Genomic DNA, 55,906 nt, shown 5'->3' on the forward strand with positions numbered 1-55,906 from the left:
TGTAGGCCACCTGACCGAACTCGTCACATACATTCGAGTGCCAAGGTTCCGGGCAGTCTCTTTAGCAATCTCATCTGCAAACGCGTTACCACGACCAACATCATCCATCACTTTACGATGTGCACTACATTTAACAATCGCAACTTGCTTAGGCAAAGTCAATGCATCCAAAAGATCGTTCACAAGCTGGCCATGCTGTATCTTCGTACCGTGCGATGTCAAGAAACCACGCTCTCGCCACAATCGTCCAAAACTATGCGCTACACCGAACGCATATTGACTATCAGTGTACACATTCACACGTTTCCCTTTCGCTAACACGCATGCTCTAGTAAGCGCAATCAGCTCCGCAGCTTGGGCAGAATTCTGATTCAATCTTGCAGTCTCAACGACAGTATTCAATGTTACAACAGCATAAGCAGTAGTCACATCACCATTCGGTAACTTGAAACATGACCCATCCACATACAGAGTGCCATCCGGATCTTCCAATGGGGTGTTTTTAAGGTCCACTCGACCTTTCGTTTCCTCTTCTGTCCGCAAGTAACAGTCATGTTCTGCTACTTCATCTGCATCTGGGCTAATTGGTAACAAAGTTGCCGGATTTAGGACATTACAACGTTTTATCTGAATATGGCTTGCCAAGAGCGTCAATTCGTACCCAGACAACCTCGCACTCGTCAAGTGCTGAGTTTTCGTACGATTCAACAAAGTATCGACTGCATGCGGAACCATCACCGTAAGCATATTATCCATGACCAATCCTGCTGATTGTCGGATGGAGACCGCAGCTGCCGCGGTTGCTCTTAAACAACTCGGCAATGCTCTAGCTACTGGGTCCAAGGTCGAAGAAAAATATGCACATGGACGTTGCTTACCACCAAAAGGCTGCGTTAAGACACTCAAAGCACAACCTTCCCTCTCGTGAACATATAGTGTAAATGGCTTACTGTAGTCAGGGGTACCTAACACAGGAGCCGAACACAATGAATCACGTAATTCAGAAAAACTTTTCTGACATTCTTCCGTCCATGGTAAAGGAGTTGGAACATCCTTGCACGTAAGAGCCACCAATGGTTTCGCTAGCAATGAAAAATTAGGAATCCACTGCCTGCAGTACGACGTGATACCTAGAAAGGCACGCACATCTCTTTGGGTTTGTGGCACAGCCATTCGCGCAATCGCTGCAATTCTCTCTGGGGTCAATCTCCTTCCCTCCTTTGACAATAAGTGACCTAGATAGGTTACTTCTTGACAACAATATTGGAGTTTAGAAGGTGACACCTTGTGATTTAGCTCACAGAGATGTTGCAGCAATGATACCGTAGCTATTTTACAAATGTCCTGAGTATCAGCAGCCACCAATAAGTCATCGACGTATTGGATCAAGGCCGCACCAACCGGCAACTTGAACGCATCCAGTTGACCCTTCAAGGCTTGGCTGTAAATAGATGGACTTTCACAGTAGCCCTGAGGAGCGCGTTTGAACCGGAAGCTACGCCCACCGAGAGAGAAACCGAAAAGGTCCCTACTCTCTTCGGCAATCGGGATGCTGAAAAACGCATTTTTCAAATCAATCACCGAAAACCATGATGCAGTGGCTGGAATCAGAGTTAGTAGCGCCGTAATGTCAGGCACAACAGGGAATTGAGGAACCACAATTTTATTCACCTCCCGTAAATCGATAACAAAACGATAAACAGGCGGTTTTGTAGGATCCGTGCGTTTAAGAATAGGCAGTACAGGACTGTTGCACACGTTTCCCCGAGTCTCTTCAATAACATCTTTTCCGATCAAATCATAGATGATCGCCAACAGTGCTCGTTCACCATCAAGGGAGATACGATATTGGGGAATACGTGGCAATCGCACATTCGATTTCAACTGAACAACATAGGGAGAGATATCAAGTAGGCCCACATCATTTGGACCCGTCGCCCACAAAGATGCAGGAAGAGAACTCAATTCCGGTGGGAGCTTATCAAGAGACAAGTACATAGGAGAGACAACCCTCTCTCCTAACGTAAGCTTTACACCCGCAGGAGAACAATACAATGTTGCATACAAACGTTTAAGCAAATCCAGGCCCAAAAGATTCTCGCCACAACCCGTGGTTAAAATCAACGGAGCTTGGAGCTCACGTGGCCCAATTTGAAGGGGCAAAGGGCGAGAAACTGGATTGCTAACGGGGGCGCCAGAGAATCCAACGGAAACATTTGTTAAGCCAGACAAAGGTGCGCCAGGGAGTTTCGAATGCATGATAGAACTTTTCGCTGCACCAGTGTCCAACAGAAAAGGCTCAACGACGCCCGATGTAGCAACTGCGACGTAAGGCCCTCTCTGATCAACCGGAACTGATACCACTCCCTCTCCTCGTCTTTGGCTATCCTAGTAATTACTGTCGTCAGTTCCCTGATCGACATAATAATCGTCTACATTGTACTGCGCAGATCGTCCTTGCGACGATCCACGTTGATCGAAACAATTATTAGAATTAGATGAATTGTCTGAGCGATCATTTTGAGCACCACGACCTCTACCACGTGATGCCTGCTGTGAACCACCACGGCCTCCTTTAGACGAATTACCACTATTACGGTCATTTAGAGCAGGACAATTGAATTTGATGTGTCCCTCTTGTCTACAATAAGCACATTGATTATACCCTAACGAGGATCTTTGGAAGGAGGAATCGTTACGCGACTGTGATCTATTCGATTGCGACTGCGACCTATTCTGCTGAGGCGCATACTGATTGGAACGCGGCGGATACGCTTGTTGCAGCAACACTTTAGTTTTCAGCTCTTTTGTCTTTTTGTCAGCACGGTCATTTTCTTCCTTCTCCCTATTTTCGTAATATTGTGCCGTAGCCAATATCTGAGCTGAGGTAGAAACGGCCCATGCACTCTCTGAATTCTTCAATTTATTGCTCAAATCGGGCAACAAATTTGAAACAAATTTATCCACAAACAACCTCTGTCCACCCTCAGTACCCATATCCTGTCCACTATGGTCAATGAATGCTTCCTCAAACCTCGTAAAGAAGTCGGAAACACTCTCATCTTTCTTTTGTTTACAAGCGGACAGTTTGTCCCAATTTACTCTCATAGCTGGCATAAGCGTTTTCATTAACGTAATAATTCTTTGAGGGAGAGCAGTAATCAATTGATCGGGTTTAGTAGCAGCCACTTGTCCAGCATCTGCCGCTGTAATGGCAGCCCAATCACCACCTAATTCATTTGCGTGATCCTGGTGACGAATCTTAGCCCATACCGGCTGCGGTACGACGTTGCCAAACAACATGTCGATATCGGCAAGATTCATCACCGTGGCATCTACGAGCTGCGATAATTCTTTATAATACCCTGTAGGATTTTTACGAGGATCGGGCAAAGATTGTTTCACCTGAAGCACTTCCGATCGTTTCCATGGGAGGTGTATCCACACTCGCTCAAAGTGCGCCAATACCGGAGGATTAGCATTAGCATCAGCTGGTATCCAAACCGGCGGAACTTCACGCATAGGATATTGGCCAGAATCGTCTTGTTTTTCGATATCCTCAACAAACAGTGCATGAGGAATAGGAGCGGGACGAAGAGATAGCAACCGCTCAATAGCACGTCGGACATTAGTATCCACTATCAGCCCAGTTGCGAACTGAAGCCGAAGGTCAGACAGGGCGGTCAGCACCTCGTCAGGCGCATCGGCCGCTATCTGGTCATGTAGGAACTTGCACATCTCATCAAACACATACCTTTGGGTCGGTATGTTGAATTGACTAAACGTTTCGAGAACAACACGGGGTGGATTTCTAAGGGGGTTTACCATCCAACCCATCGCCATATTATAAAGTGCAACACGTTCTCTGTTTCCAGGAAGCTGGCTACGTCTCTGAGGACCATCGGAACCAGCGGACCCATGAACAGGTCCGAGCGACTGAAAGAAACTAGCTGCAATAGGAGAATTACGGCTACGAGTAGAGGGAGAAAGATAAGACACAGGACTAACAAGAGAAGGAGTAGAAACAGTAGCAACAGCAGGGGTTAACAAAACAGGAGCAGTAGCGGGAGCAGGAGTATGAGGAAGCGGAGGAGCAGTAGGAATAGAAACAGACAAAGGGGCAGGAACAGTCGGAAGAACGGGTGCAGGTTGAGGAACAGGCGGAGGAACAATAGGTGGGAGAACAGGTACGGCAGGGACCACAGGAGCTGCGGTACCCTGAACGTACGGAGGTGGCGACTTCATTAGATAGGACATTAAAGGATCCTCAACTGCCTCTTCCTTCTTATCCAACTCCGTAGGTAAAGCAGGATAACATTTATCTATGGTCATACGCTGTAATCTCTCAAACACTTCCTTATCCTTATCCTCCTTATCACGCTGGAACTGCTCAGCTTTCTTCACTATGGTAGCAACATTATCTCGCTGACTACGTTTATTCTGTCTGATTTCTTTCTGTCGGGCTTCTTTGCGCCACAACCGAAAGGCATCAAACATGGCCGGTCTTGATTTACGTTCGAACAACTTTATTTCTAGATTATCTAAGATCGACGCTTCGAAGCTACCGTGAGGTGGCCAACGAAGGTCGCCGTCTTTCTTTGTATATTTAATCCAATAATCGTTAAAGGTAATCGGGCCTAGCCCATGTTTGCTATATAGATCATAAGTAGGAGTTCCAACCGGAGGTATCGGACACGAGTCCTCCAGCAGGGAATCCGCACCACAAGGTCTGAAACAACTGAACAAAGTACTACGACCAGGCATCTTGCACACTAGCCGAGTTTCACAAACTTCAAGGGTTACGGGATTTACCAAGTCCCAGCAAAGAACAAAACCCTCGGTTTTTGGCGGCTGCAGTCGTCAAATAATAAAACAACAAAGTACGCTAGCAAAGTGTCACCGACAAAAACACTCACACAGCGTGAACAACAAAGACACTTGCTAAAGTGTCAACAACCAAAGACTATGGGAGCGACCCACAAATACTTAACTCAAAGATCGATGGCGTCACCAGGAAGGCCCGTCTACCGTCTCGCTCTACCAAGGTCTACGCCAGGCGCCAAAACAGGTCTACAGTCAGGGCAGCAGTCCGTCGCAGCCGTCCGGAGGCGGGAATCTTCGCGGGAAAAGTCTTCGGGCCACTTATTTCGACAACAGGATCGATGAAGCGGAGTGCACCTTCCCTCGGAGATTTCACACGAAGTTCCTCACGATCGTCGGGCTGATCGCTTCCAGGCTGGCTCCGCTTCCGCCCGGCCTCCGTCGCTCTGGCTCACCCACTTCCAACGTCGCTGCTGGCTCCTTGCTTCAGTGCGTCATCTCTGCACGGCCTCGTCCTCCGTCACCCCGCCTTCCGCGACGTCACTTCAGACCTCCCTCTTCAGCTCCAGGAATCTCCGCTGGGCCGCGCCTCCGATATGACAGCTGTCGGACTCCGATCCAATGCGGCTGGGAACCACACTCTTGCTGGAATGCCGCAATGCCTTGAATTCTCCTGGCGGTGAGTGCTGCCCAGACGCACCTGTCCTGTTTATAATAAGTTCTGTGCCGCTTCCACACTTAGCGCGGTGTGGGCAATTCGGAAGTTCTGGGTTACTGGCAGACCTTTGGTCACTTTCTCAGTCACCAGTCCTGAGGTAGTAGGTGCGGAGTTGGGCTCCAATATTAGAAGCGGAGCTACCTGGTCAGGGTTCGGTCAGTCCAAGAGGGGCAGCGTCAGTACAAGGGTTTAGCCGGCCCACAGAACGATCTATCCCTGCAGAGCGCTGTCCTACTCCTATGAATTGCCTCCCTCCTGGTCAGTTACTACCACACTACTCTGGTCAGTGCGTACTACCCAATGGCCGCCCTGGACTTGGCTATTTATAGGCTGGACCTGGACCGTAGGAAGGTGCTGGCAGGTTCCAGAACGTTCTCCATAGAACCCAATGGATCTGTTCTCCTAAGGTGGCAGTTATGGCAGTTGCTGGACACCGTTTTAGGTTTCCAGGCGTCCCTAAATTTTCAGGATATGGACTAGGCCTCAGAGGAAAAGAAGGCCGGCCTAGTCAAGGAACACCTAGCCCCCTGCCACACTAAAAAGAATCCTGGTGGACATAAAAAAAAACTACTAACACTAGGAGGCAAAGGGGACAAAATAAATCATAATTGTGAGGGGACTCACAAGAGCAGACAGGTCTAACACACAGTAACAGCCTTCTCAAACTGCGAGACTGAAAGACCTACGTCTACCTCCTGGCAGATTGTAATACTGGAGATCATAGGGGCAAGCAGGTTGTTTGAGATGTTCTTTAGATTTCGCCTAGCTACCCTCTTACTTGGGATCCTTTCCAGACTGTCCAGAGTAGTACATGACAGTTCAAATGGCACCGCGTAGTGGTCGGACCATGAGAGGGGTAAAGGGGAACTAACTGTCAGCCTTTCATCATTAGAAAAGATACCGTCAAGCGTATGTCCCGCCTGGTGGGTGGCACCCCTCACCAGTTGGTTCAGCCCACAGGCGGACATAGCGTCGATCAGGGAGAAGGTGTCACTGGACTCCAAATTCTCCAGATGGTAGTTCAGATCTCCCAAAACGATAAAATGTGCACTTTTTCCTCTGCCCCCCCCGGTCCACCGTAGTCAAGAGCGGACTGTTTGAGTGGAGGGAGGCCAAGGGTAAACTTTGCGCGCTAATTTTTTACCCACTTCCGGGTTGTGCCATTTGCTGCCATCATCTTAGGCAAGGGACGCTCTAGTGCTTGCGTCCCCTGCCCTGGCGGGCTCTTTAAAAACAGCCCATGGAACTAGCACGTAGCGGACGCGCGCAGCGGGTGTGCCAGTGGCGCGCCAAAGGCCAGCCCGTCTGCGCCCGTCTGCACCAGGCCGGGACCTGGGGCCCAAATCCCTGCCCCTGGTAACCCTCAAAACAACACCAAAATCAAGTTTTCCTCCACTCAGCTACGCAACCTTCGCACTTACCCCCGATCAATGTGCGTCTGTTGGGATGCTAACACCAACACCTCAGTCTGTCCAGGTTGTAGATTTCTTTTTAAACCCCCCCCACTGACTTCAGTCACACCACTACACCCAGCACTTCTGCCTACATGCCTACCCAATTAGCCAAGAAATAAAAGCCAGCTCCCCCAAATATTTTTCTTTTTTTTAGCATTAATTGTCGATCCCTCCCCAAACATCAGGCAGACATCTTTGATCTCTTGGTGGATCTCCAACCCGATGCCATCTTCTTAACGGAGACATGGCTTAACAGTTAATCTGGACCTGATGTGGCCAGAGCCCCACCCCCGAACTATGTGATTGTAAGAAAAGATTTAGGAGACAGGGTGGGCGGAGGAATTGCTATTATTTTAAAAAAAAATCTGTGCTGCAAATTTGATGAACTATTAATTCCTGATTGTGAAGCTGCAACTTTTAAACGAACTCTGACACCACAGTTCACTCTGTCTGTGCTACTAGCGTATCGCCCTCCAAGCCCTGCTGGTTCATGAGCTTCTAATTTCCCTGACTTTGTCGCCCCGCTTCTGTTACGCTCAGCTAATTTCACAATCATTGGTGATCTCCACCTCCATCTAGAGGATCCCAATTGCACTACTTGTAATACCTTGGTTTCGGATCTAGCAGCTTTGAACATTTTACTTCAAAACTGGGGGCCTACACACAAAGCTGGCCATCTCCTTGACCCTATTCTCTCCAATTTGCTTTCTTTACATTACCCAGCGGCCATTCCACTTAGTTGGACTGATCACTTTTTAGTGGGCTTTAATGTAGTTGCCCCCCATCTTGCACCCACAAATAGCAGCCCCATGGCTATACCCTTTAGGAATTGGAAAAACCTGGACATGACTAAGTTTAATTTATTGCTGTCTAATAATGTCCCTAAGCCCTATATAATCTTACTTTGGATTTGTTAGCGTTCCGCAACTGGATATAGACTACCCTTGATATCTGCCTCCCACCTTTGACCAAGAAGCTAAATAATCCCCGTCCCCCGCCCCCTGGTTCAATGATGAACTAAAAAGGGAGAAAACGAAATGTAAAAATTCTGAACGTCGATGGCGAAAAACGTATTCATCTGAAGCTACGTTTGCTTATCTTACCATTAAGCGTTCTTACCATTCCCACTGCAGGGCTGCACGCGCTAACTATGTCTCCTTGTCTATTACGCAGGTGAATAATTGTGCTAAAACCCTATTCAACCTTGTCAAGGATCTATCGGGCGCTACCACCCTGCCACCACCTCCTATTCTCAATACCACACAATGCGAAGAGCTTGCTCAATTCTTTCTTAAAAAAGTAGACACTATATATTCGGCCCTGGCTATCACTGCCACCCCTCCTGTTCCTTCCTTTGCGGAGTCCGCTATCTGCTCTTCCTTAGCGCTTGATAATCGCTCTGTTTCAACACAGACAACGATTAATCTTGACTCCTGGCCACTTCTGGACATGAAATCTTTCATTCAACATCTCAGCAAAATCAAATCTGGATCTCCTTGTGATCTATTGCCTATTACAGTTTTGCGACAAATTGAATACCCTTCTCTTGACCATATTCTTCAGTTGCTCAACTCATCTCTTAGGAACTCAACTGTTTCCCCTGACTGGAAACATGCTATGACCGTCCCATTATTAAAAAAGGCTAATGCAGACCCCTCTCTTCCTTCCAATTTCCGTCCTATTTCACTTCTGCCTTCTCTCTCTAAGATCCTGGAGAGACATATCAAAGGACATTTATCTAAGTTCATTGAAACAAATGGGCTCCTACACCCTTTCCAGTCCAGTTTCCGGTCTGGCTATTCTACAGAGTATGATATCAAAAAAATGGAGGGAAGAGGATAAGAAGTCCATTCGTTTCCCCTATACAAGTTACTATTAATCAAAGAGGAATGGACACTAGTTTCTACAAAACCATTAGTTTTTTATCGAAAACCCTCATAGACTTCCTGGTATTATCGTTGCGGTATATCTTTTTTCCGCCCCATCAGGAGTCCTGGCATAGTCATTGGGTCAGCGATTAACGTGCAGGATGCCTGCCTCACCCGAGGCTACTTCTGGTGCATGTAGAAGTGTCCAGAGATCAAAAGAGGAAAACTGAGCTAAAAAATAGTGTCTAGTCAAAAAGGAAATTTTAATGTAAAGAAACTAGTCACTACTATTAAGAACCATTGTGATATGTAGGTAGTTGAGTTATTGAACTACCATATCTTCTCAGAAAAGTGTCAACATGTTTCAGCTCACAGGGCCCACACGGGTCTGGGGAGCTTTCGTCAGGACAATGAACAGTAAACAAACATACAATACATAAAAAATGTCACTCACACCTTTTGTGTGTGGTTCAAAGAGGCAAACGGAATTTCCGAGCTGTGGAGAAAACCAACAAACAGGCTTGTTTCAGTTGGTATAATTGCCAGGTGAGTAGGCAAACAAATGCACATAATAAAGCAATAATAAAGTAACTTTTAGTTTGCCCTTATGTTCCCTCCCGTAGTCTTTGATCCTCCACCCAAGAAAAATTTCGAATCCCAAAAATCAAACTTTCTCGCATGGGTGGGCGCTCTTTTGCCTACTTGGGCCCCACCCTATGGAACACCCTGCCATTGCCCCTCCGTCTGCAACCTAATCTTCTTTCATTTCGCAGATCCTTGAAAACATGGCTTTTCAGCCAATAGACTGCTCTACTTCTCTGGTGTCCTTGTACAGCGCCTGGAAACCCTCTTGGGTAGCTGTAAGCTGATATACAAATTCAAAATAATAATGATAATAATAAAGCCCCTGAAGACAAGCACAGATGGTACCAATATCTGAGCCAGTGCTTTTTTTTTAATAGAGTTTTATATAGTGCGAACTTGACCCGAATAGGGTATCAGAGCGAATTACATAGCACCAGTTGCGTTACATTAGGACACATTCATTTTTGTTAGGCACGGGGAGATTAAGTGATTTACCCAGAATCACAGGATGTTCAGCGTCATTGCCGAGACTCGAACCCATTTCCCTAGGTTCGAGGTCGACCGCCCTAGCCGTTAGGCCAACTCCTCTCCCCTAACTTGGAGGAAAACGCTGGGTTCATCTCCTATGCACAGGTGCTGTGAGAGGGCAGGAAGGTCCTTGAGAGGTAATTCGATGAACGATTTGGCTGCTACTGTGAGGCATAACAGTGGTGGTTGACTGACCCCCCGCTTCACCTGGCTCAGACGTATAACGCATTGCTGATCCCTGCTCTTCTCAAGGAGCTGCTTGGAACAAAGTATGATCTGAACTCTGATTACACAGTGGAGGACCAGAGGGATACGCTTTGTTGACGATATAGTAGGGGACGGTGAGTTGGCCCCCTTTGCTACTCTCATGCGTGATTATGGGCTGCCACAATCGCATCACTGACAGCTCCTGCAGAGCCTGCGGCACATGCTGGGTGCTCCCCCTTATGATCTTGAGACTGTCAAAATGTTGCATTATATCCTGATGTGGAAAGGATTCAAGGACACTATGGTGGGATTGTATGTTACCACTATGGACAGCCTTTCTTCGAGCACCACTGCCCACACTTTATGCTGTGTGTTGGAGCAGAGGCTGTGCCTCTCACTGTCTGAGCAGGACGGGCACAACCTTTGGGACGACCATGGAAGTTTCCTCCAGGAGGTCAGGTTGAAATTCCGTTATTTCAAGTTCCTACACTGGATGCCGGAGTGGATCTATAATATTTACAACAAGGGGTGGTGAGGGACAGAGTCTCTGAATTAAGCAGAAATCTCTCACCCAGTCAAGAGATCAGGGCTAGATCCAACACCGTTTTTTAGCTCACTGCACCATCCTGCTTAATTCAGACACTCTGTTCATCACCAACCCCTTTTCTGAATCAGGAGTGGATCTATAAAGCACATACGGCAGACGATTCCAAGTGCTGGAGGTGCTGAAGGTGTAGTGTACGGCCTGTGACATTTTGCATTTCCTGCGGACTGTACAGTACTTTGTGCTACTGGGGCTCCATTTTGGATACCTTAATTATCAACCTAGGGGTGGCACCACAATTCATGGACCGTCTGACCTTGCTTCACAAAATGTAAATATTCCAGTATTTAACCCACCATTGGAAAGGTTAGCTGTCTATGGCATTCGTAGTGGGAGTTGTCTTTTTGGGGGCGACCATGGGGCCGGGCACCCTGATATTTTATTTTCCTGTTCCCAATGTCGCTGTCGAGGCACATAAGGCTGCTTGCATGACAATGCTACAAAGAGTTGGCACACTCACTAATCAACAGTGTACTGATGACGAGTGTACTATGATATAGGAGCCTATGTGAAGGAGTACAATATTTTCTATTTATTAAATGCCCCTCCCCTGTTCCTCAGACCAGTAACACCCACTCATTTTTATGATACAATGCAAACTGTGTGAGACATTTCTGGTTCATATTTGATATCTCTATCTTAGGAATTAATTGTTTCAAAGATAAATTGCTTTATTTTGTGTCAGTGAATCTTTGTTGAGAGAGGGAGGTGGTTACTGTAAACAAAACAATAAAGCCTGGAAGAGGCCGCTATCTTGATAATTTAGGAGACAGTTGTACTCTTAAATCAGAAACTCAAAACCTAATTAGTGCCTAAATTTCAGTCTTGTGCGAGGATATAAAACCGTATCAAAAATAAGGAATAAGCCACATTCACATAGAATTAGAAATAAGCTGTTCCTTTCAGTCCTGCCAAGTACCATGCATCAGGCGCTAGACGAACACATTTCAGTGTGGTGGTCCGCATCACCGCACTGAAATGTGAAGTCACGCATAAAGCACCTGTGCCAGTCAAGCGCCCTGGACCTAGTGGGGGCTGGTCTTTTAATAATACTAGTGTTAGTGGGCCAGGCAGGCAGCCCGCGCTATTCAGAAGACTGCTTGGGAGCTGGGCTCTGAGCTGCCTGCTTGCTACAATGTACAGACTGGTTTGAATCACTGCGCAGTAACGCAGCTTACTTTCACTTGTCATGGGCTGCCTCCCGTGACACGTGCTCTCTGCTGCTGGTCTGGTAATGAAACTCGGCGGCTCGCTGCATTGCGATTGACCAACTCTCAGCCGGTCTCACCACATCCCTGGGCGGCGGCGGAGTCACTTAGAACATTCGGACTGACTGCAGTTGATGGAGTGGTTAGTTCGAGGTCCCAGATCACTGGGACCCATGACTGTGAAGTTGAGTCCACTGCCCGAGAGAAGGAAGCCAGGCGGCAGGCATCACGTGAAATGCAGCTGCTCTTGAGCTGGCCACCACTGAATTAATTTCAGGTAAGTGTTTGCTTAACCCTGCTAGGAGTCAGTGAGGGCCATAAAATAACAATTGCTGCCAGTAACCAATTTCCAAACCTGTGCTTGACTTGCCTTCTGACCTCCATGTGCCACACACACACACGAGTCACACCCACACTTGCAGTCAAACACAAACTTGCACCTAGCGGCCAGTCAGTGACATGCACACACAACATGTACGGCACAACACCTTTCTCAGGCCGGCTGATTTAACATGATTTCTCTCACCTGAACGCTCACTTGACACTGTTTACTAATGCCACTACACTTGATCTATCATCTTCCATATAATTGCCCACTGGCTCCACGAGGCTGTGACTAAGGGGGTCACTAGGATGGCGTGCTGACCTGAGTCTGCCAGCCATCCCCGCGGTTTTTGGACCGGCCGCCAGACCTGCGGCGGTCCCGCACCGCAAATTAGGATGCGATTGCCACCATGGCGGTTGCATTCCGCAATTTAACATTGTGGTAAGTGCTGCTGACAGCAGTACCCACCGCGATGTTAAAATCACATGTCTAACATTTCCCTGCACCACATTGCAGGCACCACACGGTGCCTGGCACCAGGCGCAGCGAAATGTAGGGGGTACTATAGATACCGGCAAGTGCACCCCACCTCCCCCAGATACACGGGGGGCCCTCAACGGGCCCCTAGACCCTATCCCCAATGCCGCCATGGGAAGGCCTTTAATATCCCACATCCTAGTATGGCGGACGGTGCCTGGTAGGTACTGCCACCATATTAGTGCCCCTGCTCCGTCTGCCAGACAATTGTGATGACTGCCACCAGCAGAAATGCAGCGGACGGACTTTCCGTCCACTGCGGTACCCACCGCCATCTTAATTTGGCGGTGGGTAAATCAACATTTGAAGGTGGAAGGATCGCCACCACCATCCCGGAGGTGGCGATCCTCCTGCCACCAAAATGCCTGGGGTGCGTGCTACTGCTCCAGTCTGTCCCCCCCTTAGTTTTGACTTGACTTTATCCTGGCGAGCCAACAGCAAAATTGTGCTTTACTTGGGTGATGATAGGAAATTAAATTCAGCGCTCTCAAGAGGCTGGTAGGTGTCTCTCGAAGGTAGTGCCCATGTTTGTGAGGCAGCTCGTACCCGGATGTATACGTGTGGTACATGAATGCTAGCTGAACTAAAGTGCAGCAAAAATACACCAATTATTGGAGCATGTGGATGGAAAATAGAACAGGTAGTTTATTTTGTATATTTACTAGTTCGTGCTGAGCTGCCTCGAGTTGAACGAGCCATTCCTTGAAATACTTCGAAACAACTGTGTAAATGTTGAGGGAGACTCATTTATAAAATTATAAACACTGCAGCGCACTGGCTGTTGGCTATGCCTGAGACTTCTCTGCGCCTCAGCCTGAGGCTTAATGGGTTTCAAGTGCTTTGCAGCAGTTTAAAGATTTTTTTGTTGCTCAAATTTAATTTAATTAAATGTCTTTCCCTCGTCTTCATTGCTTGATTTATTCTCGCAAAAAAGTGTCACTCATTGTCATTGAAATGTCACTCATAATCACACTGAAATTATGAAAATGTCACACATAGCAATATGAAACCTTGGCAGCTATGTTCTTTAATTATTGCTGTGACACATGACCTATGCTGCATTGCCACTGATCTGGTGTTTAACCCCTTGCATGCGACCGCGATTCTGCGCCTGTGCGGCAAAATCGCAAGTGGGCGGGTTCATGACGGCCCCCAGCCGTCATCAGCACACGAGCACCGCGGTGCATGACATACGGGGGCCGTCATCAGCATGCAAGGGGTTAAAACTCCATGGTATTTTCCTCTGTTTACTTTCCTACGTACCACGCTGTAGATTTGAAAAAAACTACAAATAGATACTTTAAAAAAATTAATACACTGTCCATTTTGATTGCAAAACTAACCAAAATACTTATATATTCATTGAAACATTGATATATTCATTGAAATACAGATATATTCATTGAAATTCAGACTGTCACTTCTAGTTGCCACCTTTCTGTAAATACTCTTAAGTCCTTTACATCGGTGTTTGGAAGATGCTCATCTGAAGGGAAGCTACAAATACTTTTCTACAGCAGCAACCAAGTGTGAGGCCCTGAAATCCCAGGTCTTTACAGGTATAAATGCTTGTTTGTGTGAAAAGTATTCACTGCTGGAGCCTGGAGGCGGCGGTTCCGTCAGCGGCTACCAGAGGGCGCTCCTCGCCTGCTGATGAAATCCACAAAGCTACACATGGAATAAAAGGGTGAAGAGTTTTCTCTTCCGGGTCAGCAATGGCAGAGACAGCACCAGCAGCGGTGCTGACATCACTTCCTCCATCTGCTCTGTATCCAGACTGCTGCAGAGGATGAAGGAGCCCTGTCTGTCTGGTGGGCAGTTACCTTCATCTTCAGACCACCCCATCAGACCCCTGATCTGCCCCTGTCCCCCTCAGAGTCCAGATCTGCCCCCCCCCCCATCATCCTCCCAGGAGGAGGATAGAGCCTGGACACGTCTGCACAGGTCTCTGCTCAGGTAGGAGATTGTCAGCACCTTCTGCTGTGTTTGAAGAAATAGACTGAATAATCCTGGAGGGAATCTCTGCAGGAGCCGGGCTGAGCTGGGCTCTTCTATCCGGGGGGCCCTGGGGCTGAGCTGGGCTCTTTTATCCGGGGGCCCCTGGGGCTGAGCTGGGCTCTTCTATCCGGGGGCCCCTGGGCGGCTGAGCTGGGCTCTTCTAACCGGGGGGCCCTGGGGCTGAGCTGGGCTCTTCTATCCGGGGACCTGGGGCTGAGCTGGGCTCTTCTATCCAGGGGCCCTGAGGCTGAGCTGGGCTCTTCTAACCGGGGGCCTCTGGGGCTGAGCTGGGCTCTTCTATCCGGGGGCCCTGGGGCTGAGCTGGGCTCTTTTATCCGAAACCCTAGGGCTGAGCTGGGCTCTTCTATCCGGGGGCCCTGGGGCTGAGCTGGGCTCTTCTATCCGGGGACCTCTGGGGCTGGGCTCTTCTATCGGGGGCCCCTGGGGCTGAGCTGGGCTAGTCTTTCCAGGGGTCCTTGGGCTGAGCTGGGCTCTTCTATCCGGGGGCGCCTGGGGATGAGCCGGGCTCTTCTATCCAGGGGCCCCTGGGGCTGAGCTGGGCTCTTCTATCCAGGGGCCCCTGGGACTGAGCTGGGCTCTTCTATCCGGGGGGCCTGGGGGGCTTTCCTTCCCGCCCTGGGGGTGTTTGTGGGCATCATTTGTGTTAAAGAGGAGATCCTTGCACTGTTGCACTGTTGCACTGCATTTTACTGCACTATGAGGAATCTGTGCACAGTACTGCATCTTACTGCACTGTGAGGAAACTGTGCACACTACTCTCCATCTTACTGCACTGTGAGGAATCTGTGCATGCTGCTCTATATACTACTGCACTGTGAGGAATCAGTGCCACTGCACTGATCTGTACTGCACTATCCATGCATTCTACACCGCATCCTACTGCACTGGGAGACACCTGTGCATGCTGCACTGCTTTTCATTGCATTGAGGAATCTGTGCACACTGCTTTTACTACACTTTACGAAATATGAGCACGCTGCGGTACATCATACTGCAATGTGAGGAATCTGTGCACACTGTTCTGCATCGTACTACTCTTTAAGAAATCTGTGCACGCTGCACTGCATCTTACTAGACTTTAAGAAATCTGTGCACGCTGCACTGCATCTTACTGCACTATAAGAAATCTGTGCATGCTGCACTGCATCATACGACAATATGAGGAATCTGTGCACACTGTTCTGCATCTTACTAGACTTTAAGAAATCTGTGCACGCTGCACTGCATCTTACTGCACTATAAGAAATCTGTGCATGCTGCACTGCATCATACGACAATATGAGGAATCTGTGCACACTGTACTGCTTTTACTACACTGAGTAATCTGTTCACACCACACTGTTTTATTCTGTGTGACGGCAATATATGGGCTGCACTGCTTTTTGTTGCACTGACGAATCTGTGCACACTGCACTGCTTTTTACTATGCTCTGTGTATACACTTCATTACTTGTAATTGGCTATGATAAAGCATTGCATGCAGTAGTTTACCACACAATGAGATATATGTTCACACTGCACTACTGTTTGCTGCACCTTGAGAAATAATGGGACGCTGCACGGCTTCTTACTACTCGAGGAGAAATCAGTGTACACTTCAGTGATGTTTACTGTACTCTGGAATCTGTGCACACAACGCTGCTGTATGAAAAATATGTGCACAATGGATTGTGCATTCTGAACTGCTGTTTAATACAATTTGAAAAATCTTTTAACGCTACTGAGATTTGTTCTGATCAATTAGTAATGTGTGCGTACCTCACTGCTTTTCTGTTACACTGTTAGAGCACTATTAGCACTATGAGAAATCTGTTATGCCCTTTGGTTTAAAATATGCCCTTGTCACCTTCCAGAGGTTGGTGAATCAAGTCCTGACTGGGTTAGAGTCCTTTAGTGCAGCTTATCTTGATGGTATTGCTGTCTTGAGTTCCACCTGGCAGGATCACCTGATCCACCTTGGGAAGGTTTTAAAAGCCCTGCAAACTGCAGGCCTAACCATCAAGGCATCCGAATGCCAGCTAGGGCAGGGCACTGTGGTGTAGTTGGGCCACCTTGTTGGTGGAGGCCAGGTACAACCCTTACAGCCCAAGTGCCAGGTTATCCTGGACTGGGCATCTCCAACAACCCAGGCCCAAGTCAGGGCATTCCTTGGCTTGACTGGGTACTGCAGTAGGGTTGTGAAGGGATATGGGTCCGTTGTGACTCCCCTCATAGAACTCACCTCCAAGAAAATGCCCATAAAGGTAAACTGGACAGTTAGTTGTCAAAAGGCTTTTGACTCCCTGAAAGAAGCAATGTGCTCAGCACCAATTCTGAAGGCTCCAGATTATGCCAAGCAGTTCATAGTGCAGACTGATTCCTCTGCTATGAATAGGAGCGGTCCTATCCCAGACCAATGAGGAAGGCCAAGACCAACCTGTTGCTTTTATAAACAGAAGGCGTCTCACCGCGGAGCAGCGTTGGAGTGCCATTGAGAGGGAGGCCGTTGCTGTGGTTTGGTCCCTGAAGAAGGGGAGACCATTCTTGTTTGGTACTCACTTCCTAGTTCAAACTGATCACAGACCTCTCAGATGACTAATGCAAATAAAAGGAGAAAATCCTAAAATGTTGAGGTGGTCCATCTCCCTACAGGGAATGGACTTTGAAGTGGAACACAGACCTGGGACTGCCAATGCTAATGCAGATGGACTTTCCAGGTTCTTCCACTTACACAATGAAGACTCTCTAGGGAAAGGTTAGTCTAATCTTCTTTCGTTTGGGGGGGTTGTGTGAGAACGTGCCCTCTTTCTTGCATGGTATGCCCCCACTTTTTGATGAATTGCTGATGTTCTTTGACTGAGTGTGCCCTGGGCTCCTGCTAATCAGGTACCCAGGGCCTATGTTTCTTCCCTAAAACTGTTATGAAGCCTAACCCCAATTGGCATCTCTGGCCACATGTCAGCCCCTAGTAAATGGTACCACATGTACCAAGGGCACTGTGACCAGAAAAGACCCCTAAGGGCGGCACCACTTATTGTGCCACCCTTAGAGGCCCTGTACCCTGACACTCACACACTGCCCTTGCAGGCTGTGTGTCTTGGTACAGAACAAAGTGAAGAGTCGATATGGCAAACATCTCTGTGTGCCCTGCTCACAAACCACTGCCCTGGCATAGATCAGTCACCCCTCTAGCTGGCTGCTCTATGCCAGCGGTGAGGATACAAGTACATGAGCCCTGTGCCCTTACAGTACCCAGGGCCATTCCAGGGCACTGTAAGTGCAGTGCTGCCATTAAGAGTATATGGTGCTAGGAGTTTGTCATCACGACATCCACAACACCATAATGGCTACACTAAAGACTGAGAGGTTGTTACCAAACTTCTCAGCACATAAAACCCACACTGATGCCAGTGTGGGATTTAATGTAAAATGCACCAAAGAGGGAATCCTAGAGATGCCCCTGAAACTCGACCAACTCCTAGTGACCTGACTGAGTGGCTGCTTAGGCTGCCACCAACTGACATGTTTCGGGACCCTTGGGTCGAGAGCTTGCTGCTCTCGGGGACCTGAAACAATGCACATCCTGGGACGAGGTACCAAGCCTCCTCCCCCAGGATGGGCAGGATTCACGAAGGAGAAGATTCAAAGGCATACCGCCTTTGTGAGCCTCTCCAGACAATTTGCAGCTTTCAGCAACTGGTCCCTAGTGGTTCTACCTCCCACTTTGGGCGGGAAAAACAAGTGAGGAAGAGGGATGTTGCCAACTCCACCTCTCAGGTGGGGGAAGCGGGTTGAAGCACAGCCTCGAGTCCCGGACATCTTGAGGATGGGGGACCCAGCCAACCAGGGACAGGCTCCAGCCGCCCTCCCACTGGAGAGTGGCAGAATAGGGGGTGTACCCACCCCAGGGAATGGACCCAATGGTCCATGCCCTTTACCTACCTGTAATATCCCTAAATCTAGTATTAAGGGGTCACCCTGAGCCTCGATTCCTCAGATCCAGAAACGACAAGAAAAGAAGATAAGGAGAAGGACCGAAGAGCCATGCAGAGCTAACAAGAGGAAAGCGCCCACTAACTTGCCCCAGTCCTACAGGCCTGTCACCCCTCGAACCTGCTCCTGCAAAATCCCGGTGTGTCCTGCAGCCAGTAACCTCAAAACCACGGAAGACCTGCCTGCCTTCACTTTAAAGACTGAACCTCTTGTGAACACTGGACTTGTTCAAACAGCAACCCCTGGCAGCAGTCAGGGACCGTAAATACAGCCCACTCTGCACCCACCGAACCAGGCCCGAACTCGAGTGGAAATATACCACATGGAGGTCACCATGGCGAGCCTGACCCGAGATCAGGTGACCCCCTGACCTGCCTCAAGCCTCCAGCTGACGAATGCAGCCTAAATCCAGAAGGCCCCCTTAAACGCGACCAGGAGCTGGTAAGAAGATCCGACCCCAGAAGTCACCCCTGCACCCGACGCCCCGCGGCCTTGTGTGCCCAAACCGACGGTGCCTAACCAATCCTTAACTTCCCAACTTACCTCTCCCAGTGGTGGTCGCACCCAGAAGTCCTTTGTCTCCCTGCCTGAGGTTCTCCATAGAAAAAAACTGGGCGCCCAACGTCGAATCAGCACTCTGCACCCGGCCGCCCCAGTGCCGCTGAGGGTGCACCTTTTGTGCTACTTTGTTTCCCCATTTGCCCTGACCTTAACCCTAGGAGCTTTGCTCTCACAACCCAGTGACCTGCTTGCCAGCAGCCACCATCCGGAGACCCTCTGTCCCCCTTTGGATAACAGTGGGCCTCAACACTCTGCACCCCGCCGCCCCAGTGCCGCTAAGGGTGTAACAACAGTGCAACACTGACCCTGGGGGACCCCTGAGTCTAACCCCAGAACCTTAACTCCCACAGTCAATTACTTACCTATGGACTGTTAACCTGTTTTCTCTCCATAGGATAGCATTTACACTTTTTCTCCAAAAACTTTCCAAGTGTGGAGTTTTGAAACCTAAAAATATTCTTTAAAAATCATGTGAATAACCAAAACTTATTTACGTACCTGTTTCCAGGAAATGTCCCAGTGCTGAATCTAAGTATCCTGCTTTGAGTAAGAAAAGTAACGTAGAAAGTAACTTACCTGTAATTTACTATAAAAGCATATTCATTTCAATGTACTGTATTTGCTAACTGTTGCATCCTTCTGCATACCCTGTAAATCAAACAAAGTACAATTTCTATTGCATTTTCAAACTGTTCTATATCCAGTAACTTATTGCTGAAAAATATTTAATGCATACCTGTGCCATGTTTATTTGCCATCTGCTGAGTGTGTACATCAAATGCTTAACACTGTCCTCTGATACTGCCTTACTGCTCGACCAAGCTACCAATTTAGAGAGTAACGTGCTATCTAACTTTAACCTCTTCCTACCTCTGGGTTCACTTGGTCTCTATACACACTATACCTCATTTTTGTGTAGTATATATATAGCCAGTTTCCTACAATAGGGCATTGATTTTTTTTGCTACAAGTCATGGATGGGACGGAAGTCTCTGTAGGGTTTGCTTCCAGAAGCATGAAAGATTTGGAAACACAATATTCTGTAATAGAAAGTGATATGTTGGAATGCGTTTGGGGTGTCGGCAAGTGTAAGCCATATCTCTTGAAAAGAAAATTTAGCTTGTGGACCGATCACAGACCACTCGTTGCTATTTTGTCTAGGATCCAAATTAAGATCCTCAGCCAGAGTACCTATCAAATTATTGGAGTTTTAGTGTGCTTCATATTACAGGAGGAAAGAACATTAGAGTCGACTTTCTGTCTTGGTTACCATTAGATTTGTGTTCAGTAGATTTACAGGAAGAAATTGAGGCATGTATCATTGCATAAGTTGAAGATTTGGTCATTTGTTCCAATTTAATGGAATTGTGTGATCGGTTGAGGGAGGATACTGTATTGACCAAGGTCATGATTTTTGGGAAATTTGGGAGGCAGAGGGAAAAAACTTTGGAGAATTCTTTGTAATCTTTTTGCAAGGTGGCGGATGAGTTATCTTTGGAAGGAGGATTGTTGGTAAGCGGTAATAAGTTAATTCCCCCAGGATGTTTCCACCAAAAGATTTTGGAGACAGCTCATGTAGGCCATCTGGGTATGAGTGCCACTAAGCGTAGGATAAGAAATGATTTCTGGTGCCCTGGAGTGGATGTGGAGGTAGAAGGATTAGTGAGAAATTGTGCACCATGCTGTTTGAGTGATAAACATTTGGTGACCTCTGTGTGCACTGCTGTGCCTGTTTCATGTCCTGGTAAGGTGTGGCAGAGAGTTGTGGTTGATTTTTTTTTTTCCGACCCTTTTCATGTATTACCTTCCAATATGAGACACTTTATTGTCATGATGGATCATCTTTTCAGGCGGGTGGAAGTACGAGGTATAGCCGAACCCAACACAAACTCTGTGATTCCTTTTGTTTGTGAAGTGTTTGCTAAAGAACGGACTCCCGAGGAGCTGCTCACTGACAATGGAGTTCAATTTACTTCTTCCACCATGACAGAGATTTTAGGCAAACTAAAAGTGGAGAGCTTCAACAGGTTTCTAGTGGAGTGTATCCGGAGCGCGGTGACATCTAGAGTTGACTGTGAAGTAACTACCAGATATTTAGGGAGGGATTATAGCTGTACACCTCACTCGATCTCTGGTAAAGCACCTTTTACACTCATGAGAGGGAGAAAAGAGGTGTCCTTGTTGTGTCCCTCATTTGATCTCTGGTAAAGCACCTTTTAAACTCATGACGTGGAGAAAAGAGGTGTCCCCTGTGTTTCCCTCATTTGATCTCTGGTAAAGCAACTTTTAAACTCATGACTTGGAGAAAAGAGGTGTCCTCGTTGTGTCCCTATTTCGATCTCTGGTAAAGCACCTTTCACACTCATGAGGGGGAGGAAAGAGGTGTCCTCAGTGTGTCCTTTTTGAAGATGGAGGTGATGGATCAAGGATGTGATGAATGTCTACAGCAAGTGATGATGCCGGGAAATTGAGTGACAAACAGTGTTGCTCGGTGTCAAAGGGACGTGAGGTGTAAGGAAAAATATGTCCAGGAGGTCAAAATCGCAATGATTGATTTGGCACGTGTCAGGAAGACACCATTTTGCTAAGAGATGCATCTTCGAAATCTAGAGATCCTGTTAGAGTCTTCGAGGTTAGAGGCAATGCTATTCGTGGTTCGAATGGACAATGGTGAAATATGACAAGAGTGGCTAGAAATGGAAAATGTGAGAATGAAAGTGAAAAACATGTAAGTGACAACCAAGTGTCTGTTGCAGGGAATGGTGCAGAGTTCTTGGTTAAGAAGGAGTTCTCGTGTTATCAAAGTGCCTAAAAGATAAGCTCCTCTTACATGTTGACTGAGTGGCATCTGGTTAGTTTTTCATATTTTCCTTGGGTATTGCTTTTTTCTGGTTCTCTGAGTTGATTTATTGTCCTGTTTTGTGTGTGGTAGTGTCACTGTGGTGATTTATTGTCCTATTTTGTGTGTGGTAGTGTCACTGTGGTTCTGTGTGTGTGTATGTCTGTGTGTGGTGTTAAAAAGGGGCAAAGATGTGTAGCCTCTGCAGATAGGATGCCTTTACTGTTTATTGTTATATGATGTAATATGGCAGTGTACAGACATTGGTCATGTTGTGTTCTGTTATGGAATTTTGTTATGTAATGCTTTGAATAGTGTTACAGATGCAAGGATCCGCTGGGCCTTCTACAGCTGTGTAACAACTGGCTCTTCAGGAACTTCTCAGATCTCTACCCCCACCCGCCCCCCACATTGTGGATTGGCATTATTTCCACATGGTTTCTTCCCCTCTGTTTCGGGGGTTCTTGCCTGTCCTCCCCATGGCCTCCGCATGTTTGCCGCCACTGACCCATACAGTAAATAGTGGTGGGAAGGTAGAGTATATTTGTTTGCGAGTTCCACAAAGTTCCTTAGTTTTCCACTCCATAGCACTATCATACCCTTTCTATCCAACAACCTAGACCAATATCCCTCAAGCGAGAGATGTAGTAATGCCGACAGTGTAAGGTACTTCGCACACGGAACCCTCATTTGTGTTCGCTGTAAGACCCAGGCCCATTGAAATTGCAGAATGTCCAGCAAAAGATCAGATATTTGCTTGTTTGAGCATTAGGGCTAATCAATCTGGCCCATAGCATGGTACTGGCGTAGAGAAAGTGTACGCCAGTCTCTATCATGCCCCTCTCCCCCATCGACAATGTCGTCCGTAAGCTGCCCATTTCAGGTGCGCCGCCAGGCAATAAAGCTCCAAGTCAGGGACCGCTAACCCACCTCCATCAGTGGGGAGCCGTAGTTTGATTAATGCCAGTCTACGACATCCTGTGCCTTATATGAGGTATAGCAATAGGCTGTTAATCTCCAAAAAGATGGATTTTGTGAGCCAATTTGGGCGAGCTGCAAAGTAATGAAAGAGACTGGGAAGGAAAACCACCTTCACAGTATAACCCTGCCTGCGACTGATAGAGGAAATATTAGCCAGAAATGTATGGATGTCTGCAAAAATCAGTGCCAGTTGAAGATTGCTCAAGATCGGCCAAGTTGTAGTAAATATGAATGCCCAGAAAGCATAATGTGACTGGTTCCGAGCAGAGATCCTCCCCCATTTCTGGCAGAATGGTGGCTGGTGTCAGAGCATGTATCGAGAATGCATTTGACTTATCCCAATTCACCTGGACTCTCGACGTCTGGCTAAAATCATCCAAAGCTCTAAATGCGTGATCCACATTTGCGTGTTCCCCACGCCGATACACTTATAGATCCTCTCCATATAGGGGGATATAGATGGGGTGGTCGTCAATGACTATTCCTCGATAATGATGTATGGTGCAGAGTGTCAGGGCCAGGGGCTCAAGAGCCAAGGCAAACGACACTGGCGACAGCGGGCAACCCTGTGTGGCAACGGCCTCTACCCTACAGGGTGCTGATATTGCACCCCATTTCGGACCGGAGACATCAGGGGCAAATATAGCAGACGTGTCCAGCTGATGAAGCCATTCCCCAGTCCCATGCTGGCCAGAGTAGCATCAAGAAAGTCTCAGCGCCGATAGTCACATGCTGTCTCTGTGTCAGTGTTGATCACTAGTGCTCTAGGATAGTCCACCAATGAGGTATGGAGTATTTGACGAATGTTAGGGATCAAACTGCGTTTAGGTATAAAACCCATTTTATCCGTGTGAATAAGATCACCTGTATGGTTGCCCAGTCACCAACAATTTACTAAGTAGTTTATAATCTACATATAATATGGAGAGCAGTCTATAGGATGGTATCTTATCACTCTACCCTTTTTGTGGAGTGGAACAAACAGGGACTTTCCCTTCATTGGTGGTAGTTCCCCCACAGTTTTTGCTGCATTATACAGTGTAGTCAAGATTGGGGGAAGCGAGTTTGCACTAGATGAATAAAATTCCAGGGTCAAGCCATCTGAGCCTGGTACCTTGCCCAGGGCTTTAATCAACCCATATCTTCCTGGATTGGGATATCACATCCTAGGGATGCAGCCGCTACCGGTGACATTGCTTCGTACTTGCAGATAGAACATAATCCTACACTGGCTGGGTTGGGTCCACATCAGAGCACCCATAGATGTTAGAATAATAGACAGCAAAGGCCGTATTAATCGCGGCATACCTGTAAACAAGGTTACCTTCCCCTTGTTTTGCATCTGCAGTATTTGGGGACACTGTCTATCAGGATTGGCCAGCCACACTAGTAATCTGCCGGATTTATAATATTCTATGTGTGCCCTAGTTTTTTATATGCTCGATAATCGTATGCCAGGAGTCGCTCCACTAGTTTGAGGAGGTTTTCCCTTTCTGCTCTCAGTGTGTCATGCAGCACCTGTGCTCCCTCCGTTGGTAGATCCGGTTTTATTAAGAGGTGCTCCAAGTGTTTGATCTAAGTATGAAGCTGGGACTGAGTCCCTACTACTGCTGAGATGCTGCAACCACGTAGCACTAGTTTGAATTCCTCCCACTACGCTAGTGTAGAAGTTGGACCTGTATTCTCCATAAAGTAATTACTGATCACGTTCCCTAGGGTAGATCTGAAGACTGGGTCATCAGCTTCGCAGTATTGAGCTTGCATGTCGCAGTGCGGGGTCTGGACAACGCCCAGGCCAGAATCCGTAATAAGGGGTGGTGGTCACAGTATTTTTCACCAGACATTCGACCCTTCTTGCTCTCGCATGTACGCTAGCCGAGCATAAGAAAGTATTAAAGTATACTGATAGCTTGTGCGTACCCAAGTAATAAGAATTGAAGAGTTAAGGTTCTCCAGGTATCAACAAATCCTCAATTGTTAATCCAACATCGAAATGCGTGGGCAGTTTATGTAGTGGGGATGTGGGCTAAAGTGACACCAGCCATGCAGTTAAAATCTCCTCAAAGTAACACAGAGTAATGATGTATTTGGGTGACAAGACAGTTTGGGAGAATAGGAATGATAGTTTGGCCCACATTGGGGAAATAAATGTTCACTAAGTCTATGTCTTTACCATCCAGTTTGCCTGCTAATATCACATAGTGACCTTCTCAGTCTATGATCTCGATCTGTGAGAGAAATAGGGAAGGAAGGATACAAACCAGCACCCCCCACCAAAGGCGGAGTTTATGGTGGCAAAGAATTCCCCCACATCGCTTCTGCAGCTCCCCCACTTCACCTCCAGCAAACATATCTCCTTCAGTCACACCACAGCTCTCCATTGGACGGACCACAGCTGCGTTCACTTTTTCTACAAAAAGCCCACAACCCACAACCATCCTCAACCTACTATGCGAAGAAACTGGAACAAAATCACCATCGACCAGATCTCCTCATCGCTTCTTCAAAACCCCCCTGCCCACTCTTCGAACCCCAACCAAGCAGCCATTAACCTCACTCAATGGTGAACCAACAGCGCCGACAACCTAGCACCCCTGAGAAAAGGTCAAATCAAACTAGGCAACAAAAACGCCCCCTGGTTCAACAATGATCTTAAGAAATCCAAGAAACTCTGTCGCTCCCTTGAGAAGGCATGGAAAAAAGACCCAAACACCAGTACCAGGGACGCCTTCAAAAACGCCACTCGCATACACCACCAACTGATCCGGACTGCCAAGAAAGCCGCCTTCAAAGACCGACTCGACAACAACGCCCACAACAGCAAGGAATTATTCAACATCGTCAAAGAGTTTACCAACCCCGCTGCCAACTCTAACGACATCACTCCCTCCCAAGCCCTTTGTGACTCCCTAGCTTCGTTCTTCCACGACAAAATCGCAGACATCCACAACAGCTTCGACAACCAACCCGGAGACCAACCCACCCAACCTTCCGCCGTACCTTCACCCCCCTTGAACATCCTTAATGACTGGAACCCAATCTCCACTGAGGACACCATCCGCCTGATGAACTCCATCCACTCAGGATCCCCCACAGACCCATGCCCTAACCACATCTTCAACAAAGCTGACTCCATCATAGCCCCACACCTCCGAGACGTCATCAACTGCACCCTTAACTCCGCCACCCTCCCGGAAAGCTGGAAACACGCCGAACTAAGCGCCCTTCTGAAAAAACCCACAGCGGACCCCACCGAACTCAAAAACTACCGCCCCATCTCGCTCCTTCCATTCCCGGCCAAAGTAATCGAGAAAGCTGTCAACAACCAGCTCGCCGCCTTCCTCGAAACCAACAAATCCCTCGACTCCTCACAATCTGGCTTCCGAGCCAATCACAGCACTGAGACCGCACTCATCGCAGCAACAGACGACATTCGAACTCTACTGGACAATGGAGACACAGTCGCCCTCATCCTCCTCGACCTCTCCGCAGCCTTTGACACAGTTTGTCATAGCACCTTAATACAACGGCTCAGAAACACCGGAATCCAAGGAAAAGCACTGGAATGGATCACCTTGTTCCTTGCCGGAAGAACTCAGAGAGTCCGCCTTCCACTATTCAAGTCAGAGGCCACTGAAGTCATCTGCGGCGTGCCACAAGGATCTTCACTCAGTCCCACCCTCTTCAACGTATACATGAGCCCCCTCGCGGCCATCGCACGCCAACACAACCTCAACATCATCTCCTACGCTGATGACACTCAACTGATCCTCTCACTCACCAAAGACCCTAAGACCGCCAAAACAAACCTACATGAAGGAATGAAAGAAGTAGCCAATTTGATGAAGCACAGCCGTCTGAAACTGAATTCCGACAAAACAGAAGTCCTTATCTTAGGAACCTCCCCCTCTGCCTGGGACGACTCCTGGTGGCCAGAGTCCCTTGGAAAAGCACCCATCCCGACAGACCACGCACGGAACCTGGGCGTCATCCTGGACTCCTCACTCTCGATGACCAGACAAGTCAACGCCGTCTCATCATCGTGCTTCAACATTCTTCGCATGCTCAAAAAAACTTTTCGCTGGATCCCCACCGAAAAACGGTCACCCACGCACTGGTTACAAGCCGCCTGGACTACGGAAACACCCTATACGCCGGCACCACCGCAAAACTCCAGAAAAATCTCCAACGCATCCAGAACGCATCAGCTAGACTCATACTAGACATCCCGCGTAACGACCACATTTCTGGTCACCTGAAAAACCTCCACTGGCCCCCCGTCAATAAGAGGATAACATTCCGCCTCCTAACCCACGCACACAAAGCACTCTACGAACTTGGACCCGAATGCCTCAACACACGACTTTCCTTCTACACCCCCCCCCCGCCAGCTACGCTCCTCCAACCAAGCCCTTGCTGCTGTACCTCGCATCAACAAAACCACCATGGGAGGAAGATCCTTCTCCTACCTGGCGGCTAAAACCTGGAACTCACTTCCCACCCACCTTCGCCTCCCTCAGAACCACCTAGCATTCAGAAAGCAACTTAAAACATTGATATTCGACAAGTAACTCCCCACCCTTCTACAAGCGCCTTGAGACCCTCTGGGTATGTAGCGCGCTATACAAATTAACTGACTTGAATTGAATTGAATTTGAGGTATCTGTGAGGGATGATGCAGATACATCACCTGCGGTCCCTGTGCCCACCCACAGTTGTTGTTTCAGTCGTACCCAATTGGTGCGTTGCGGATCTGTGGCAGAATGATATGCTTCCTGTGAGAGCTAATGCGCCAAATGAGATATTTCCATCTTTGGAAGTCTCAGTTCGCCTGAAGTAGCGGCTTGGAGTTTGGACATGGCAAGTCCGCGTGTCTCACCTTGCCAAAAGTATGTTTTAATGGCTGCGTCTATTAGGCCTAGTTCTGATGCTGGGACCAGTATAGGCAGCATGCTGAAAATGTAGTTAAACCTTGGGCTACCTCCATGTTCATAGTTTGGACTCGTCCCCACAGCGACAATTGCATTTTGATCCATTTAGTGAAATCCGTGTGCATTTGATCAATCAGTGCAGTCATATTGTCTTTGATCATCATTGGAAACTTGGTGGTAATCAATACTCATAATATTTGATCTTTGTGGCGATTTACCAAAATGGATGTTCATGGAGGGCTTCCCTCATTGTATAGACCATCAAGGGTAAGACTTCACTTATGGTTCTGTTCATTCTGTACCTGGAAAGTGCTGTACAGTCTGATATGGTGAACGTCGGTGCTGGCAGCGAACGTTCTGGAGAGGGTAAAGTAAGAAGCATGTTGTCTGCATACAGCCTAATTTTCAGGTCTCCGGCTATGATTTCAGTTTCCCAAATGTCTTCTGAGGAGCATATGCTGAATGTGAGGGGTTCTAAGGTTAACAGAAAGAGTGCCACAACCATTGGGCTTCTTTCCCTCCCTTTCCCTTCAGCTCTTCTCCACTTCTTTTCTAGTCTGCCATCTGTTTGTTCTCATCCAAATGCACACTTCACATTATGTGTTGTATGCATGCTCAGAATTTAGATTTTCCTAAGTTTAAAGATTCAGAAAGTCTCAGCATCCACGTTAAACGCAGTTATAAAAAGACTGCTCTTCCCAGAGCCCATTGGAATGCTTGTCTACAGAAAACCACACCTGGTGCACCGTCATGACACACTAGATCTCATATTTAATCCTCCCAGGCATACAACAAGTCTTCTTCTCTAAAAAGGAGCATTGAAAACAAGATTCATTGGCTTTTCTGTTTTCAGTTTCTAAATTGTGAGTTTTTTACGTGTTATTCAAACTTTTAAAACATTTTTTACTTATTTTTATGCTCTGTAAAAAATTTCAGGGCTAGTGAGTATATTTCCTTCTCTTGCTTGTCCCTTTTGTCATTTCTAATTTCCATCTATCTTCTCCTAACAATTTTTTTGAATTTGCTCTTTCAGGTCATGTTTCAGTGTTTTGCTCACCTCCAAACCTTCCCATCGATCTCTTTCCAGCAGTCTAGTCCCAGGATGTGCAGGATGGAGGTGTGTTTGCATCTCATTATCTCATAAATATTTGATTGCATTTTTTATTCTTGTAAAACATCAACAAGAGCAAACTCTTTGAGCGATACAGGTTGCAGGGAACATCAATGACATAATATATGTGGCATATGTAGAACACATCCTGGTTGGGAAGCATTGCCAGTTACATCACTTTGAGAGTAAGATCTACTAACCCCTTCCATTCTTTGGACGTACTGGTAACGTCCAAGGTTGTGGCGCTCCGGTGCCAAATGTAACCGTTACGTCCAAGGCCCACTATTTTGGAATCCCTCTGCTGCAAACAGCAGAGGAATTTCCTTTTTTTCTTGGGAGCTGGTGATGAGCTTACCCAGCTGCCGAGGCACTTTTCTTTCAGTGTACTGACGAGCAGCGTGCATGGCGTGCTGACGCCACTACAGTGAAAGTGAAATAAGCTGATAGGTTCATTTCACTTTCACTGCCTACATGCTCCTGGGGCTATCCTAGTCCACCGAGCACGTAGGCAGGCAGGAGAGGTATCATTGGAAAGGGGAGAATCTAGTGGATCTCTGCTTGGGGATCGCCACAGGATGGCTTTTTATTTAACTTAGTGGTAGGGGCTGCCCTAAATGGGCATTATACTGCCCCCAGCTGTCGAAAAATGATCAGTCTTTCTGCTCCCCTCACCCTGGGGGACAGAAAGGCCACTAGGCACCAGGAATTATAATTTTTTATTTTTTAATAATGGAGATGTGGGGGCTGCCCACAATGGGCATGTCTATGCCCACACCCCAAACACAACAGGGACAGCCCCCCTGGGAGGTAGATAAGGGTTATTACCTACGATCAGCCCCCCAGGGGAGCAGAAAGCCCACTAGATGCCAGGGATTTTTTTTCCTCTCTGAAAGAGAAGTGGGGGCTTCCCAGAATGGGCATGCTAATATCTCTATACCCCAAAACAAAAGGGACAGTCTTTCTGTCTCTCCCCGGGGCAGAAAGGGGTTATTACCACTGATCTGCCCCTCCGTGGGGGGGGGGGTGAGTCCACTAGACACCAGGGTTATAAAAAAAGGGATTGGAGCTACCCACAATGGGCAAAGCCATCCCCCATTCACAATTATAAAAATAGAAGTCTTTCTGCCCCTCCTCAGGTTCAATTGAGGGTACTAGCCCCCGATCTGCCCCCAGAGTGGCAGAAAGCCCACTAGGCCCCAGGGATTTCTTGTTTTCAATATGTGTGCCAATGACCCCACCTCCAAACAAAAAAATCGGACAGTCTTTCTGCCTGCCTTGAGGGGGCAGATGCGGGTAATTGCCCTCGATTTCTCCCCAGAGGCAGTAAGCCTATTAGACATCAGGATTTTTTTTAATAAAAGATGGCTGCGATGCAAATACCCCCTCCCCCAAAGGGACAATAGCCCCTGATCTGCTCCCTGGAGAGCAGAAAGCCCACTATGAACCAGAGAAATGTTTATGGGCTTAGACAAGGTTGGTCCCTTTTTTGTGAACACATTTTTGCTGCTTCTGCCCTCCCCCCACCACCCTCTTAGGGGCAGATCAGCAATATTTGTAGGCTAATCTGCTGAAAACCTTTAGACAGTAGCTTCTGTGTGTGTGAACTGGAGTGCGGATGATGGTCCGTTTTTACTGGCATTTGGCTGACTGTGTGTGAACCTGCATTTTGCTGGTAAAGTGTGTGGCCTGCGCTTAGGTGGCAGTGTGTGTGGACTAGTGCTTGGCTGGCAGTGTGCGTGTACTGTCGCTTGGCTATCGGTCTGCATGGCTGGACCATGTCTTGCGATTTGTATGTGGACTTTCACTTTGCTGGTGGATGTTGTGTTGCTGGCGGTACATGGATGGTTCTTGGGTGGTGATGTGCATGGATGGTGCTTGGTTGGTGGTGTGCATGGATGGCGCTTGACTGGTGGTATGCATGGATGGCGCTTGGCTGGTGGTGTGCATGGATGGTGCTTGGCTGGTGGTGTGCATGGATGGTTCTTGGCTGGTGGTGTGTATGGATGGTGCTTGGTTGGTGGTGTGCATGGATGGCGCTTGGCTGGTGGTATGCATGGATGGCGCTTGGCTGGTGGTGTGCATGGATGCTGCTTGGCTGGTGGTGTGCATGGATGGTTCTTGGCTGGTGGTGTGTATGGATGGTGCTTGGTTGGTGGTGTGCATGGATGGCGCTTGGTTGGCGGTGTGCATGGATGGTGCTTGGCTGGTGGTGTGCATGGATGGCGCTTGGCTGGTGGTGTGCATGGATGGTTCTTGGCTGGTGGTGTGCATGGATGGTGCTTGGCTGGTGGTGTGCATGGATGGCGCTTGGCTGCTGGTGTGCATGGATGGTGCTTGGCTGGTGGTGTGCATGGATGGCGCTTGGCCAGTGGTGTGCATGGATGGTGCTTGGCTGCTGGTGTGTATGGATGGTTCTTGGCTGGTGATGTGCATGGATGGTGCTTGGCTGGTGGTGTGCTTGGATGGTGCTTGGCTGGTGGTGTGCATGGATGGTGCTTGGCTGGTGGTATGCATGGATGGTGCTTGGCTGGTAGTGTGCATGGATGGTGCTTGGCTGGTGGTGTGCATGGATGGTACTTGGCTGGTGGTGTGCATGGATGGTGCTTGGCTGGTGGTATGCATGGATGGCGCTTGGCTGGTGGTGTGCATGGATGGTACTTGGCTGGTGGTATGCATGGATGGCGCTTGGCTGGTGGTGTAGGTTGTGTGAAACCTCCAGCGTTTTACTACCCAGAAGCTCCTGAAAACCTTTAATTTAGCTAAAAGTCACACTTTCCTCACATTTCTGAGTGGAAAAGTTGTGGCCTCATCGTGCCGGCACATATTTCCCACCAACCAGCGTACTCCTCGGTTTCCTGATAAAAAAATGATATCTCAATTGTATTAGGCTGACTCTGCTTTGGGCACCCACACAAGTGAGGTATCATTTTTATCGGGAGATCGAGGGGAACGCTGGATGGTTAGAAATGTGTGCCGGCGCAGTGATCTCACAAACTTGGCACACAGAAATGTGAGGAAAATGTGACCTTTTAGCTAAATTTGAGCTTTGCAGGGGATTCTGGATAAGAAAACTTTGGGAGATCCATGCAAGCCACACATCCCTGGACTCCACCAGGTGTCTAGTTTTCAGAAATATCTATGTTTTGTAGGTTTCTGTTGATGGCATGCGAGCCAGGACCAAAAACGCAGGTGCTCCCAATCAATCACAAAACAACCTATTTTTGCAAAGGAGTTTTTGGTCTCGGGCTCAGCAGCCATCTATGGAAACACCGGGTGGCGACCAGGGAGGTGTGGTTTGCATGGGTCCCCCAATGTTATCTTACCCAGAATCTCCTGCAAATCTCAAATTTAGCTAAGAAATTAAATTTTTCTCACAATTCTGTGTCGTATGTCACTGAACCTGTTGGAGTCTGTAGGAGCCCAGGATCAGTGATGAGTTCAGCTGTGGTTCAAAGCGGTAGCCAACAGCTCCCTGAGCTGGTTTGAACTGGAGTATGCATGGAGGGCACCAAATCTGTCCTTCCAGCAGACTATGAGGCGCTGGCAAGCGCCTCCACCCCTGCCTAATACATTAAATCTTGTCTGGGAGATGGAAACACCTCCCTATGACAGGAAGCCTATTGTCCTACCTTCCCCTTCTCGGGCTTGGCCCAGCAGCAGGAGGGCAAAATAGGGTCTGTTGTAGGCAGCAGGCCTAAGTTGCTTTCAAGGTCTGTAGGATCGGTCCCAGGAGCGTGGTATGCTTCCCGGAGGAGCCCTACCGTGGATGGAATCATACCTCCAACACCAAATACAGTGTTGGGGTATGATTCCAACACGTCTGATACCAAATATGCCCAGGTTCGTTCCAGCCAGTTTAGAGATAGTCTTGCTGTCTCATAATGGCTGATTTACGTACAATGCCTGGAGAATGGACTTCGGGGTTTGTATGGGTTGTTTGCTCATGCAGGGCCACCCTCACATTCGGAACCAATCACCCAGCCTTTGGGCCTGAAAGGCCTGCTAAAGGGGTGACTTATAGGTTTCAAGGGCAGGGATGTTAGATATAAGGAAACATATCTTTCGTGAGAGGTGCATGCACCAACTCACAAAGGCTACAATGGCAGGCCTGTGGTCAGAGTTTGGAGGGTCCCTCATAGTCATAGTCATACATTCTTATATAGCGCACAGTTCACCGTAAGGTCTCAAGGCGCTAGCAGCTAAAGAATGGAGGACAGGGACGGTGCATTGCGGCTAGTTGGTGGGAGGGGGGAAAAGCCAGGTTTTAAGATTTTTACGGAAACATTTATGATCGGTTATGGAAGAGATATGGACCGGTAGTTTGTTCCACCACATTGGGGCCAGATAGGAAAAGGAACGGCCCCCGTTGCGCAGAGTCCGAAAACGGGGCTGAGCAAGGAGGAATTTGGAGCTGGGCCTTAGAGATCTACCAGGGATGTACCTAAGGAGCTTGTTTTTTAGGTAGTTAGGGCCGACGTCATGCATTGTCTTATGGACCAGGCTTAGGATTTTAAAGTGACATCTCTGGCAGATTGGGAGACAAGGAAGAGTCGGTAGGTTCGAGATGGATGAGGATCTACTGGGGAGATTGAGGACAAGCCTAGCTACCAGGTTCTGAAGAATCTGAAGCTTGGAAAGCAGATTGGCATTTAGGGCAGTGAACAGGGCGTTTCCGTAGTCCAAACGGCTAACGATAAGGCACTGTACCAGTGGTTTCCTAGCCTCAATGGGGAGCCACTTAAAAATCTTACGGAGAATGCACATGATGCCGTAGCAGACCCCAAGAACCTGATCTATGTGGGGCTTCATGGACAAGGGGGCGTCTATGGTAATGCCGAGGTTTCTGACAGATGGTTTGGGAGGGGGGCCCAATCCTAATTCCGCAGGCCACCAGTCAGACGACCAGACCTCCTCAGCTCTTCCAAACAAGATGATCTCGGACTTGTTGCTGTTCAGTTGTAACTTGTTGGCGCTCATCCATTCATTTATTCGGGTCATACAACTCCTAAAGCGAAGCCGGGTGCCGACGAGATCGGAGTCACAGGTGACAAGTAACTGAGTGTCGTCGGCGTAGGACACGGTTTCAAAACCATATGATCTAATGATGGCAGCTAACGGAGTGGCAGCTCATGGGTGGCATAACACATGCTGCAGCCCATGGGGGTCCCCTGGAGTACCTAGGCCCTAGGTACCTAGTACCATATACTAGGGACTTACTAGAGTACATCAGCAGCCAATAAGGAATGTACCAAGGTGCTCACCATAGCCAATTTAGAAAGGAAGCACAGTGAGTGGGGTCCTGATTAGCAGGATCTGACGCAGACTAGTCAGAAAAACTGTATGACACCAGCAAAGAGTGGGGGAAACCATGAAAGCATATCCTACCTTCCCACCACCCCACCCATTCTCCCCACTCCTCTAGAGAGTAGCATGTGTAGTGTGTTATCCTCTGCTCGTGCACAGTGCAGGGGAGTATGCAGCCACCTCTTAGTGTCTGGCACAGAGGCCACTTTCCAAAACATTGCTTTTGTCACTTGTAAAGTACGTATCCAAGGTCTATGAACCAGTGTAAGTGTTTGCCCCCTCTTTGCTTTATTGAGAAGGCCTAGCAGGCAGGATTCAGGGGTAGTTGACAGTGTATGGTCTGTGAGTTCTGCTTTGGTGGCTGTAATCTCAAGCCATGACACCAGTAGTGGTGGGCACTCCCGCACCATATGTTAGAAGCCAGCGCCAGCCAGTTTACAGCACCAATACTCTGGTGTCGAATCAGGAAACATGCACTTGATACGGTGGCGGGAGAGTTAACTGTAATGTGTGTAGTTAAATTATGTGAATTGAATCAAGGATTCCAGGACACTTCGCTAACATGTTTTAGCGCCCGTATGCACGACTTGAGCGGTTGCGTGAGCACGGTGTTCACTCTAGCCAATGCCGTCCCCGTGTGCAGCTGATGAAAGGTTAATGGTCGGCATTTAACACACCTTCCTGTTGCCCTGTTCTTCAAGCAATCATTAAAGATTGGCTTAAGTGAGGTGCTCAGTGCCGTGTTATTGGAAGCCAGCGTCCTAGTACCCAGTTCTTTATCTCAGAATACTACTGAGCTATAAATGTTTTACTTCTGACTGATCTGGGCCTGCCCCCGCTCTATGTTTCATAGAGGAAAAGCACCTTTTTCAAAGAAAGAACACTTTGGTGACAACAAACTTTGCAGCTGCGAACGCATTTGCGAAAGTAAAGAACCTTGGTGGCATGCTGCACGCTATGGATCATTTGGCGGTGCATTTCACACTGTGAAATACTTTTATTTTGCATTATTGAGCTGTGCCTGTGGCATTTTGTGAGTATTTGAAAAGCAATGCTAAGCATGTTGTTAACTTCTCAATCCTCGGGATCAGCGTGATGTTATAACAAGGCCACCTCCAGATCTAACCAAACCCAGATTGCTGAAATAGCCGTGGGTTAAGGAAGGATCAGGTGAGGGCAAAAAGAAAGGCGGGGAAGGAAGGGAACAGCGGGGAGGGAGATCTGGAAAACACAAGACAAGGAAATGCGTTGGTACCAGATACTCTCACTCCTGTTTCAATCAGCAACCCATTAACATAAGATGTACCCATCTACCTGTAAGGAAACTAAAGGAACGGTGTAATAGAAGATACAACTCTTCACCAGCATCAGAGCCCTGGAAGGATATGAACGGTGCTACGTCCTCCCTGTAATACACAATGAATACCTTTCTTATTCTGTGCCCTTGTATAACCGTATTGCAAGAATGAAACACTATGCTATTGTACATACCCCACGACATATGAACATGACGGGACGTAGAGGAGAGTCTTGAGCAACATCCGAGGGACCCCTGGATTCAATGTATCCGAGTAAAACAAAGTTAAGCAACAATGGGTTACGTCACCCGATAGTATAAAACAGTACAGTACCTGTGTTACTCCAATCAGTATTGAATATGGTCCTGAAGGGCACTGCTTCAATTCAATATGAGATCCTGATTTCCTGTGTACGAGCCGCAAGACGCAGGCACAGCATACAGAGCAAAACTTACCACGTGCGGTAAGATTAAGTATATACGAGAATTCGTCCTCCGCACGAGCCGAAGCAAGAAGGGCAACTGCAAGAAGGAAACACTCTCATGGAGAACACTCCACACGGAACACAATTCGTCCTCCGCACGAGCCGAAGCAAGAAGGCTCACCAACGGAGGGCAACTGCGGTAGTGAGACACGCTCGTAGAGAACACTCCACACGGAACACAATTCGTCCTCCGCACGAGCCGAAGCAAGAAGGCTCACCAACGGAGGGCAATTGCGGTAACAATTCGTCTTCCGCACAAGCCGAAGCAAGAAGGCTTACCAACGGAGGGCAAGGAAATCCTTGGTAACTGCTACGGGAAGCAACTCACTCCAAGAGCTCAGAGTTCAGGTCGATAGAATCCAAAATATCCGACAAGAGGAACAGGACCGCCCCTAGATAGGCACTAAGCAGTCTGGGACATGTAGTTGTTTAGTCCGTATGACATCCAGCCGGATGACTACGTTCTGAGGCGCTCACAGAAAGCTGACACATGTGGCCCTTTGTAAAAGCTGTGTAGGGACTGTTTCATTGCCGGGCATGTGTGAGAGTCGCAGAAGGCACTTTATCTTTATCTTATGTGCAGTGTGCGCTGTTCTGGTGCATTCTCCATCTTGTGGAAAGAATGAGCGCACCTCAGGATTGTACCATTGAAGGTGGCCACAGTGGTTTGTACAGGCGATGTTGAAAAGCATGAGTAGGAGGAGAGACCTATGAAAAGTCATGGGAATTACGTGGTTGGAAAATGTTGTTCGCAGGTTTTGTGCTGGAAATGGAATGTTGAAAGCAGGTCAATGCAAGTGAGGTGCAGGTGAATAGGTTTGAGAACAGGCTCTACCTTGTGTGGCGGGCAGCAGAGGTGTAGGATGTATGGACAGAGCAGTTTGACTTAAGAGATGTTTTTAAGAGAGTGTTTCGGGTGCTGAGCATGGTCCAGGGGTGAAAGGGTGCTAACAGCCTTGGCTTTGGCGTACCATGTGTGCTCTTGCTACGCTGATGCACCACAGTTGTCAACTAGTGGGCCGCCAGTCTAGCATGCTATCTCAAGCTCTAAAGTTAGAGGTGGGACAACTAAACAACAGACCAGCCAAGCTCAATCTCCTTGTCCAGCTGGGAAACTCCCACCCCAGTGGATAACACCGACAAACTTAGAAATATATGTGAGAGAAGTAAAACCACAAAGTAAATACAATCATTAAACTGCTGCTCTACTGCATATTGTGGGTGTAGTGGATGAAGCAAAGCACCTCTGCGAGCAGCAATATTTGATTCATGGCACAACATTCTGATGTCCAACCTTCTGTCTCAAGTCTTCCTGATCCATCTCCCATCTCTTACTCAAAGAGCTGTTCTTGTTTTACAAAACCTTGACCATTTGCACTACCTAAAGCTGTAACTAGTGTATGAGTGCTATGCGAGCGCCCTTTTTTTACCAACTTACTCATGAATAATTAAGATGTGACATATTCAAAGCAACTTTTATGTAAATTTCTGTGTATGGTTAAATATGCCTTCATATGTTTCAAAAATGGTAATCAAGAGATATTTATACAATCAATAAAAAATTGTGTTTGCACATTCCGTTATGTTTCCCTTTAAGTTATTACATTTTTTTTACATCCGACAGAAAACAATCTTTGATTGTATGAAATGTTTCAAAATAAGGAAGATAACACTGTAAATCTGCAAAGACGAAGTCTGAAATATTGAGTTCCAGTATTCAGGAAAACATAAGTGCCATCAGAGCCAGCCAAACCCGAACATAAACTGAGACATCCTGAAAGAAGGGAGAAGGGACACAAGAAATTCAGTGATTCCACGAGTCTCAGCTGTGTACTTCCATGCCTCAAAACGAAGAAATAACCTCTAGAAAATGAAGACAATACTGATAAACCTCCTCTTGTGTAAACATGTCCAATAACAGCTTTGATCATGAGGTCAGTATGAGGTGGTGACAGCAGTGCTGTGCTTCCTAAAATAATACCAGGCCACCATTCTGTGCTAGAGGTGTATTGCAAACTGTTTCAGACCAATCCACAGCAACCATTGAAAAGCGCAATGGAGTGGAGTCAGACAACTGAAGGTTAAAAGAAATAGGGGTTCTGCTGTCTAAAATACAGAGCACTGTCCCAGTGTGCACCGACCAGAAGGACGTTGGATCTTTACCCGCATGCGTGCAGAACCATTATCCAGTCTAAAGACACAATCGCCCACGAAGAAGCCTTACACACGTTTTGAGATTGGGAAGTAGTTGGTGACCATTGCACTTTATTCTTTAATCGGAAAGCAAACGTGCAAAATACAATACATACAGAGAATGCAAGAATAATACAAGTGCTTTATCAGTCATGTTGGCCCTTCAGGAAGTACAGTCAATGGATGTAAACAAGTATATACCAGACCCAGAGACGCTAACCAAGAGAGAAGTCTCAGACACATGCAGTGAGAGCTTTAGTTTGTCATCAATATTAAAACACCATCAGCAAACACACACAGGGAAAAAACGATTCAAATGCCCTGAATGTGTAAAGAGCTTTATCCAGTTATTAGGCCTACAAAGACATCAACAAACACACACAGGGGAAAAACCATATCATTGCAATGAATGTGACAGTAGGTTTAGTTGCTCTTCAGCATTAAGGAATCATCAGCGAACACACACAGGGGAAAAACCATATAATTGCACTGAATGTGTGAAGAGGTTTAATCGATTATCACACCTAAAACAGCATCTGCGAATACACACTGGGGAAAAACCATTCCAGTGCAGTGAATGTGAAAGAAGTTTTAGTGATTCATCAACATTAAGGAAACATCTGCGAACACACACAGGGGAAAAGCCATTCCAGTGCAGTGAATGTGGAAGTAGTTTTAGTCAATCTTCAAAATTAAGGATTCATCAGCGAACACACACAGGGGAAAAGCTATTCCAGTGCAGTGAATGTGGAAGTAGTTTTAGTGATTTGTCAACATTAAGAAAACATCAGCGAACACATACAGGGGAAAAACCATTCAAGTGCAGTGAATGTTTAAAGAGCTTTAGTCAATTATCACACCTAAAACAGCATCAGCGAATACACACAGGAGAAAAAACATATAATTGCACTGAATGTGTGAAGAGGTTTAATCGATTATCACACCTAAAACAGCATCTGCGAATACACACTGGGGAAAAACCATTCCAGTGCAGTGAATGTGAAAGAAGTTTTAGTGATTCATCAACATTAAGGAAACATCTGCGAACACACACAGGGGAAAAACCATTCAATTGCAATGAATGTGAAAGTAGTTTTAGTCAATCTTCAACATTAAGGAAACATCAGCGGTCACACACAGGGGAAAAGCTATTCCAGTGCAGTGAATGTGGAAGTAGTTTTAGTGATTTGTCAACATTAAGAAAACATCAGCGAACACATACAGGGGAAAAACCATTTAAGTGCAGTGAATGTGTGAAGAGCTTCTCTCAATCATCACACCTAAAACAGCATCAGAAAACACACACCGGGGAAAAACCACACCAGTGCAGTGAATGTGAGAAGAGGTTTATTCTATTATCAGACCTAAAAAGGCATCAGAGAACACACACTGGGGAAAAACCATTCAATTGCAATGAATGTGGGAAGAGCTTTATATATTTATCAAGCCTAAAACAGCATCAGAGAACACACACAGGGGAAAAACCATTCAAGTGCAGTGAATGTGGAAGAAGGTTTCGTGATTTGGCAACATTAAGGAATCATCAGCGAACACACACAGGGGAAAAACCATTCAAGTGCAGTGAATGTGAAAGTAGCTTTAGTCGATATTCAACATTAAGGATTCATCAGCGAACACACACAGGGGAAAAACAATTCCAGTGCAGTGAATGTGGAAGTAGTTTTAGTGAATCTTCAACATTAAGGAAACATCAGCGAACACACACAGGGGAAAAACAATTCCAGTGCAGTGAATGTGGAAGTAGTTTTAGTCAATCTTCAACATTAAGGAAACATCAGCGAACACACACAGGGGAAAAACAATTCCAGTGCAGTGAATGTGGAAGTAGTTTTAGTCAATCTTCAACATTAAGGAAACATCAGCGAACACACACAGGGGAAAAACCATTTAAGTGCAGTGAATGTGTGAAGAGCTTTTGTCAATCATCACACCTAAAACTGCATCAGAAAACACACACCGGGGAAAAACCATACCAGTGCAGTGAATGCGAGAAGAGGTTTATTCAATTATCAGACCTAAAAAGGTATCAGAGAACACACACTGGGGAAAACCCATTCAAGTGCAGTGAATGTGGGAAGAGCTTTATATATTTATCAAGCCTAAAACGGCATCAGAGAACACACACAGGGGGAAAACCATTCCAGTGCAGTGAATGTGAAAGTAGTTTTAGTGAATCTTCAACATTAAGGATTCATCAGCGAACACACACAGGGGAAAAACCATTTAAGTGCAGTGAATGTGTGAAGAGCTTTTGTCAATCATCACACCTAAAACAGCATCAGAAAACACACACCGGGGAAAAACCATACCAGTGCAGTGAATGTATGAAGAGGTTTGTTCGATTATCAGACATAAAACAGCATCAGAGAACGCATACAGGGGAAAATCATTCAAGTTCAGTGAATCTGGAAGTAGTTTTAGTGAATGTTCAACATTAAGGATTCATCAGCAAACGCACACCTGGGAAAAACCATTCAAGTGCAATGAATGTCTGAAGAGCTTTTGTATGTAGAAGTAGTTTTAGTGAATCATCAATATTAAGAACATATCAGCGAATACACACTGGAAAACCATTCAAGTGCAAGGAATGTGACAATGGATATATATACATATATATATATCAGGTCTAAAACAGCATCAGAAAACACGCACAGGAATCCTTCAAGTGCAGTGAATGTTGATGTAGGTTTTATGAATATTCAATATTAAGTACTGATCAGCGAACACACACAGGAAAAGCCATGTCATTGAAGTAAATGTGTGAAGATCTTTTGTCAACTCTCAGAGCTACAAAGATGTCAGCCTCTCTTCAGAAGAGTGCAGGATCAATAATGAAGGTCACAGAGCTACAACTGTGTGACAGCTCGGCCGAGCACACTTCAGAAGAGTGCAGGATCAATAATAAAGGTCACAGAGCTACAACTATGTGATAGCCAGGCCGCGTACTTCACTTCAGAAGAGTGCAGGATCAGTAACGAAGGTCACAGAGCTGCAGCTGTAAGACAGCCAGGCTGAGCACACTCCAGAAGAGTGCAGGATCAACACTGAAGGTCGCAGAGCTGCAGCTGTGTGATAGCTAGGCTGAGTACTTCACTTCAGAAGAGTGCAGGATCAATAATAAAGGTCACAGGGCTGCAGCTGTGTGATAGTCAGGCCGAGCACACTCCAGAAGAGTGCAGGATCAACACTGAAGGTCGCAGAGCTGCAGCTGTGTGATAGCTAGGCTGAGTACTTCACTTCAGAAGAGTGCAGCATCAATAATGAAGGTCACAGAGCTGCAGCTGAGTGTTAGCCAGGCCGAGCACACTTCAGAAGAGTGCAGGAACAATAACGAAGGTCACAGAGCTGCAGCTGTGAGATAGTCAGGCCCAGCACACTCCAGGAGAGTGCAGGATCAATAATAAAGGTCACAGAGCTGCAGCTGTGGGATCACCAGGCCGAACACACTTCATAAGAGTGCAGGATCAATAATGAAGTTCTCAGAGCTGCAGCTGTGTGATAGCCAGGCCGAGCACACTTCAGAAGAGTGCAGGATCAATAATGAAGGTCACAGAGCTGCAGCCGTGTGATAGCCAGGCTGAGAACACTTCAGAAGAGTGCAGGATCAATAATGAAGGTCTGAGATCTGCAGCTGTGTTATATCCAGGCCGAGCACACGGTGTCTGTTCAGCAAATACAGATTATCAATGAAAGTCTCCAACCTGCATGCTGTGTGATAGACAGGGTGAGCGCTTCTCTTCAGGAGAGTGAGGAATCATTTATAAAAGTCACTGAGCCGCATGTTGTGTGATAATTAGGCAAAATCACCATTTTACATTCTTGGACGAAGATTTTTTGATGGCTAATGGAGCCGAATTTTGACATGATTGTTCCACAAAAGAAATGAAAAAAAAGATTGATTGTATAAAAAATAATATTAAGGTAGAACCAATCACTGTGCTATAAAATGTACACAATAATGACTAAGTTTTACATATTAAAAAGAAAGGCACGTTTTTAAGATATGTAATAGAATAAAAAATTATTTGGATTTTGACATTTTACTGCTGATTGTAAAGAAATTATATTGAGCCCCAAACTCAAGATAATTTGTGCTGCCAGCAGGGAGTCTAGCAGAGGTGGCAACAGATGGGGGTTCTATCTCGACAGTGTGACTGCTGTCGGCAGGTGGTCTGGCAGAGGTGGCATTAGAAGGAGGTCCTGTCTCGACAGTGTGACTGCTGTCAGCAGGTGGTCTGGCAGAGCTGACATTAGAAGGAGGTCCTATCTCGAAAGTGTGACTGTCCTCAGCAGAGAGTCTGGCACAGGTGACATTAGAAGGAGGTCCTGTCTTGACAGTGTGATTGCTGTCAGAAGGTGTCTAAAATGAACAAAAGAGATGCACATGCCGCTATTGACTTAGCCTAAACTATTTTTTCAAAACATATGAACTAAAACACCATGTTTCGTGTGTATTATCACTTCTTTTATTTGTTTTATATTTTATTTATATATTTCCTTTATTTTGGTATCTTAGTTTGCCAAATTCACATTTTTAAGACCTTATGTACACAAAGAAATACATTCATATTTACATAAACAGAAAACAACAAAAACAGATTTCAATATACACTTCAAAAATAGGAATCATTCAAGCCACTATTCAAACGGTCCTGATGATAAGTCCAAAATAACACGAGTTTGAAACGCGTAGAACTTTCAATAAGCCAAAAATTACAAAAAGGGTTCCAAGAATTGTATAATTAGATCTCTTTTAGAGAATATTAATTGTAGATGGCTTTACTGTGAATAATTCTATTCCAGTATTCATTTAAAAGTATATTGTTATTGTTGTTTGTGGTGGTACGGCTGATGAATGAATGGTGGCTTGAATGATTCCTATTTTTGAAGTGTATATTGAAATCTGTTTTTGTTGTTTTCTGTGGGTTCCTCCGGGGAATAATCATTCCATAGTCCTATGGAAGCTTAAATTTAAATGTATAATTTTCTATAATGGAACTGAAGGCCCTCCTGCACTGAGCCAAAGTAGGGATAAGTACGTAGTCTGTATTGATGATTGTCTATTTACCTAATGAGCTCGAGTGTGGATGATTGGCACAAGGATCGCTGTCATCACACAGTTAACCAGCTCAAATCTGTGTATGGAATTGTGTTAAAATGTCCTCATTTTGTGCACATATTCTCTCCAGTACTTCTGAAGAACCGGGTTATTTAATACCCAGCGGCGCCAGGGGCATGCCCAAAGTCTTCGGGTTCCACCTGTCTTAGAATACAGAGACACAGAAACTTCTTGGTGGCGTCAAAGATCAAATTTATTGGCTGCAGCCAGTAACAGAAGTCCTAGAAATCATCACGGTATGAGTTCTCAGGAGACTGCTCAATTTTACACAGCAAGTCGTCCCTTTTTATGCCAAAAATCACATTTCAGACAAATACCTAATATTTACAAACTGTCCAATCACATGTATTCACACCAAAGGTATCGCATGACAGTAAACCCACTTTTCAGTTGCCCAGCCCATGATCAATCATCGGTCAAACCCAACATTCTTCTTTAGACAGGTTGACCGAACCCATAATAAAAAAGGCCACAACCCAATCATAAATAGACCATAAAGAAAGGAGCAGAAACAGGTGAGAGTAGGATAAGGCATATTTGTGTGTAATAAAACTTTACGATGTCCTGTGCTCTGATCCTTAACCTTGATCAGCTAGAGGGCAGGAACTGGTTTAACAAGGTCAGCTTCAGGCAACAGGGTCAGTTCACTCAGGTCAAACAGGAGTCGGCACGAACTGGAGCTAAGGTGTACATGTCCTTAAAAAGACTAGTTCAGCCACAGTCATCGGCCTATGTGAGGGCAACCACAAAATGGCTGCCATACACAAAATGGAACCCAAGGGTTCAGAACGAAATCCCTAAATACGTAGTGAATCCATCGATCTAACGTGATGAAAACACTCATACTTGCCGCACTAACTAGTTACTGTTCGCTAATATCAAATTCGTAACGAAACCATCACCTTTATGAAACGGGTTCAGAATTCACGGAACCTCAGACCCTCCTTTTGCCCTTACATAGGCAATAATCTAAACTCATGTCAATCTGAGTCCAGGTCTATATTCATCAGATCATCAAGATGTTGCTGGAGCATAATCCTATCACTTAGTACCTCTCTTGGGACAGGTCTCCTTGCACACGTAGTAGCACAGAGGCCACAAATAGCAGGAGCGCACTGCACACAAAGACAGAACAGGAAAAGAATCGCTAAAGCCATCCCAATGATCATCAGAATCTTCCATCCCCAAGTCGATAACAGTTCCCAAAACCATCCAATCAACGACCAATCTCCCTTATCCACATTTATAGACTCAGAGATCTTATGTAACTTAGAAATGGCCTGGTATACTGTAGGAGCATTGTCTGGTATGAAAACGCAGCAACTCGATTGGATCACTTTACATACCCCACCTCGATCTGCAAGTATGACATCTAAAACCATTCAATTCTGTAATGTCATAAGGCGATCTGCTTGAAGCTAAGCGGTCAGATTACTAAGGGCACCAGCAGTTTCATTTATGGTGGATTCAACCACTCTTGTCAATTGCCGTATATTTCTACTGTTTGCCATAGGTCCCCAAAATGGTAGGAAACCCTTGAAAAAGTCTCCCACTTCTTGTCCCGTAGTATCTTCCTCACTGAAGACACCCCTAACAACTCTCGTTCTGTGGTAATCTACAGCAGCAGTATACGTAGGAGGCAACAAAAATGCAACATTACATGTTCCCGAAAAATCAGGGGGCAACCATGTATATGCTCTATCATAGCAGACAAAATACGTGCCCTTAGCTGCTAAAAATGGTGGGGAAGTTTGGGACTCAAAGACACACGTCTGAGTACAAACACTCTTCCCTAACTGAGCTCTCGGATTCTTGCCTTTCCCTTGCAGACAAAAATGACCACGATGGGGTAATATCCAAATCGGAGGTGACCTTTTTCGTCTCTGCTTCTCACCCAGACTAATACTATATCTGGTTGCATTCCAACCAACATATGCCATTAACTCATCTCTGGGAATAGTTCTATAAGTATCGATCTCTCTACTCATGTTTAAAACTCCTTTCACCAAAGCTTGGTTACTCGTGTTCTCTCTTCCAAAACGCGGAGCATAAACCTCAAGGGCATAAAGGAACATAGTCTGAAAAGCCCACAAAGACCCGTTCTGACTGATCGGTAAAATCAAATAGGGAACACCTCTATCCGTAGTATGCGGCATAAGACGACACACCCAGCAATTAGTGATGTTCACCACCAACTGATGTTGATGCAATAACTGTATGAATGAGTTATTTACAAATTCTGACCTTCTAATCTGTTCGTGTTCAGGTAAAGTATGGAAAGAATGCAAAGAAGTAGTATAAGGTAAAGTCGTAGGTTGAAAAATGGGTGCAGAAATCAGTTGAAGAGAAAATACAAACCAACCCACCAAAGCTAACGTCATGCTAAAAAACATCAAAAGACATGTGATCAGAAAACATTTGCCGTGCATAATTTTACACAGTTTCTTCTTAAAGTTCATTTTCTCAACGGCTCTCTCAATCTCAAAAAACTCCATCCTCTAACTCAGTGGTTCCCAAACTTTTGACTCCTGAGGACCCCCATTGAGTCACCACTGGAAGCCGGGGACCCCCAAGCAATGTGTATGAGTTAAATTTCAAAATTAAAACAGTCATTCGAAAAAAATACACACGTGTGCACACAAAACAAATACTCAAGGTACTAAGGATTTTGGGGCCAGATATACGACCATTTCATTTAGCGCCTCGCAATTGGCGACACATTGCGAGTGTCAAATTGCGAGTCGCTAAATGAAATGTACAACAGTGTGTTTAACACTGTTTGGGATTCCCAATGGGGTAGTAAATTGCGAGGTTCATTAATATTAATGTTATGTTATATTACCTGTTTTGTAGAGCGCAACAGCTGCCCCAGCGACGGGGCGTCCCGGCGCTAGAACCGTAACATAATCTACTGGATGCGAAAGAGGGACCTACGGGGCGGGAAATAGATGGGTTTTGATCGCTCTTCGGAAGGCTAGCAAATCATCCATGCAGCGGATGTGGAGAGGGAGGGAGTTCCACAGCTTGGCCCCCAATAGCTTGAAAGAGCGACCTCCGATGCGACAAAATTTCGTCTGGGGTATCAGAGCTAGATGTTGCCCCATAGACCGGAGGTTCCGTTTGGGCTTGTAGGGGGTCATCAGAGGACGGAGAAGCTCTGGGCCTTCATTCTTCAAGATTTTAAAGGCAAATAAGAGGGCCTTGAACTGTATACGGGCTTCTATGGGCAGCCAGTGAAGTCTGTACATAGTCGCTCTTACTGAGCACCTTCTTGGAAGGCCTACTATCGCTCTAGCTGCCGAGTTCTGGATTCGTTGGAATTCGTTGGAATTAATGAGCCTCTCGCAATCTGCGAGCCCATTGGGAATGCCAGCCCTCCCAGGGATGGTGGCCTGCTGGGCTCTGCAGGCCACCATGTCTCAGACTGCTTTTAAATAAAGCAGTTTAAAAAAAAATGCAGCCTGTTTACCATGCATTTAAAATAAAAAAGAAAATGAAACGTTTTCGTTTCATTTTCTAAGGGCAGGCAGAGGTCCCTGGGTCCTCTGCCTGCCCTTAAAAAATAATTTTGCATGCATTTGCAAAGGGGGAGGGGTCCCCTGGGGACCCCTTCCCATTTTCGAATGCATTACCATCTACTTGAAGTAGGTGGTAATTGCGACTGTTTTGCGACCGCAAAACATTTGTACATGGTTTTGAGACTCTCTATTTGGAAGGGAATGCCCCTTCCAAACAGCAAGTTGCAAAACCTATTTAGCGAGTCGCAAACAAATTGCGACTTTGTGGTACTTAAAATTCTGGACCCGTGTTATAAACATCGTCGTATCATGACGATTTTGGTATCAGCAGACCGAGAATGACGAGTATACTATATACGAGCATTTTCTGTGTGTTCGAGTGATGAGATCACCACTAAATCAGAGTTTCCGTCCTGAACCCTCGGGGTCCATTTTGTGAGCGCCAGCCATTTTGTGATTGCCCTCACATAGGCCAATGACTAAGGCCAACCACGAGTCTGAAGGACACATACACCTTTGCTGACTCCTCTGTGACCTGGGCAAGCTGACTCCACTGCCTGAAGCCAAACCTGTTCGGCCAGTTCCTTTCCCAGTGGTCGAATGAGATTAGTATCAAGGCACAACATGTCATAAACCTTTCATCGTACACAAACCATACCTAATCTTACACACACCTGTCCCTATTTCTTTCTTTATGACTTGCTTTACGAGGAGGAGGTGCCCGTTTTTATTGGGGGTCCGTCGATATCTGATGAAAATACTGGACCTTGCCGGGTAATTGATTGTGGGCTGGACAAACTGAAATATGGGCTTGTCATCATGACTCTGCTTTTTCTTTGTAGTGGAAATATGTGAACGGTTAACTGTAAAATAAGGAATGTTTGCCTAAAGCATAATATTTTGTATAAAAGGAGAAGGATGGCTTTGTAAGATTGAGCAGTCTCCTGAGAATATACACTGTGTGGTACTTCTAGGACAGCTGTTACTGGCTGCAGCCAATAAATTCGATCTTTGAGTTCACCAAGAAGTCGCTGTGTTTCTGTAGTCTGAAACAGGAAGGACTCGAAGTCATAGGGTGTGTCCCTGGCACCGCTGGGTTCTTAAAAACCCAGTACTTCAGTTTGCAAAATAGGCTATGTACGTGGCTCAATAGGTTTTTGCATGTATAAACGGGTTTGCGAACCCGTTCGCGCATATCAAAACAGATCGTACATCTGGCACTTGGTATTTTATATTGAAGTAATAGCCCCTCTGTCACATGTATTTCATTTGTTTTATAGCATCTCTCATACCATTGTAGGATGTCAGAGCACTTTACATCACACACATATAGAGACATTGAATCATACATGTAAATCAGTGTGTATATAAAATGTTTAAAGAGTGCTTATCTGGAAAAGCACAAACTCAGGATTCAGAGCATAACACAGTGGCTAGCACTGACTTTAACATTAAAAATGCATTTACACACAAATAAATATTTTTATCAGCATCAGGATAATGAATGGGAAAAAATATATGTTAATAACTGGTACCATGCAGTTTGCAAGCAGCTCTTTGATGACAGTTTATAGGTCCATATGCTAGATTATGATTGTCACTTATGAAGTGCACAGTAACAAAAGAATTTCTGTGACAAAAGCAGTAACCACAAACCTATGCACATAAAATACAGCTTTTTAAGATGCATGATACAAGTTCTTTGCAGTAGGCACATTAACCCTCTGTGCTACATTAGTTCAATCAAAGCTGCCACTGAACAAAACTCTCCTCGGCTCCAGCAGGTACATTAATCACTGGCATTCTCTTGACACTTTTATTGTTGCTGGAAGGCTGCTAATTATACAAGAAATGTTTCTGTGCTTTTAAAACTGTTGCCTACGGACCCCCTGGGAATGTGTCACGGACCCCTGGGGGTCCGCGGACCACAGTTTGGGAAACACTGCTCTAACCGATGCTGTTCACGGCGGTTGGTTTTCTTCTGCTAAGGAATGCTTCTGTCAGCCCAGGGAACTCCCTTAGACCAACCAGAACCGTCGACCTTGCGTCTTCGGCTTGCACTCTCTAGTCTTTACACCGTGACCCTACAGCTGAACCCGGATGGTGGTTCACAAAAATATACCAAAAAAGTTTCTTGGCTGAGAGAGTTCAGTTCCTGAGAGAGTTCAGTTCCAAAAATCAAAAAAAAAGGAATTCATTTATTTTATTAGCCCATTGTTTCTAGGACGTAGATTATAACGCTCTTTTCCAGGCCTCGTTTGAGGCTGAAACTACAGTTCAGGTTCAGTAGTGTCTAATCTTTGAGACACAGGCACAGCTTCTTGAAGGACATCGTCATCTCCTTTGTCGGAACCTCTCCACACCAACTCAGCGTCGCTAAATGGTGCAAACTTCGGCACCCTTTCAGTCTCTGAATCTGCAATACCTTCTCGGACCCACTGGTCGTACGGCAGAGGCAACGGCACCCTCTTACAATGTACACCGTGGATCCAGTTTTTCTTCCCGAAACCTTTACTGAAGTCCTCGTAGATAGCAGGACTTGGTATGGTCCATTCCAGGGGGGCTGATCATTCTTAGTCCGCTGAAAATATTTCACCAGGACCCAGTCACCGGGATTGAGGATGTGACCTGGGTCCGCAGAAGCTGGCGGCAATTTATCATGAACCTGTTGATGTAAGACACGCAATTTAGTCGTCAAGTCATACAAGTAGTCCACTAGCATAGGGTATTCGATGTCACTAAACTTCGTTGGCCTCGGCACTCCCCAAACGTTTGACGGACGGCCAAAGACAATCTCATACGGACTAAGGCCTATCCGGGAACGTACTGTAGTTCTAGTCGACAAAAGTGCCAATGGTAAAGCATCAGGCCATTGAAGATCAGTGCTCGCTTGAATCTTAGCCAGCTTTAACTTTAACATGCCATTATAGCACTCAACTAAACCAGCAGATTGGGGATGATTCGCAGTGTGGAATTTCTGGTGAATTTCCAACCCTTCACACACTCTCTTCATCACCTTCCCCACGAATTACCTTCCGTTATCACTCCATACCATCCTTGGCAACCCAAACCTAGGGAAATATTCTTTGACCAGGACTTTAGCAGTGGACGAGGCAGTATTATCTTTTAGGGGGTATGCTTCTACCCATCTAGAAAAGGCGCAAACAACTACAAGGACATACTTTAAATTATTGCACCTTTCCATGTGGATGAAATCCAATTGCAAAACCTCGAACGGATACGTCGGAGGAGCAAAGTGACCAGCTGGAGTTGGGGTTCCCTTGCCAGGATTATACATTAAACACACCATGCAATTCTTGACCACATTCTCCGCACATTTGGGAATTCCAGCATTCTGCCATACTGGAGCCAACAACTTACAAATCCCTTTCACACTGATGTGAGGCAAACCATGTGCCATAATAACCACTGCAAGCACGTGCGCATCTGGCAACATCCATCTTTGGTGTTCTGACAATTCAACCCAACAACCAGTCGAATCCAATCTACCCGTAGTTTCTCTCCAAACATTCTTCTCACTTTCAGTAGCTTCAGCCTGTATCGATTTCACACTCTCAAACGTATCTTCGCACATTCCAACATCACAAATCCATCTCGCAGGGCGTGCCACATACATTCGACTCATCAGATTTCTTTCTGTGTCTTTCGCAACTTCATCCGCAAACGCATTACCACGGCCAACATCATCCGAAACCTTCCGATGAGCACTACACTTCACAATCGCAACTTGCTTTGGCAAAGTAAGTGACTCGAGAAGCTCATTCACCAACTGTCCATGCTGAATCTTAGTCCCATGGGATGTGAGGAATCCCCTTTCTTTCCACAAACGTCCAAAACTATGGGCAACACCAAACGCATACTGACTATCTGTATACACATTCACTCTCTTTCCTTCAGACAAAACACACGCTCTCGTTAATGCAATCAATTCCACTGCTTGTGCTTAATTATAGCTCACTCGTTCAGTTTCAACAACTGTACTTAATGTCGTCACGGCATATCCTGCAGTCATGTCACCATTCGGAAGCTTGTAGCATGAACCATCAACCCATAACGTACCATCAGGATCCGGAAGAGGAGAATCTTTTAAATCGATCCTACCCTTCGTCTCCTCTTCCGTCCTCAGAAAGCAATCGTGCTGTACCTAACCATCTGTATCCACAGGCATCGGCAACAATGTTGCTGGATTCAATACATTGCATCGCTTAATATGCACATGACTAGCCAAAAGTGTCAACTCATAACCCGACAACCTTGCACTAGTAAGGTGTTGAGTTTTTGTCCGATTTAATAAAGTATCCACTGCATGTGGAACCATCACAATCAACGTATTATCCATCACCAGTCCAGCAGACTGTCGGATAGAAACAGCCGCTGCCGCTGTAGCTCTCAAGCAACTCGGCAACGCTCTAGCAACTGGATCTAACGTTGATGAAAAATACGCGCATGGACGCTGCTTGTCCCCAAAAGATTGTGTCAACACTGACAACCCACATCCCTCTCTCTCGTGCACATACAACGTGAAAGGCTTGTTATAGTCTGGAGTACCCAACACAGGAGCCGAACACAATGCATCACGTAATTCTGAAAAACTTTTCTGACATTCATCAGACCAAGGAAGAGGATACGGAGTATCTTTCAGTCAATGCTAACAGAGGCTTCGCCAACAATGAAAAATTAGGGATCCATTGTCTACAATATGATGTAATACCCAAAAAGGCAAGAACTTCTCTCTGTGTCGTTGGCACACTCATTTGCGCAATCACCTGAATTCTTTCTGGGGTCAATTTCCTTCCCTCCTTCGACAAGAGATGACCTAAGTAGGTTACCTCTTGGCGGCAATATTGCAACTTTGAAGGCGATACTTTATGATGCAAGTCCGACAGATGTCGCAACAAAGAAAGAGTAGCTTCTTTACAAGTTTTCTCATCATCAGCGGCCACTAACAGATCATCCACATACTGAATAAGAGCAGCACCAGCAGGCAACACAAGAGTATCAAGTTGAGTTTTCAAAGCCTGACTATAGATAGAAGGACTTTCACAATAGCCTTGGGGAGCTCTCTTAAACCGGAAGCTTCGGCCTCCTAAAGAGAAGCCAAAAATATCTCTACTCTCCTCAGCAATTGGAATACTGAAGAAAGCATTTTTCAAGTCTATGACTGAAAACCAGGCAGCTGAAGCAGGAATCAAAGTCAACAAAGCAGTAATATCCGGAACAACTGGAAACTGTGGCACAACAATCTTGTTAACCTCTCTAAGATCGAGCACAAACCTGTAAACAGGTGGCTGAGAAGAGTCAGTGCGTTTCAGGACAGGCAAAACAGGACTGTTATACACATTACCTCTCGTTTCTTTAATCACACCTTTCTCAATCAGATCATAAATGATTGCTAAAAGCGCTCTTTCACCATCGCTAGAAATCCAATATTGGGGAATAAGCAGCATTTTAACATTCGCTTTAAGCATTACAACATAAGGTGGAATCACCAAAAGACCCACATCATTAGGACCTGTAGCCCAAAGATTATCAGGGAGAGAACGCAATTCCGGTGGAAGCCGATCTTTAGACAAATACATCGGAGAGATCACTTTCTTACCCAATGTAAGTTGTACTCCCGCAGGAGAACAATGTAATGTTGCATGCAACCTTTTCAACAAATCCAAACCCAACAAATTCTCACCACAACCTGTCGTTAAAATGAGAGGTGCTTCCAACTCACAAGGCCCTATAGAAAGAGACAAGGGACTAGAAACTGGGTTACGAACTGGGGCGCCAGAGAATCGTACTGAAACATTAGTTAAGCCAGACAAAGGTGCGCCAGGGAGTGTAGAGTGCATGATAGAACTCTTCGCTGCACCAGTATCCAAAAGAAAAGGCTCTACCACACCTGATTTAATCACTTCAACATACGGTCCACTCTGATCTACTGGTACTGAGACTACTCCCTTACTTTGTCCATGGCTGTCCTAGTTATCATTATAACCAACACTCTCACCTTCAACGTAGTAATCCTCAACATAGTACTGAGTCGACTGACCAGATGCAATTTTCTGTTGATCAAAACAATTCATAGAATTCTGTGGGGGAAAGGAACGTTCGTTCTGAGGAAACGCACCACGTCCTCTACCCCTAGACACTTGCTGAAAACCACCACGGCCTCTCGGGCCGTCATACCACTCGCGCGCTGTCGCAACACAGGGCACGCATTTTTATAATGGCCTTCCTCCCTACAATACGCACACTGATTTAAACCGAAGGGTGGTCTTGGAGGAAAATACCCAGCGTTCTGTGGCGGTCTCTGAAATGGGGGAGGTTGCTGAAACTGTGGGCGTTGCTGTGACTCTTGCTGATTCAAGCGAGGCGGATACGCCTGCTGCAAAAGAACCTTTGTCTTTAAGTCTTTGGTCTTTTTCTCTACTCTTTCTTTCTCGTCCTTGTCCCTATTCTCGTAGTACTGTGCAGTCGCTAATATCTGGGCCGACGAGGAAACAGCCCAAGAACTCTCAGAATCTTTCAAATTATTACACAGTTCAGGAAGTAAGTTAAAGGCAAACTTATCTACGAACAATCTTTGCCCACCTTCCGTACTCATATCCTGACCACTATGATCTACAAATGTTTCTTTAAATCTAGTGAAGAAATTAGATACACTTTCGTCCTTCTTCTGCTTACATGCTGCTAACTTGTCCCAATTTACTCATAACGCTGGCATCATCGTCTTCATTAAATTAATAATTCTACCTGGCAATTCCGTAACCAAAGGTTCAGGTTTAGCACCTCCCTGTTGTCTACCATCCGCAGCAATAATATTTGCCCAAGTATCTCCTAATTCTACCCCATGATTCTCATGACGAATCTTTGCCCATAGAGGTTGAGGTACTACATTACCCAACAGCATATCTATGTCTGCCAAATTCATGATGCATGTGTCAACTGTCTGGGACAATTCTTTGTAATAGCCAGCAGGATTCTAACGGGGATCAGGTAAGGTCTGCTTAAGAGCCAAGACCTCTGCTCTCTTCCATGGCACATGTACCCATACTCGCTGAAAATGAGCCGGTGCGGCAACAATACCCTGATTTACATTAGCCTGAACAGCTTCCTTCCATACAGGAGGAACTTCTCTCATGGGATACTGTCTGGTTTTCGTCTAACAGAGGAATCAGGTTCGTACAATGTCTGAGGAGGAAGGCTAGATCTAAAAGCCAGTATCGTCTCTACGGCATCTGTAATATCAGATTCCACTATCATCCCTTTAGCAAAATCCGACTGAACATCAAGTAGTTCCTGCGGGATCAAACCCAAATCATTATCTTCCCATTACTGACGCAGAAACATACACATCACATTAAAAACATACCTTTGCTTAGGCGGTTCCCACTGAAAGAAAACATCCATAACTGCTGGCAAACTATACCTTGAGGCATTTATAATCCATTTACAAGCCAACAAATCCAACACAGCCCGTTCCTCGGAACCAGGAAGCTGACTACGACTCTGCTTACGTTCCGAAACAGGGGTCATATTCAGTGACCCAAACAATGGAGACAATAAACTAGAAACAGTTTCTGTCATTCGTTTTCGAACAGAAGGAGAAGAAGCAGTCATAAGAACAGGAGAATAAGTGTTTTGAGGCAAAGAAGGTGTAGGAATAAGAACAGTAGGAGTCTCAGATGCAGAAGCGGAAGGCAAAGGAGTTTGAGGCAAAGCTGATAGCAAAGCTGGCAACCATAGAGCGGGTTGTGCAGGAGGAGGTAAAACCATCTGTGGAGTACCAGGTGGCTGAACAACAGCAGGAGGTTGAACAACAAAGGGTGGAACAACCGGTGGTAATGGAGGCGCAGTAGCACCCTGCACATAAGGAGGTGGTAATCTCAGTAAATGAGACATCAAAGGATCTTTCTCAAGATCTTCAATCACTTTCAGAGGAGTAGACGGCAAGGCCGGATAACATTTATCTATGGCCATGCAACGTTGTCTATCTGACACCTCAATTGCTTTATCTTCTTCGTTTTCTTTAAACTGCCTAGCAGCTTGCATTATTGATACATCCTTTTCTCTTTTATCTCTTTTAGCTTGTTTAATTTCTCGCTGTCTGGCTTCTTTACACCAAAGGCGAAAGGAGTCAAACATTGCCGGCCGGGCTTTCTTCCTAAATAATTTAGTTTCTAAATTGTCTAAAATCTCTGTATTAAAGCTACCATGTTGGGGCCATTGTAAGGCACCATCTTTTCTAGTGTAGTGGACCCATACTTCATTGAACGTAATGGGGCCCACGCCGTGTTTAGAATAGAGCTCATAAGTCGGAGTTCCAACCGGAGGTATCGGACACGAATCCTCCAATCGGGAATCTCTGTTGCAACCACAACCAAACCAAGTACAAAATTTACTACGATTAGGCATCTTCGCTCACAAATCGAGCTTCAAACTTCAAGGGATTATCTCTACTGATACACTCGTAAATATACAAGACCCTCGGTTTTGGAAATTGCAATTTTCAAATCAAAACTAAGGACCAAACAAACTAAGAACCAAAGAACCAAAAACTAAGGACTGGGGGCGACCCACTTTTACTTAACTGAGGTATCAGTCACGCCACCAGAAGACCCGTCTATCGTCTCGCCATACAAAGCATCACAAGTGGGTCCAAGACAGGGCGACAGTCAGGGCAGCAGT

General features: G+C 46.2%; 1 protein-coding gene across 1 annotated transcript; it reads left to right on the forward strand.

The window, feature by feature from the left end:
• The first annotated feature begins 14,625 nt into the window (after positions 1-14,625).
• Positions 14,626-42,941, forward strand: LOC147737873 (uncharacterized). The gene is made up of 3 exons (XM_086947819.1): positions 14,626-14,811; positions 29,192-29,275; positions 37,980-42,941. The coding sequence occupies exon 3, from the start codon at positions 38,701-38,703 to the stop codon at positions 41,005-41,007; it is 2,307 nt and encodes a 768-aa protein (XP_086803945.1). The 5' UTR covers positions 14,626-14,811; positions 29,192-29,275; positions 37,980-38,700; the 3' UTR covers positions 41,008-42,941.
• Positions 42,942-55,906: the final 12,965 nt, after the last annotated feature.

The sequence above is a fragment of the Lissotriton vulgaris genome, chromosome 1_1 (assembly GCF_964263255.1).
Source record: "Lissotriton vulgaris chromosome 1_1, aLisVul1.2, whole genome shotgun sequence".
NCBI lineage: Eukaryota > Metazoa > Chordata > Amphibia > Caudata > Salamandridae > Lissotriton > Lissotriton vulgaris.

Bases quoted from the DNA above. Each gene is read 5' to 3' on its own strand.
- LOC147737873 (XM_086947819.1), top strand. From the start codon at position 38,701: ATGTTGGCCCTTCAGGAAGTACAGTCAATGGATGTAAACAAGTATATA.